The sequence below is a fragment of the Silene latifolia genome, chromosome 8 (assembly GCF_048544455.1).
Source record: "Silene latifolia isolate original U9 population chromosome 8, ASM4854445v1, whole genome shotgun sequence".
In the NCBI taxonomy this organism is placed as follows: domain Eukaryota; kingdom Viridiplantae; phylum Streptophyta; class Magnoliopsida; order Caryophyllales; family Caryophyllaceae; genus Silene; species Silene latifolia.
In genome coordinates this window covers 45841610-45913698 of record NC_133533.1, presented here as the reverse complement: position 1 = coordinate 45913698, position 72089 = coordinate 45841610, and the positions used below count along the sequence as shown (strand labels likewise).

The 72089-nt window shown below is 39.4% G+C and overlaps 1 non-coding gene across 1 annotated transcript; it reads right to left on the bottom strand.

Moving 5' to 3' along the window:
- Positions 1-42727: 42727 nt before the first annotated feature.
- Positions 42728-42834, bottom strand: LOC141597774 (small nucleolar RNA R71). The gene has a single exon (XR_012522991.1). It is a non-coding gene; the product is annotated as a small nucleolar RNA R71 (small nucleolar RNA).
- Positions 42835-72089: the final 29255 nt, after the last annotated feature.

Here is a 72089-nt window from a genome sequence, read left to right as displayed (position 1 = left end):
TCAAAGCTTTAAAAACCGTGTGTCCTTTGAAAATCTTCTAAAGAGTCTTCAAGTTGTTACAGTCGTGGCTACTGTTACTTTAACTTACTAAACTCTCTTGCTTAAAAATTGTTAATCTTGTAAAAGTTGTCCATCTCTATTCTTTGCTAAGAATATGTTAGTGGAAACTTGATCCTATAACATTCTAAGTGTGTTAGTAGAGTTTAGGACGGAGTAGTCTTCAACTCTTGGCAACCGGAGTAGGTTGCGAGTTGGCTTGTCATAAGAACGGAGTAGTTCTTGGACTCGCTTTACAACCGGAGTAGGTTGGTGTCTTTTATTGTACGGGTCTTTTAGTTGTCGGAGTAGATCACTAAAAGAAATCAATAAAAAGTAGATTGGACGTAGGCACTTGAGTTTCTTGCCGAACCAATTCAAAAATCTCGTGTTCAATTGTCTTACTTTATTTCCATTTTGCTCTTTTATTTTTGTTTGTCTTGCTTTGCTTACATTTCAAGTAATAGTTCATCATATTTGTCACATTTGGTCTGTGATCTGTATTCCATAAATCGAGACAAATAGATACGATCCGAAACAGTTATTACTTTCATACTTCAGCAGGCATTCATTTTAGTACTCGTGTAATCTCGCTATATTACTCGAAGTATTCTCTCTTCTCTTTTGTTTTCTTAACTCACTTTAATTAATAAAGTTGTAGTTAAATTTTTAAATAGTACCTAATTCACCCCCCTCTCCTCTTAGGTACTTGAATCCATAAACTCAACAATATTTAAGGAAAAAACATAAAACAAAAGAGATCGATCATGTTTGACTACTGCTCATCGTAAGGCATGCAAACTAAATACCCATTTGTTCCAAATCAATGTAATTGTATTTACACCAGATATCCTTAATGATTTCTTATGATTCTTCCAAATTTGGATTCCCTTTGATCAAGTTCCTATCACAACCGTTGTTTTGCTTCTTTACATTAAATCTGCTCGCTACTGGTTCAAGACTTTTCCCAACCTGCTATTTAAACTTGACAATAATGGAACTTATGGAGAACTCGAAATAATACCCATTTGTACCTGCTACTCAGAAGAATACGTGATACCATACAAACATTTTGATAAGGTGAAGCCAGCTAGTCTTCTTTAGCTATCAATCTTCTTTAGGACGGAAGTAGCGCAGCCGTCTTAATAATAAAACGGGTCAAATATCATCCCACATGATAGATATATAAGACAAATATTTTGTTTTTCCCAATGTATTATGCTTTTGTATTATTCCTATATTTGATCCCACATGACTATATTTGATCCGTCTTAACAGATATACTCACTTTAAATGAGAATGTGTCTTGTTAAATTAGGCCTTTAATCAGTGTATTCTTAAACTTGAAAAGAGATTAGCAGATCACAGACGAATATAGTTTTACCCAATTGTAACACGCCAAAAAACATTGGATGACCTAATGCAAAAAAAATTCAGGGGGTGTTTGGTTCACCCAATATAGGTATGAGGTATGGGTTTGGAATGAACCAAACCCATACCATGTGTTTGGTTGACAAAATTGAAGGTTTGATACCCATACCTCAAACCCATGAGGTATGGGTTTCTCATATCCAGGGAGGGGGTGGGTATGAGATTGATACCCATGGTATCAAATTACAAATATTAAAAAAGTGATAAAAATAATTGTAAAAAAATCATTTTATACCCACGCGTGAACCAAACACCCCCTCAAAGGTTTACGTACGTTACCGCTCCAATGTATACCTTTATTTCCTTCTACTCATCTGATTGTTACATCTAAATAAATTATGCCTTAAATTCGATTGTCCACGCCAACATTATTTCTCCAATTGTAATACATACACCTGAACGTTAGGAACACACAGATTGTAAATGAAAAAATGTTAGGAACCTCAAACTCCAATCAAACGATACCATAACAACCATGTCTATTGTCTATCAAAACAAAATATGTTGCTTAAATAAAAATTAGTCAATACGGAGTAGTTTAATAAGCACAGACATAGAATAACAAAGAAAACTTCTTAAACGACGGCAAATATTAATGGCTCTATTACTTAGCGATGCCTGTCAAGCATAAATGACGAAAAAATTACATTTACCCTCTCTTCTCCTCCCATGTACTATATCTATATGGAAAAAAGTGTTGATATAAATCAATATAACTGAAGTAATATTAACATGGAATATTTGCAAATTTAAAATGAGAAATAAACTATAAAGAGAAAACAGGAAAAATATTTCATACCTTTTAACTGGAAGCTGCTTTGTGTCATTCATGTAAGGTTGGGTTTATAAAGGTGTAATAATAGGGATATGGAAGGATAAAGATTCTTGTTGAAGTCGGAAAGGCTTATTAATTTAGGCCATAATGAAGAAGAAGATGAAATGGAAAGCTGGGATGCGTTATACTTGTACGTAACGGGCGTACACCGTAAATGAAGAGGTGGAAAAGACCAATCGTCTGATTTTGACACGGTTTCTCGGGCAATTACGGTAACAACAGAAACTTTGAAAAGAGGGTGGAAATGTGGTGCTGCCACGTGGACTCCACAGTTTTACCCTTTTTATGTTATAGATGTGGTGCTGCCACGTGGACTCCACAGTTTTACCCTTTTTATGTTATAGATGTGAGAAGATGAAGAGGAGTGAGGAACCGGTTGGGAGGGAGTGATCAAAGGGAGTCAATGCATGTCTTTTACTTTTGCAATTGTTCTTTTCAGAACAAAACTAGGGTGAAGTCTTAGAGGTTAATCATTGTTATTTCAACAATTAAAAACAATTAGCCACTTCACCTAAATACCCATAAAAACACCGGTTTACATTTTATATGCAATTCATTTTATTTTTGTCAATTGTCATTTTTTCGTATAATGTGTGACATGTAACATGTTATTTAATAATATTAATGCATATTTAACAATTAAATATCATTACATATATTAATTTAATTATATACAATAATTGAATAGTAATTCAAAATTACAAGTAAATAAAATGGTTCATGTTAATATAATTTATAACATATTGCAATTATAATTAACCGTTCATTCTTAATTTAATTGTTTCATAAACAAAGTTTTAGTTCTAAATAACATTTTATTTACTAAAACGAATCGCATTTAATCGAATTACAATAATATTCATATTCTCACTCACATATGTAAATTGTTCAATTTTAAGGAATTAATTAATCTGTATCATTATACAATTAATTAATTTATCTATTAAGGGAATTGTCCTTTAGGTGCGACCTTAAGGGACCAATTGATCACCACCGTCAAACGACAATAATGTCAAACTCTAGTCAGCCAATCATTACTGATTAATGTTGATCAATTGATGTATAAAAATGAATCATCCCTTTACGTATTCTTATCATGAGTTTTATTAATGTGATCGCACTAATTTTGAGTACACATTCTCCAACAATCTCCCACTTGTCCAAGACAAGTGTGCGTGCGTCACCAATTCTCTTATCCTATTACAATCTCCCACTCAATGCAAGGTGTCTTTCAGGTCGTTCTTGAAAGTGATCATATCAAGAGTGGTTTATTTTCTCGATCTGGAGAGTAACTGTCTGACCGGAACTAGCTACCAAATATACCTTCCGAGCGTGGCCACGCATTTTCAGTTCACTACTCCTCGAGTGGCCCTGAGGTTTTTAAATAACCCTGACAAGGGTGTGGACAATTCCTATCGCACTATTCCCTTTGTTTAGCCACAGCTCATTATGACCCAAGAGATGCCCATTTGACCTCATTTACGAAGTCGTAGAGCATAACTCTAAGTCACTCAGAAAATGTGCCAACTTGGGCGAACTGTCTTTAGTCAAAGAATTGACTCAAAAGAATACTATAGTAGCTCTTGCCTCGACAGTGTATGAATTACCGAACTCTATAAGCGGTCATCGCCGTGAGTGTCCCTTACAGTCTGCCTATGTGATCGACTAGTCATCTCTTATGACCCTATGACACTTGAACTTGCCATCAGTCGACTCACACTCTAGTCACTTGGAGACATCACCTCATCTATGTGATTAGGGGCCAATACTATGTTAATCCAGTTCACTTTAGATAGGGTTCAATATTGTCTCGACAACCTATCTGGAAAACAAAGTATTATAAGAAAAGAGTTTTGAATGAAACTCAAACGATGAATGTATTATCACATATGTAAAATTGATACTATATCAATTACTACATAATCTATAATCCATACTTAATATTGTATACAACTATACATCTCAACTCAATTGAAATGGCATGACTTATCATGCTAAGCCTATAAGAAGGCTTTGGTTAGTAAGTCTTAGCAACACGTTGCACTTTCCTTAACCTTATTATATACTTTTTCCTTGTTATGTATAATCGTTATCATGAAACTTTTGAGTACATGTCTAAATCCAATCTAGACATAGGCTTCCGAGCCTTGAATAGCTCCCACTGATCTCACAGTGAGTAGGGATACGACTTTCGGTTATTGGAACGAACTACCATAATTCCTCCATTTTCATTGAACTGAATCCTAATATCATTCCCTCCTTCTTTCATATCTTATCATTGCAAGTGTACTCAATTTCCTTTGTATATATCTCATTGTTCAACTGCCTAGGATATTTCTAGCAGATATCCTCCTTAAATAATATAGACAAGATGGTTCTCCAACCATCCTTATGTGTTTAGAATATGGTTTTTATGTAACTTATTACACATGAATCCAATGATTATTTCTACATACTTATCCTCTCTAATCTATCACTATAGATTCGAATACTAAAGATGTCTTACACCTCTTCCTAGTCTCCCAATCACTTCTTCACGGAAGAGAGTATTGGCCCATCATTTTCAATGAATAATATGTTATCTAAATATGAGACATGTAAGACAAATCATTAGTGCTTCTTGAGTACTAATGAATAGATTATATGGCTATATAGTGACTTTCACATAAATTCGATTTGTAACCTTTCGTCATACTCTAAGTATATGAATTATAAGAATGACGATACTTCTTAGCTTAATGAATTAATCCCACAGCGGAAGCAAGTGGATTCAATTCCTACATGTTCAATACCTTTGAACATGTCTAAACTCTTATCAATATAAGAATATTCATTTAACGCTAATATCCTCTTAGAACTATCTTTATAGGTCTGGTTACCTTAGAGATGTATTATTCCTCCCCTAAGTCTTTCATCATTCACAACTCACATTCATTTTTATTTTCGCGGTTGTCAATTCACGTCATTTACATTCACTGAATTAATTCACTTATAAGGAATTTATGGCTAAATTGACAAGATCTCTCACATAACTAAAATTGAGATTAGCCTTACCAATTAGTAACACCTATGAATCTCTTGTTCATTAGAGCCACGCTCGCCCAAGCGGGGTGTTCTCTTTTTACTTTGGGTAAGTAGGGTGGTAAACGGTTATCACACGCTAAAATTGGTTGGACTCAACGGGATATAAGACGGTCTTGTGTTCCGGGGCTTGTAGATGGATTTAAGGAAATTCATCGACCAAGAGTTCTAGAGGTAGAATTAGTCAACGTGACTTACCGAATTTACACAATTATGGGATGTTTCACCCAAGCGATGCTCATTTTTGTTTAATATTTGGGTCTTGGAATCATTTATAAATTTAGGGGGAGCTCATTATATAAATGCTAAAACTTGCTATACATGTTTTTACAAGTATTTTTTAAAAAAACAATGAATGTTAATTTTTCCTTTTTGTTGTAGCATTTTAATTCGCAATGGCAACTTCATCAACTCCATCGACTACTTCACTAGGCAAAGATTCATGGCTAAGGTCCGTAATGGACAAATGTATCTTAAAATATGACGGTAGTAACTTTCTTGAATGGGAATCCAACATCAAAAGTGCCGCGTTGTCCGACAATGTGCTCACTTACTTGACCGATGCTCCTCCTATCGAGCCCGGTGCAAGGGCTTCATCGGTGGTGCGGACCGCCTATGATGACCATGTAAGGATGTCGAATGATATCAAGAATGTGTTGATATGGTCAATGTCCCCAAAGCTCAACCTATCATATATTTCTTTAAATGCGTACGAGATATTCACTCGTATGATCACTATGTTTTCACAAACACCAAAAGTCCGTCAATATGATGCGGCGGCACGTTTCTTTGAAGCTAAGCTTGAGAGGGGCCAAAAGGTTGGTCCCCATGTACTCAAAATGTTCGAATATGTTGACATCCTAGAGCGTCTAGGATGTAGGATTCCTAAGACTCTTGTGGTGGATCGTATCCTCCACTCACTCCCCACCAAGTTTGCCCACTTTAGGGTAAACTACAACATGAATGACATGGATAAGAGTTACCATGAAATTCATGCACTCCTCACCCAAGCGGAGAGGGATATGGAAGCTAGTGGGAGTGAAAAGGGAGATGTTTTAACCATGAAGTTAAAGAACATGTCCCTTGGAGTCAAGAAAGGAAAAGGGAAGGAAAAGTCCCAATTCAAGAAATCGTCAAAGAAACATGACAAGGGAAAGGGGAAGGCCGTTGAGAATGGCAATCCCAAGGCAAAAAGTGTCAAACTCTCCGAGGCCGAATGTTTCCATTGTAATGGGAAGGGGCATTATAGGAGGAGCTGTCCCAAATACTTGGAGGATCTCAAGGAAGGGCGTGTGACGCCTATTGGTATGATTTCCTCTCTCTATGTGATTGACGTTAATTATGCTTGTATTTCCACTTGGGTACTTGATACCGGATGTGGCTCTCACCTTTGTAATCATTTGCAGGGTTTAAGGGACGTGCAAGCACTAGCAAAAGGTGATGTAGATCTTCGCATGGGCAATGGAGCTAGAGTAGCCACCATTTCCGTGGGGACCTATGTGCTCACTTTAGCTAGTGGTTTAGAGTTGTATTTGAATAAGTGTTATTTTGTACCAACTTTAACTAAGAACATCATCTCCATTTCCGCGTTAGACGCGGAAGGCTTTTGTTTTATGATTAAGGACAAGTGTTGTACTTTTTGTTTTAATGATGTGGTTTTTGGCAAGGCCATTTTAATTGGAGGCATTTATGTTTTAAATGATGTTAATGACGTTTATCATGTGGAAACTAAAAAGCTCAAAACGGGTGATCCAAACGAATCCTACCTTTGGCATTGTCGTTTAGGCCACATAAACGAAAGACGCGTTAAGAGACTTGCTTCATCAAAAGTGCTCAAACCATTTGGTTTCGAATCTTATGGTACATGCGAGTCTTGCCTTTTAGGCAAGATGACTCGTGCACCTTTTGCAGGAAAAGGGACACAGCTAGTGAGGTTTTGACTCTCATACATACGGATGTGTGTGGACCATTAACCGTCACCGCTATAGGAGGTTTTCACTACTTCATTACTTTTACTGATGACTTAAGTAGATATGGGTATGTCTACTTAATGAAGAACAAGAGTGAAGCCTTTGACAAGTTCAAAGAGTTCCAAAATGAAGTAGAGAACCAATTGGATAAAAAGATTAAGACCCTACGGTCCGACCGTGGTAGTGATTATCTAAATATTGAATTTGATTCACACCTAAAAGATTGTGGTATAGTATCACAATGGACTCCTCCTGGCACACCACAATTAAATGGTGTGGCCGAAAGGAGAAACCGAACTTTACTTGATATGGTTCGATCTATGATGAGTCTAACTGAGCTTCCTAGTTCATTTTGGGGTTTTGCTCTCTTGTCTGCAGTATTTTCACTAAATTGAAGCCCGACTAAAGCGGCCGATAAGACTCCATATGAGATATGGACAGAGAAAGTCCCTCATTTGTCATTCATGTGTATTTGGGGTTGCGAAGCGTACGTTAAGATCAAGTCTGATAATAAGCTTGCACGCAGGTCTGACAAATGTCTTTTTGTAGGATATCCAAGGGAAACACGTGGCTATTACTTCTACAATAAACACGAGAACAAAGTGTTTGTGGCTCGTGATGCTGTCTTCCTAGAAAAGGAGTTTATTTCTAGGAGACAGAGTGGGAGAAAATTTGAACTTGAAGAAGTTCGAGAGCCACAAACCGAGAATGAGGTGGAGGAGAATGTGGAGGATATCATTCCTTCTTCCTCTGAATCGGTAATTGTTCCTAGAAATTCAAGTAGGATTTCTAATCCACCTGATCGCTACCTTGGTAACATCGAAGAGGATGGTGTTTTGTTACTTTTAGAAAGTGATGAACCCACTATCTACAAATCGGCCATGTCTAGTCCAGACTCCTCGCTTTGGCTTGAAGCCATGTCGTCCGAAATAGATTCCATGTACGAGAACCAAGTATGGGACTTGGTGGATTTACCTGAGGGAGTGCGACCCCTTCAGTGTAAATGGATATATAAAATTAAGCTCGGCGTGGATAAACATGTGGATGTTTACAAAGCTAGATTGGTGGCAAAAGGTTTCACCCAAGTTCATGGTTTACACTATGACGAAACCTTCGCTCCAGTCGCTATGCTTAGGTACATTAGGATAATCTTAGCGGTTGTCGCATTTCATGATTATGAGATTTGGCAAATGGATGTCAAAACCGCCTTCTTGAATGGGATTCTAGAAGAAGAGGTGTACATGATACAACCTGAAGGTTTTGTGGATACATCTAACCCTAAGAAGGTGTGTAAGCTCAAGAAGTCCATTTATGGTCTTAAGCATGCATCTAGGAGTTGGAATCATAGCTTTGATCATGTTATTAAACAATACGGTTTCACTAGAAGTGTGGAAGAACCGTGTTTATACATGAAGTTTAGTGGGAGTAAGGTTGCATTCCTTGTCCTATATGTTGATGACATATTGCTCATTGGGAATGATGTTCCATCACTCACTTCCATTAAGGAGTGGCTAGAGAAACACTTCCAAATGAAGGACTAGGGGGAGGCACAACGAATCTTGGGTATCCGGATCTATAGGGATAGGTCCAAGAGGATACTAGCATTGAGTCAAGAAGCTTATATTGACAAAGTTCTTGACCGTTTCAATATGAAAGACTCCAAGAGAGGATTTCTACCTATGGGCCAAGGGATTACTTTGAGCAAGTCACAGTCTCCCTCCACCCCTAAGGAAATTGAACACATGATGACGCCCCTTATGCTTCATTGTTGGGTTTATCATGTGTGCTATGATTTGCACTCGTTCGACGCGTTGCGTATGCCTTGAGCATGACAAGTCGTTATCAAGCCAAGCCTGGTGAGAGTCACTGGATAGCCGTAAAGAACATCCTTAAGTACTTGAGAAGGACTAAGGATTCGTTCTTAGTGTTTGGAGGAGAAACTGAGTTGCGTGTAGGTTACACGGGCGCAAGTTTCCAAACCGATCGGGATAACATGAAATCCCAATCTGGCTATGTGTTTATGCTAAATGGAGAAGCTGTTTGCTGGAAGAGCTTCAAGCAAAGTGTTACTGCGGATTCTACAACAGAGGCTGATTACCTTGCAGCGTCTGAGGCTGCGAAGGAAGGTGTTTGGATTAGGCAATTCATGGAGGGGCTAGGAGTAGTCCATTCCGCCAAAGATCCTATAACTCTATATTGTGATAACAGTGGAGCTATTTTTCAAGCCAAAGAGCCTAAGTCTAGTAACAAATCTAGACACATTGAAAGGAAATACCATGTAATTAGAGATTATGTGGAAAGGAAGGAAATTGAAATTTGTAAGGTTGGGACAGATGATAATATTGCTGATCCTTTAACCAAGCCTTTATCAAAGGATAAGCATGATGGTCATGTCGTCGCTATGGGATTGAGACGAGTACCAGATTTTCTTTAGATTATGGATATGTAATAATTGGATAGTGTATCTTTTATTATATATATGATAATCACATTCATTGTTTTCGCATTCATTCTTTTATGAATCTTTTATTTAGTGTGACTAAATTTTAAATACCTTGTTTATCTGAATAAGTTGTGGAGACAATGTTGAAAACTATTTAAGTGAATAAGATGAACATTGTATTTTGTCCCTAGTCACTTAATGAGGTGACGTCTCAGAGTGACTAGATTGTAAGTCGATTGATGGTTGTTCAACACCATAAGGTCATACGTGATGACTGGTCGATTACATAGGCAGAGTGTGTGACATTTTGCTGGACAGTGACCATTTAGAGAGTCCCTAAGTTCTATTATAGAAGCCTGGTCGTGGCGGGGATCTCTAAGATGTTCTAATGAGTCGATTCTTTTGACTGGAGACTATTATCTGAGCAAGTGCAGTTTTCGAGTGACTTTGGTTTTTGTCCTAGGTCGTGCCGTGAAAGGAGGCCAAAAGGGCATTTACTAGGTCATGGTGAGCTGTATTGTGCAATAGGATAGATAGGGCATACATAAATTGTCCACCCACGTTGGGTAACTATATCTCAAGGCCACTCGAGGATTTAATGACTACAAATGCGTGGCCACGCTCGGAAGTAATTTGTGAGAGATTTTTCCGGTCAGGTAGTCACACTCCCGATCAAGAAAACCACTCGCGATATGTTCGTGTGCAAGTGCGACCTGAAAGACACCTTGCCTTGAGTGAGAGATTAAAACGGACAAGAGAATTGGTAGCGCACACCTTGTGTCAGACAAGTGGGAGATTGTTGGAGTTAGTGTCCTCCACAATAGTGCATTTACATAATAAATCTCATTAATGGAATATCATCAGATATTTAATTATTTGATCCTCGTCAGTTGATTAACGTAAATCAATAACGGTTGGCTGACTAGAGTTTGACGTTATTGTCGTGAGACGGCGGTGATCAACTGACCCCTTTCTGTCACACCTAAAGGAACGAACCCCAATTAACAACTAATTAATTGTATGAGATACAATTTATTTAGTCCCTTGATTTATAGACTAAAAGGTTAGTCGATTATTTTTAGAGAGATTTCGAGTTGCGAATGATACTGTCGCTTTGTACCAAAAATAAATACCTAAGTTACTACTAACAGAAGTCAGCGATAAGTAGGGTCGATCTCCACAGGGAGGCTAAGTTGCTATCTATCTGTTTAATTCGGTCTGTCAGGGTGTCACAGAAATGGGGGTTTTGAATTGAATTGGACTAACTAAACTACTGAAACTAAAGGCAAGAGAAGGGAATAAAGGAAATTAAAAATAAGAGAAAGGAAGTATGCTAGGAGTCGGTCTACCGTGGCAGCTATCAGATCTTATACTATCGGGAATACTAAGGCGATTAGACTATCGATAAGAAGAGCTATGGTCGTCACCTTTCGGTCCTTAAACCGCCCTAAAGCGTAAACAGCTTAACTTTCGCCCTCACTGCAATACCCTATTGTAATTAAGCAAGCCTTCCCTTCCAATCTTTCGATCTAGGTCGGGGTTAACTAAATTTATGGTCTCCTGCATGCATTCATTCGACCGGATAACAATTAAATTGCCTAATACAATTCCTATCGCAAGACTAATCTATATAAGTCAATTAAAACATCGCTACCACGGCTTCCCTAATCCTAACATACTAAGGGGATTTAGCTAGACATGGAAATAAGGGAAACAAGCATAAAGGAAATAAGAATAATAAACATTAAGTTAAAAGGAGAGAAAGGAAGAAAGAATTACTTAATTTAAAAGATCCGGAAATGAAGAACCAAAGTAACAGTAGCAGTATATCCGAACCAGAGAGAAAAGGAACGAAGTAAAGTGTGTGTGAGAGAGTTTACAATGACATACTGACTTCCTATTTATAAGAAAATAGGATTAGCTAAACCTAATTGACGGAAATTAACTAAAAAGTCCAAGCCCGTCAAGGATTGTTGCTCGATCGAGCACTTACGGCTCTCGATCGAGTGATATCCCTTAGCATTCCTCTCGATCGAGAACAATTCCTCTCGATCGAGGACTTCTTTCCCTTTAATCACTCGATCAAGAAGAGGTAGCTCTCGATCGAGCAAATGGGCTCTCGATCGAATAGAAATAGTTCTCGATCGAGCACTTCTCAGCGCGTAATTCCTGCTTCGCGCACTGAACTTCAAACGGCTGCCATTTCTTCGTTACTTGGTCAAACAGGGTGATTCCGGTGGCATTGGAAAGCTAAAGGGACAAACTTTCATCTCCAATTGGAATCACCTGAATATCTGTTGTAGAACTTGAGATATGGCTCTTACAAGCAGGAACTAGCAAATTGAAGCACTCTCTTGGCTCGCCTAACTTCCTTACTCCAATGCGCATCTCAAAATAGCTTCATTCCCGCTCCAAATTCACTCTTCCTCCAAATGCATGCTAAAAGGATGGTAAAAGGCTTGATTTCACTACTTTTGGGTTCATTCCTGCAAATAAGACAAAACAAACCAAAGTAGCATATTCGGGGCATTTCGTAACATAAAACCACGATAAAAGCATAGAAATACGTGCATAAAATAGGCTAATAAGACTATATAAAATGCACGTATCAAATCTCCCCAAACCAAACCTTTACTCGTCCCCGAGTAAACTAAAATGCAACTAAAGGAACGGAAAAAGATAACTCAGAGCTAGCTACAAATGCCCACTTAAGCCAATTTAATGCAAGCAAACTAACACCTATAGCAAATAGTCAAATGCAAACGAGTTGTAAGATGTCTATAATAAAGCTGAACCGTCGACCTTGCAAGACCTTTAAAATCGGACTCTCACGGGTCACTCTTCTCTCATGAAGCAAAGGGTGAACATATATATGTAAGAGAGAAAGAAAAATAGTCGCTCACCTAGACTACGACCCACATAAACATGCATGCAACTAATATGATAGACAATTCTAGCTACCGTACATACATTCCAACCAAACAAGGTCCTGTCACAGTCGAGGGCTTACAAAGATATGGTAGAGTGAGGCAATGGGTAAGAAAAGGCAAAACATTTATGGGAATGTGGAGGTATAGGTGATCAAGCTAGTACCTAAACAAAACCATATGAGACATATCCATTTCCAACTCAATTATGAATTAAACACATGCCCCTTCATTTGGCATAAAATCTCACCAAACCAAACCAAACATACTCCTCAAATGATGTAAGATAGATCATAGGAGCAGAAACCGTCAACCAAACAACATTTTTTTTTTTTTTTTTTCGTTTTTCTTCTTTCTCATTCCTTTCGGTTTCTTCTTTTTTTTTTCGAATTCTTTTTTTTTTCAACTTCTTTTTCACGTCTTTTTTCAACTCTTTTTTTTTTCTATTTTCCTCCTTTTCTTCATAAATACCAACTCCAAAACAATAGATATAAGCCAAACTTGATACAATAGACAATATACCGCAGAAACAATCTAAACTAGCTTGACAAGGCAGGATAAATTTAGATGTAGCTAAGGGTCAACAGGCAAATTTGGCTAATGTGGAGTTTAATGGGTAAAAATGAAAGAAAAGGAAAATTGTAAGCACCTCCCTGCATGTGACACCAACCACTAACCCGAATGTATGACGGCAAAAAGCAATTGAATTTCATATATGTGCAAATTGATGATACATGATATGCAAGGAGTAACTACTCACAATCCTACATGAAACTGGTCACAAATGACACCAGTTTATAAGGCTCTAAATCCTTAGAAATTATAAGTAGGTTGCCAAAATTTCAGGTCAAGTCTATTCGTTCAGCTAAATTAAACATTAACTCGTAGATTATGCAAAAGACAAAGCTAAAAGACAAAAGTTCAATGCAAGGCTTAAGCAAAAAGACAAATATAGTGCAATTTCATCATTGAAATCAACCGTTCCGACTCAACCTATATGCTAAAATAAACATGAATTTTTGAATTTTATCAATTTTTCAATTTTTTTTTTTTTTTTTTGGAATTTTATAGATTTTTTAGGAATAAAAGACAATGCAAACATAATTTAGACGTGATAACAGAAATGCAATAAAAAACAATATGCAGACACAGATATGGATGCATAACCTCCCCAAACCAAACCGTACAATGCCCCCATTGTACCAAAACATGGAAAGGAAATGCAAACTAAAGGAGAAAGAGAGTAAATACGGAAAGAAACTCACAAAATGCGCTAAGAAGGGGACCTCCCCAAACCGACCATGAAATGGGAGGTTGCTAAAGGCCCGGAAAACCGTCTCAGGAAGCTAATCCAAGTCAAAAGCGTGAAAGGGCATCCAAAAACTGCTCGATCGAGGAGAATAGCAGTCGATCGAGTAGTTCCTCATCTTGCAGGTGGTCGATCGAGTAGATTAATCACTCGATCGAGTGAATTTATCAGCAAAAGTGCTCGATCGAGTAGAATGACTACTCGATCGAGTGATCCTCGGTGTAATTCCTACAAAACGCAATAAAAACAGCCCGCAACTAACAAAGACAAGCTTAACTGAGACCGTCTATGGTATAAAAACCAATTATTACAACTGAAATAAAATAAAAATGTAAAATAAAATCGCCGGGTTGCCTCCCGGGTAGCGCTAGCTTCAGTCAGGTCCCAGCTCGACCTTCTTTTCTTCGAGCCTCTCTAATTAGTCACAATCAAAACAGCTCAAAGCGCGCAGCATTAAATCATAAACCTGCGCATGTGCTACACAACAGCATAAGTAGCACCAAAGTGGAATACAGAAAAAGGAAATAAAAATATGTAAACATTTAAGTCTAACAAATTTCCTATGTGAGCTCCGAAATTTATCCACAAAATAAAGGAGCGCGGGAGCAATAGACGATATATTAGGGTCTCGATTCAGATTAGCAATTTTGAGATGACATGTACGGTGAAAAGCAGTTAAATTATACGTCCACATGGGAGGGGGTATAGCATTAAAAGAATTAGCACGAGTCAAATGAGGTAGCTTACTTTGAGTATTAACAATAATAAAATTACCGCTAATTACCTCAGGTAGGTAGCTCTCAATGGAATCATCGATAAAAGGGTGTAATACCTCATCCGTGCTAGGAGCAAATACCGACTCAGCTGTCCTTTTCTTGCCCTCAGTAGAATTCGTCCCGTAAATCTCAGCCTCAAGTGCATCTAACTCGGCCTTGAATAAGGGGGATTCACCGTAACCGTTATCGTCGTCAAAATCGTCATTTAAATCAAACCCACATGACGAATCATAGCTCCCAATGGCCAACTCAGTCGATCGAGCAGAATAATCACTCGATCGACCAACTTCCTCCTGAATTCCACTCGATCGAGTGGAATTATCACTCGATCGAGCACTTTCTCCTAGCAAATCACTCGATCGACCTATATTAGTCACTCGATCGAGTGATTCCTCCTGTACAGGGCTGAAATCTTCGCGTGAGGCATTGAAATAAGATAGAAATTCGTCATCCGAGTCATAGAGGTCATCCTCAGCATTGGGTAACATGGTTTCCTCAGGGGAAAGACCGCTCTCAGCAAGGTATACCTCTTCTTCTTGCATCTCAGTTGCTAACTGAGCAACTACAGACTTGAGCTCATCAACTCGCGAGTAGAATTGTCTATCATAATCTTGCTGAGCTTGCAATTGAGATGCAATTGTCTCCAATAAAGATTTCAGCTCCGCAATTTCTTCTTCTTGTATATCGGGAGGATCTTGTTGCGGTGGCCATTGATAGGGTGGATGTGGCGGCACAACTACAGCTGCTTGACTAACTTGACTATTTGCTGAACGCGTAAACTTCCTCATTCTCGCCAAACAAAGAAGCGCATCGTGCCCAAGAAAGACCACATCTCCCGTAGTAAATCACCGGCTGTTCCATATAATAGGACATTGGTGATGGGTCAAAGGTACTCAAGCCTTCCCTTTGACGGTCTTTCACCTAGAACTGTCTAGGTAGTACCTGTAAGGCCTATCAAAAAAAGACTAAACAAAAGATTAAAACGGCCTCAAGGGAAAAATCCCCTGAGGCTGCAAATAGATAAAATTAAACAAATAAATAAATAGATTGCCTCCCCGGCAACGGCGCCAAATTTTGATACTGTCGTTTTGTACCAAAAATAAATACCTAAGTTACTACTAACAAGAAGTCGGTAAGTAGGGTCGATCTCCACGGGAGGCTAAGTTGCTATCTATCTGTTTAATTCGGTGCAGGGTGTCACGAGAAATGGGGTTTTGAATTGAATTGGACTAACTAAACTACGAAACTAAAGGCAAGAGAAGGGAATAAAGGAAATTAAAAATAAGAGAAAGGAAGTATGCTAGGAGTCGGTCTACCGTGGCAGCTATCAGATCTTATACTATCGGGAATACTAAGGCGATTAGACTATCGATAAGAAGAGCTATGGTCGTCACCTTTCGGTCCTTAAACCGCCCTAAAGCGAAAAATGACTTAACTTTCGCCCCTCACCGCAATACCCTATTGTAATTAAGCAAGCCTTCCCTTCCAATCTTTCGATCTAGGTCGGGGTTAACTAAATTTATGGTCTCCGGCATGCATTCATTCGACCGGATAACAATTAAATTGCTTAATACAATTCCTATCGCAAGACTAATCTATATAAGTCAATTAAAACATCGCTACCACGGCTTCCCTAATCCTAACATACTAAGGGGATTTAGCTAGACATGGAAATAAGGGAAACAAGCATAAAGGAAATAAGAATAATAAACATTAAGTTAAAAGGAGAGAAAGGAAGAAAGAATTACTGAATTTAAAAGATCCGGAAATGAAGAACCAAAGTAATGAAGCAGAAAGATATCCGAACCGAGAGAAAAGGAACGAAGTAAAGTGTGTGTGAGAGAGTTTACAATGACATACTGACTTCCTATTTATAAGAAAATAGGATTAGCTAAACCTAATTGACGGAATTTAACTAAAAAGTCCAAGCCCGTCAAGGATTGTTGCTCGATCGAGCACTTAAGGCTCTCGATCGAGTGATATCCCTTAGCATTCCTCTCGATCGAGAACAATTCCTCTCGATCGAGGACTTCTTTCCCTTTAATCACTCGATCGAGAAGAGGTAGCTCTCGATCGAGCAAATGGGCTCTCGATCGAATAGAAATAGTTCTCGATCGAGCACTTCTCGGCCGCGTAATTCTCGCTTCGCGCACTGAACTTCAAACGGCTGCCATTTTTCGTTACTTGGGCAAACAGGGTGATTCCGGTGGCATTGGAATGCTAAAGGGACAAACTTTCATCTACAATTGGAATCACCTGAATATCTATTGTAGAACTCGAGATATGGCTCTTACAAGCAGGAACTAGCAAATTGAAGCACTCTCTTGGCTCGCCTAATTTCCTTACTCCAATGCGCATCTCAAAATAGCTTCATTCCCGCTCCAAATTCACACTTCCTCCAAATGCATGCTAAAAGGATGGTAAAAGGCTTGATTTCACTACTTTTGGGTTCATTCCTGCAAATAAGACAAAACAAACCAAAGTAGCATATTCGGGGCATTTCGTAGCATAAAACCACGATAAAAGCATAGAAATACGTGCATAAAATAGGCTAATAAGACTATATAAAATGCACGTATCAAATCTCCCCAAACCAAACCTTTACTCGTCCCCGAGTAAACTAAAATGCAACTAAAGGAACGGAAAAAGATAACTCAGAGCTAGCTACAAATGCCCACTTAAGCCAATTTAATGCAAGCAAACTAACACCTATAGCAAATAGTCAAATGCAAACGAGTTGTAAGATGTCTATAATAAAGCTGAACCGTCGACCTTGCAAGACCTTTAAAATCGGACTCTCACGGGTCACTCTTCTCTCATGAAGCAAAGGGTGAACATATATATGTAAGAGAGAAAGAAAAATAGTCGCTCACCTAGACTACGACCCACATAAACATGCATGCAACTAATATGATAGACAATTCTAGCTACCGTACATACATTCCAACCAAACAAGGCCCTGTCACAGCCGAGGTCTTACAAAGATATGGTAGAGTGAGGCAATGGGTAAGAAAAGGCAAAACATTTATGGGAATGTGGAGGTATAGGTGATCAAGCTAGTACCTAAACAAAACCATATGAGACATATCCATTTCCAACTCAATTATGAATTAAGCACATGCCCCTTCATTTGGCATAAAATCTCACCAAACCAAACCAAACATACTCCTCAAATGATGTAAGATAGATCATAGGAGCGAAACCAAATCAACCAAACAACATTTTTTTTTCGTTTTTCTTCTTTCTCATTCCTTTCGGTTTCTTCTTTTTTTTTTCGAATTCTTTTTTTTTTCAACTTCTTTTTCACGTCTTTTTTCAACTCTTTTTTTTTTTATTTTTTTTATTTTTTTTATTTTACTCCTTTTCTTCATAAATACCAACTCCAAAACAATAGATATAAGCCAAACTTGATACAATAGACAATATACCGCAGAAACAATCTAAACTAGCTTGACAAGGCAGGCTAAATTTAGATGTAGCTAAGGGTCAACAGGCAAATTTGGCTAATGTGGAGTTTAATGGGTAAAAATGAAAGAAAAGGGAAATTGTAAGCACCTCCCTGCATGTGACACCAACCACTAACCCGAATGTATGACGGCAAAAAGCAATTGAATTTCATATATGTGCAAATTGATGATACATGATATGCAAGGAGTAACTACTCACAATCCTACATGAAACTGGTCACAAATGACACCAGTTTATAAGGCTCTAAATCCTTAGAAATTATAAGTAGGTTGCCAAAATTTCAGGTCAAGTCTATTCGTTCAGCTAAATTAAACATTAACTCGTAGATTATGCAAAAGACAAAGCTAAAAGACAAAAGTTCAATGCAAGGCTTAAGCAAAAAGACAAATATAGTGCAATTTCATCATTGAAATCAACCGTTCCGACTCAACCTATATGCTAAAATAAACATGAATTTTTGAATTTTATCAATTTTTCAAATTTTTTTTTTTTTTTTTTTGGAATTTTATAGATTTTTTAGGAATAAAAGACAATGCATACATAATTTAGACGTGATAACAGAAATGCAATAAAAAACAATATGCAGACACAGATATGGATGCATAACCTCCCCAAACCAAACCGTACAATGCCCCCATTGTACCAAAACATGGAAAGGAAATGCAAACTAAAGGAGAAAGAGAGTAAATACGGAAAGAAACTCACAAAATGCGCTAAGAAGGGGACCTCCCCAAACCGACCATGAAATGGGAGGTTGCTAAAGGCCCGGAAAACCGTCTCAGGAAGCTAATCCAAGTCAAAAGCGTGAAAGGGCATCCAAAAACCGCTCGATCGAGGAGAATAGCGATCGATCGAGTAGTTCCTCATCTTGCGGGTGGTCGATCGAGTAGATTAATCACTCGATCGAGTGAATTTATCGACAAAAGTGCTCGATCGAGTAGAATGACTACTCGATCGAGTGATCCACGGTGTAATTCCTGCAAAACGCAATAAAAACGCCGAATCTAACAAAGACAAGCTTAATCGAGACCGTCTATGGTATAAAAACCAATTATTACAACTGAAATAAAATAAAAATGTAAAATAAAATCGCCGGGTTGCCTCCCGGGTAGCGCTAGCTTCGATCAGTCCGGCTCGACCTTCTTTTCTTCGAGCCTCTCTAATTAGTCACAATCAAAACATTTCAAAGCGCGCACATTAAATCATAAACACGCGCATGTGCTACACAACAAAGATAAGTAGCACCAAAGTGGAATACGAGAAAAAGGAAATAAAAATATGTAAACATTTAAGTCTAACAAATTTCCTATGTGAGCTCCAAAATTTATCCACAAAATAAAGGAGCGCGGGAGCAATAGACGATATATTAGGGTCTCGATTCAGATTAGCAATTTTGAGATGACATGTACGGTGAAAAGAAAAGATTAAATTATACGTCCACATGGGAGGGGGTATAGCATTAAAAGAATTAGCACGAGTCAAATGAGGTAGCTTACTTTGAGTATTAACAATAATAAAATTACCGCTAATTACCTCAGGTAGGTAGCTCTCAATGGAATCATCGATAAAAGGGTGTAATACCTCATCCGTGCTAGGAGCAAATACCGACTCATTTGTCCTTTTCTTGCCCTCGTAGAATTCGTCCGTAAATCTCGGCCTCAAGTGCATCTAACTCGGCCTTGAATAAGGGGGATTCACCGTAACCGTTATCGTCGTCAAAATCGTCATTTAAATCAAACCCACATGACGAATCATAGCTCCCAATGGCCAACTCAGTCGATCGAGCAGAATAATCACTCGATCGACCAACTTCCTCCTGAATTCCACTCGATCGAGTGGAATTATCACTCGATCGAGCACTTTCTCCTAGCAAATCACTCGATCGACCTATATTAGTCACTCGATCGAGTGATTCCTCTGTCTGGGCTGAAATCTTCGCGTGAGGCATTGAAATAAGATAGAAATTCGTCATCCGAGTCATAGAGGTCATCCTCAGCATTGGGTAACATGGTTTCCTCAGGGGAAAGACCGCTCTCAGCAAGGTATACCTCTTCTTCTTGCATCTCAGTTGCTAACTGAGCAACTACAGACTTGAGCTCATCAACTCGCGAGTAGAATTGTCTATCATAATCTTGCTGAGCTTGCAATTGAGATGCAATTGTCTCCAATAAAGATTTCAGCTCCGCAATTTCTTCTTCTTGTATATCGGGAGGATCTTGTTGCGGTGGCCATTGATAGGGTGGATGTGGCGGCACAACTACAGCTGCTTGACTAACTTGACTACGCTGCCTGAACGCGTAAACTTCCTCATTCTCTGCCAAACAAAGAACTGCATCGTGCCCAGCAGCACCACATCTCCCGTAGTAAATCACCGGCTGTTCCATATAATAGGACATTGGTGATGGGTCAAAGGTACTCAAGCCTTCCCTTTGACGGTCTTTCACCTAGAACTGTCTAGGTAGTACCTGTAAGGCCTATCAAAACAGCACTAAACAAAAGATTAAAACGGCCTCAAGGGAAAAATCCCCTGAGGCTGCAAATAGATAAAATTAAACAAATAAATAAATAGATTGCCTCCCCGGCAACGGCGCCAAATTTTGATACTGTCGTTTTGTACCAAAAATAAATACCTAAGTTACTACTAACAGAAGTCAGCGGTAAGTAGGGTCGATCTCCACAGGGAGGCTAAGTTGCTATCTATCTGTTTAATTCGGTCTGTCAGGGTGTCACAGAAATGGGGGTTTTGAATTGAATTGGACTAACTAAACTACTGAAACTAAAGGCAAGAGAAGGGAATAAAGGAAATTAAAAATAAGAGAAAGGAAGTATGCTAGGAGTCGGTCTACCGTGGCAGCTATCAGATCTTATACTATCGGGAATACTAAGGCGATTAGACTATCGATAAGAAGAGCTATGGTCGTCACCTTTCGGTCCTTAAACCGCCCTAAAGCGTAAACAGCTTAACTTTCGCCCTCACTGCAATACCCTATTGTAATTAAGCAAGCCTTCCCTTCCAATCTTTCGATCTAGGTCGGGGTTAACTAAATTTATGGTCTCCTGCATGCATTCATTCGACCGGATAACAATTAAATTGCTTAATACAATTCCTATCGCAAGACTAATCTATATAAGTCAATTAAAACATCGCTACCACGGCTTCCCTAATCCTAACATACTAAGGGGATTTAGCTAGACATGGAAATAAGGGAAACAAGCATAAAGGAAATAAGAATAATAAACATTAAGTTAAAAGGAGAGAAAGGAAGAAAGAATTACTGAATTTAAAAGATCCGGAAATGAAGAACCAAAGTAACAGTAGCAGTATATCCGAACCAGAGAGAAAAGGAACGAAGTAAAGTGTGTGTGAGAGAGTTTACAATGACATACTGACTTCCTATTTATAAGAAAATAGGATTAGCTAAACCTAATTGACGGAATTTAACTAAAAAGTCCAAGCCCGTCAAGGATTGTTGCTCGATCGAGCACTTAAGGCTCTCGATCGAGTGATATCCCTTAGCATTCCTCTCGATCGAGAACAATTCCTCTCGATCGAGGACTTCTTTCCCTTTAATCACTCGATCGAGAAGAGGTAGCTCTCGATCGAGCAAATGGGCTCTCGATCGAATAGAAATAGTTCTCGATCGAGCACTTCTCAGCGCGTAATTCCTGCTTCGCGCACTGAACTTCAAACGGCTGCCATTTTTTCGTTACTTGGTCAAACAGGGTGATTCCGGTGGCATTGGAAAGCTAAAGGGACAAACTTTCATCTACAATTGGAATCACCTGAATATCTATTGTAGAACTCGAGATATGGCTCTTACAAGCAGGAACTAGCAAATTGAAGCACTCTCTTGGCTCGCCTAATTTCCTTACTCCAATGCGCATCTCAAAATAGCTTCATTCCCGCTCCAAATTCACACTTCCTCCAAATGCATGCTAAAAGGATGGTAAAAGGCTTGATTTCACTACTTTTGGGTTCATTCCTGCAAATAAGACAAAACAAACCAAAGTAGCATATTCGGGGCATTTCGTAGCATAAAACCACGATAAAAGCATAGAAATACGTGCATAAAATAGGCTAATAAGACTATATAAAATGCACGTATCAAATCTCCCCAAACCAAACCTTTACTCGTCCCCGAGTAAACTAAAATGCAACTAAAGGAACGGAAAAAGATAACTCAGAGCTAGCTACAAATGCCCACTTAAGCCAATTTAATGCAAGCAAACTAACACCTATAGCAAATAGTCAAATGCAAACGAGTTGTAAGATGTCTATAATAAAGCTGAACCGTCGACCTTGCAAGACCTTTAAAATCGGACTCTCACGGGTCACTCTTCTCTCATGAAGCAAAGGGTGAACATATATATGTAAGAGAGAAAGAAAAATAGTCGCTCACCTAGACTACGACCCACATAAACATGCATGCAACTAATATGATAGACAATTCTAGCTACCGTACATACATTCCAACCAAACAAGGCCCTGTCACAGCCGAGGTCTTACAAAGATATGGTAGAGTGAGGCAATGGGTAAGAAAAGGCAAAACATTTATGGGAATGTGGAGGTATAGGTGATCAAGCTAGTACCTAAACAAAACCATATGAGACATATCCATTTCCAACTCAATTATGAATTAAGCACATGCCCCTTCATTTGGCATAAAATCTCACCAAACCAAACCAAACATACTCCTCAAATGATGTAAGATAGATCATAGGAGCAGAAACCGCCGTCAACCAAACAACATTTTTTTTTTTCGTTTTTCTTCTTTCTCATTCCTTTCGGTTTCTTCTTTTTTTTTTCGAATTCTTTTTTTTTTCAACTTCTTTTTCACGTCTTTTTTCAACTCTTTTTTTTTTTTTTTTTTTTTTTTTTTTTTTTAATTTTATTTTACTCCTTTTCTTCATAAATACCAACTCCAAAACAATAGATATAAGCCAAACTTGATACAATAGACAATATACCGCAGAAACAATCTAAACTAGCTTGACAAGGCAGGCTAAATTTAGATGTAGCTAAGGGTCAACAGGCAAATTTGGCTAATGTGGAGTTTAATGGGTAAAAATGAAAGAAAAGGGAAATTGTAAGCACCTCCCTGCATGTGACACCAACCACTAACCCGAATGTATGACGGCAAAAAGCAATTGAATTTCATATATGTGCAAATTGATGATACATGATATGCAAGGAGTAACTACTCACAATCCTACATGAAATCGGTCACAAATGACACCGATTTATAAGGCTCTAAATCCTTAGAAATTATAAGTAGGTTGCCAAAATTTCAGGTCAAGTCTATTCGTTCAGCTAAATTAAACATTAACTCGTAGATTATGCAAAAGACAAAGCTAAAAGACAAAAGTTCAATGCAAGGCTTAAGCAAAAAGACAAATATAGTGCAATTTCATCATTGAAATCAACCGTTCCGACTCAACCTATATGCTAAAATAAACATGAATTTTTGAATTTTATCAATTTTTCAAATTTTTTTTTTTTTTTTTTTGGAATTTTATAGATTTTTTAGGAATAAAAGACAATGCATACATAATTTAGACGTGATAACAGAAATGCAATAAAAAACAATATGCAGACACAGATATGGATGCATAACCTCCCAAACCAAACCAAACCGTACAATGCCCCATTGTACCAAAACATGGAAAGGAAATGCAAACTAAAGGAGAAAGAGAGTAAATACGGAAAGAAACTCACAAAATGCGCTAAGAAGGGGACCTCCCCAAACCGACCATGAAATGGGAGGTTGCTAAAGGCCCGGAAAACCGTCTCAGGAAGCTAATCCAAGTCAAAAGCGTGAAAGGGCATCCAAAAACTGCTCGATCGAGGAGAATAGCAGTCGATCGAGTAGTTCCTCATCTTGCAGGTGGTCGATCGAGTAGATTAATCACTCGATCGAGTGAATTTATCAGCAAAAGTGCTCGATCGAGTAGAATGACTACTCGATCGAGTGATCCTCGGTGTAATTCCTACAAAACGCAATAAAAACAGCCCGCAACTAACAAAGACAAGCTTAACTGAGACCGTCTATGGTATAAAAACCAATTATTACAACTGAAATAAAATAAAAATGTAAAATAAAATCGCCGGGTTGCCTCCGGGTAGCGCTAAGCTTCAGTCCCACTCGACCTTCTTTTCTTCGAGCCTCTCTAATTAGTCACAATCAAAACAGCTCAAAGCGCAAAGACATTAAATCATAAACTGCGCATGTGCTACACAACAAAGATAAGTAGCACCAAAGTGGAATACTGAGAAAAAGGAAATAAAAATATGTAAACATTTAAGTCTAACAAATTTCCTATGTGAGCTCCGAAATTTATCCACAAAATAAAGGAGCGCGGGAGCAATAGACGATATATTAGGGTCTCGATTCAGATTAGCAATTTTGAGATGACATGTACGGTGAAAAGCAGTTAAATTATACGTCCACATGGGAGGGGGTATAGCATTAAAAGAATTAGCACGAGTCAAATGAGGTAGCTTACTTTGAGTATTAACAATAATAAAATTACCGCTAATTACCTCAGGTAGGTAGCTCTCAATGGAATCATCGATAAAAGGGTGTAATACCTCATCCATGCTAGGAGCAAATACCGACTCAGCTGTCCTTTTCTTGCCCTCAGTGGAATTCGTCCCGTAAATCTCAGCCTCAAGTGCATCTAACTCGGCCTTGAATAAGGGGGATTCACCGTAACCGTTATCGTCGTCAAAATCGTCATTTAAATCAAACCCACATGACGAATCATAGCTCCCAATGGCCAACTCAGTCGATCGAGCAGAATAATCACTCGATCGACCAACTTCCTCCTGAATTCCACTCGATCGAGTGGAATTATCACTCGATCGAGCACTTTCTCCTGGCAAATCACTCGATCGACCTATATTAGTCACTCGATCGAGTGATTCCTCCCTGTCTGGCTGAAATCTTCGCGTGAGGCATTGAAATAAGATAGAAACTCGTCATCCGAGTCATAGAGGTCATCCTCGGCATTGGGTAACATGGTTTCCTCAGGGGAAAGACCGCTCAAGAAGGTATACCTCTTCTTCTTGCATCTCAGTTGCTAACTGAGCAACTACAGACTTGAGCTCATCAACTCGCGAGTAGAATTGTCTATCATAATCTTGATGAGCTTGCAATTGAGATGCAATTGTCTCCAATAAAGATTTCAGCTCCGCAATTTCTTCTTCTTGCATATCGGGAGGATCTTGTTGCGGTGGCCATTGATAGGGTGGATGTGGCGGCACAACTACAGCTGCTTGACTAACTTGACTACGCTGCCTGAACGCGTAAACTTCCTCATTCTCTGCCAAACAAAGAACTGCATCGTGCCCAGCAGCACCACATCTCCCGTAGTAAATCACCGGCTGTTCCATATAATAGGACATTGGTGATGGGTCAAAGGTACTCAAGCCTTCCCTTTGACGGTCTTTCACCTAGAACTGTCTAGGTAGTACCTGTAAGGCCTATCAAAACAGCACTAAACAAAAGATTAAAACGGCCTCAAGGGAAAAATCGAGGTCGCAAAAGATAAAATTAAACAAATAAATAAATAGATTGCCTCCCGTGCAACGGCGCCAAATTTTGATCTTTTGTCGTTTTGTACCAAAAATAAATACCTAAGTTACTACTAATGAAGTCGGTAAGTAGGGTCGATCTCCACAGGGAGGCTAAGTTGCTATCTATCCTGTTTAATTTGGTGTCGGTGTCACATAAATGGGGGTTTTGAATTGAATTGGACTAACTAAACTACTGAAACTAAAGGCAAGAGAAGGGAATAAAGGAAATTAAAAATAAGAGAAAGGAAGTATGCTAGGAGTCGGTCTACCGTGGCAGCTATCAGATCTTATACTATCGGGAATACTAAGGCGATTAGACTATCGATAAGAAGAGCTATGGTCGTCACCTTTCGGTCCTTAAACCGCCCTAAAGCGTAAACGACTTAACTTTCGCCCTCACCGCAATACCCTATTGTAATTAAGCAAGCCTTCCCTTCCAATCTTTCGATCTAGGTCGGGGTTAACTAAATTTATGGTCTCCTGCATGCATTCATTCGAATAGGATAACAATTAAATTGCCTAATACAATTCCTATCGCAAGACTAATCTATATAAGTCAATTAAAACATCGCTACCACGACTTCCCTAATCCTAACATACTAAGGGGATTTAGCTAGACATGGAAATAAGGGAAACAAGCATAAAGGAAATAAGAATAATAAACATTAAGTTAAAAGGAGAGAAAGGAAGAAAGAATTACTGAATTTAAAAGATCCTAAATGAAGAACCAAAGTGATGGCAAGATATCCGAACCGAGAGAGAAAAGGAACGAAGTAAAGTGTGTGTGAGAGAGTTTACAATGACATACTGACTTCCTATTTATAAGAAAATAGGATTAGCTAAACCTAATTGACGGAAATTAACTAAAAAGTCCAAGCCCGTCAAGGATTGTTGCTCGATCGAGCACTTAAGGCTCTCGATCGAGTGATATCCCTTAGCATTCCTCTCGATCGAGAACAATTCCTCTCGATCGAGGACTTCTTTCCCTTTAATCACTCTATCGAGAAGAGGTAGCTCTCGATCGAGCAAATGGGCTCTCGATCGAATAGAAATAGTTCTCGATCGAGCACTTCTCAGCGCGTAATTCCTGCTTCGCGCACTGAACTTCAAATGGCTGCCATTTCTTCGTTACTTGGTCAAACAGGGTGATTCCGGTGGCATTGGAAAGCTAAAGGGACAAACTTTCATCTCCAATTGGAATCACCTGAATATATGTTGTAGAACTCGAGATATGGCTCTTACAAGCAGGAACTAGCAAATTGAAGCACTCTCTTGGCTCGCCTAACTTCCTTACTCCAATGCGCATCTCAAAATAGCTTCATTCCCGCTCCAAATTCACTCTTCCTCCAAATGCATGCTAAAAGGATGGTAAAAGGCTTGATTTCACTACTTTTGGGTTCATTCCTGCAAATAAGACAAAACAAACCAAAGTAGCATATTCGGGGCATTTCGTAGCATAAAACCACGATAAAAGCATAGAAATACGTGCATAAAATAGGCTAATAAGACTATATAAAATGCACGTATCAGCGAACTCGAGGAACAACAATTATTATTTAATTATGTGATAATTGAATAATAAAATTTATGAGACAGGTTTTAGTTAATTAATTGTTAATTCACTAAAATTGTACTAATTGATTAATGTGATTAATATTAGTACGTAAATAACATGTGTAGTGGTACACGTATATTTACGGAGTGATTTGGACGAATTAATTATAGAAGTATTTAAAGATGAAACGATGTTTAAAATAAAATTACAGTATTTGTGCGACAAATATAAGAACCAATATGGACCCGTAAATGGGCAAGTGGACCGTGTAAAATAGAGTAGTGGATGATTAGGAACATAATCATTTCACCTTACTTTAGATACTACCATAATTCATCTTATATAGATTTTGCATGTGATGTAAGATTAAAAAAAATATAAGACAATTTGTCCACTACAACACTCCACCCACCCGCCACTTTCCCTTCCTATTTACTCCATCCTTTGTTCATTTATATACTACATCATTTTGTATGTTTTGCATGTGAACATTAATCTATCATCTCTCTAAAATTATTATTCATTATTACTAAGAAGTTAGTAATACTTTTTATTACTAAGAAATGTTAGTAATATTACAAATAATATCAAGGGTATAATTTTAACAAGTTTCTAGTTAAATATTTTTTATTATTTTTGGGTAAGTTCTTGGGTGCATCTTGAAGGAGATCTTCTCTTTGAAGATTTGTAAGGAGGATCATCCATTTGTTATAAGCTCAAGAACAAACTAGAAAGATGAATTAGTTTGTGCCCTTTTTACCATAAAATCAATGTAAGGAAATTGTTTTTCTTTAAACTTTCTTTTTATGCTTTTATATTTTCATGCATGTTACATATATCACCTAAATGATAAATTATGAGATAATTTAATTTTTATTAGAGAGTCTAATATGGATCTATGATCTTTCAACTTACCACTGACTTCTGTTAGTTGTACTTAGGTATTTATTTTTGGTACCTGACGACGGTAACAAATTTTGGCGCCGTTGCCGGGGAGGCAACTACTTTATTTATTTGTTTAATTCTGTCTGTTTTTTAGCCTCAAGAGATTTTTTCCTTGAGGTCGTTCTAATCTTTTGATTTAGTCCTGTTTTGATAGGCCCTACAGGTCCTACCTAGACAGTTCTAGGTAAAAGATCGTCAAAGGGAAGGCTTGAGTACCTTTGACCCGTCACCTATGTCCCATTATATGGCGCAGCAGGTGATTTACTGCAGGAGATGTGGTGCTGCTGGGCACAATGCAGCTGTTTGCCCAGCTGAGAACGACGGGGTCTACGCATTCAAGCAGCATAGAGGAGCTAGTCAACCTCCTATAGTTGTGCCGCCTCATATACCCTATCAGCGAGGCTATCAAAAGCCTCCATTTATCTGGCCACCGCGACAAGAAGCTCCTCCCCCTGATAAGCAGAAAGAAGAGATTGCGGAGCTGAAATCTTTAATGAAGGCACTTGCACTCAAAAGGCAAGAATATGATAGACAGGTTTGTGCGCAAATTGATAAGCTCGAGTCTGACATAGCTCAGCTAGCTGATGAGTCGAAAATTAGGCAACTAGAGGAAGCCTGCGTTACCTATGCAGAGAGCGGTTTTTCCCATGAAGAAACCGTGTTGCCTAATGCCGATGATGATTTTTATGACTCGGATTACGAAGTTCTATCAGATAATGATGCCTTACACGAGGATTTTAGCACTGTACAACAAGAATCACTCGATCAAGTGACATATATTAGTAGATCGAGTGAAATACCTGAAGAATCGTTCGATCGAACACTTTATTCCACTCGATCGAATCGCTTAGAGGAACTACTCGATCGAGATGTTTCATGCACTCGATCGAGTGAAAATCAAGAGGAGAGTCTTCGATCAAGTAATATTTCTACTCGATCGACGGAATTGGCCAGTGTAAGCAATACAACGTCATGTGGGTTTGTTCTAGATGATGATTTTGCTGAAGATAATGGTTACGGTGAATCTCCTCTATTCAAGGCCGAGCTGGATGCGCTTGAGGCTGCGATTTACGGGACGGTTTCCACAGAGGAGGATGACGAGGCAACTGAGTCGGTAATTGCTCCTAGCACGGAAGAGGTAATATCTTCCTTTGTCGATGATTCCATCATTGAGAGCGACCACACCGAGGTAGTTAACAATAATTATATTATTGTTTGGTTAAATAGTACATTGCCTCATTTGACTCATGCTTCATATTTTAATGCCATACCCCCTTCTAGCTGGACAAGTAATTTAATAGTTTTTCGCCGTACTTATCGTCACAGACTTGTTAATCTGAAACGGTGCCTTAAATTATTGTTAATTGCTCCTGAGCTCCTTTATTTTGTGGAAAAATTTAGGAGTTGTCATAGGAAATTTGTTAGGCTTAAACAGTTGTACATTGTTATTCCTATATCTTTATTCCACTGTGGTGCTACTTACATTTTTGTGTAGCACATGCGCAAAAATTGTTTGATCGATTCTTTCGCGCGCTTTGAAATTTGTTTTTGACCGGGCTAATTATAGAGGCTCGAGGAAAAGAAGGTCGAGCTGGGACCTGTCTGAAACTAGCGCTACCCCGGAGGCAGCCCGGAGAGATTTTATTTTTAGTTGTTTTTTTAGAACATTTCATTTTATTTTAGTTGTAATAATTGGTCTTCGTACCATAGACTGTATCAGTTATGCTTGGTTTGTTAGTTTTGTGGGCTATTTTATTGCGTCTTTGCAGGAACATACTGAGGAAGACTCGATTGAGTACTTTTTGTACTCGATCGAGAACTTTTGCTGCTGTTCTAATTCGATCGAGCACAAATTCTACTCGATCGAGTACCTACCACAAAGATGACCACTCTATCGAATGTAATTTCCTCTCGATCGAGCTGTTTTGGATGCCCATTCCACTCGATCGACCATTATTCCCTTTCGATCGAGCGGTTTTGACTTGGATTCGCTTCCTGTGATGTTGATGAAGCTTTTAGCGACCTACCACGTTGCCGGCTGGTTTTGGGAGGTCCCTTATTCGCGCAATCTTGTGAGCTTTCCGTATTTACTCTCTTTCTCTTTTAGTTTGCATTTCCTTTCCATGTTTTGGTACAATGAGGGCATTGTACGGTTTGGTTTGGGGAGGTTATGCATCCATATCTGTGTCTGCATGTTGTTTTTATTGCACTTCTGTTGTCACGTTTAATTTCTGTATGCATTGTTTATTTTTTATAAAATTCAAAAAATCTCATAAAAATAAAAAAAATTCAAAAATAAAAAAAAAAATCACGTTTATTTTAGCATATAGGTTGAGTCGGAACAGTAGATTTCAATGATGAAAATGCACTATAATTGTCCTTTTTACTTAAGCCTTGCATAAAACTAATTATCTTTTTAGCTTTGTCTTTTGCTTATCTACGAGTTAATGTTAAATTTAGCTGAACGAATAGACTTGACCTGAAAATTTTGGCAACCTACTTATAATTTCTAAGATTTAGAGTCTTATATAACTGGTGTCATTTATGACCAGTTTCATGTAGGATTGTGAGTAGTTACTCCTTGCATAACATGTATCATCAATTTGCACGTATATGAAATTCAATTGCTTTTTGCCTGCATACATTCGGGTTAGTGGTTGGTGTCACATGCAGGGAGGTGCTTACAATTTCCCCTTTCTTTCATTTTTACCCATTAAACTCCACATTTAGCCAAATTTGCCTGTTGACCCTTAGCTACATTCCAAATTTAGCCTGCCTTATCAAGCTAGTTTTGTGTATGTTTTTGCGGTATATATTTTATTGTGCCGAGTTTGGCTTGTTTCCACTGATTTGGAGTTGGTAATTTATAAAGAAAAAAGAAGAAGGAAAAAACGTGAAAAAGAAGAAGAAAAAAAAAAGAAAGAAACCGAAAAAAAATAGAAAGAAAGAAAGGAAAAAAAAGATGTTGTTTGATGAGACGGTTTATGCTCCTATGCTTTTATTTACATTTATTGAGGAGTATTTTCAGTTCGGTTTGGTGAGTTTTGTGTCAAATGAAGAGCATATGCGCTTAATTCTATAATTGAGTGAGAACTGGATGTTGTCATATGGTTTTGTTTAGGTACTAGCTTGGCCGCCTATACCTCCACATTCCCATAAATGTTTTGCCTTTTCTTACCCATTGCCTCACTTTACCATATTTTTGTAAGCCCTCGGCTGTGACGGACCTTGTTTGGTTGGAATGTATGTACGGTAGCTAGAATTGTCTATCATATTGGTTGCATGCATGTTTATGTGGGCCGTAGTCTACGTGAGTGACTATTTGTCTTTCTCTCTTACAAATATATGTTCACCCTTTTCTTCATGAGAGAAGAGTGACCCTTGAGAGTCCAATTTTAAAGGTCTTGCAAGGTCGACGGTTCAGCTTTATTATAAACATCTTATAACTCGTTTGCATTTGACTGTTTTGCTATAAGTGTTAGTTTGCTTGCATTAAATTGGTTTAATTGGGCATTTGTAGCTAGCTCTGAGTTATCTTTTCCGTTCCATTAGTTTGCATTTAGTTTACTCGAGGATGAGTAAAGGTTTGGTTTGGGGAGATTTGATACATGCATTTTATATAGTCCTTTTAGGCCTTTTTATGCACGTATTTCTATGCTATTATCGTAGTTTTATGCTACGAAATGCCCCGAATATGCTATTTTGTTTTGCTTTGCCTTATTTGCAGGAATGGAACAGAAAGTAGTGAAATCGAGCCTTTTACCGTCCGTTTTGGATGCATTTGGAGGAAGAGTGAATTTGGAGTGGAAATGTAGCTGTCGTGGGATGCGTGAAGCCATTTCGGGAGCTAAAAAGACAAGTCAAAGCTGAAACTAACGAAATTATGAGCTGCTGAAGTTAGATATCACTCGATCGAGTACTTTACTAGTCGATCGAGTGGTTTTGGATGGAATAGTAGGTCGATCGAGTATGTATTATGGTCGATCGAATAGCTTCAATTTAGGGTTTGCTCGATCGAGTATATTTTCTACTTGATCGAATGGTGTGAGCTTAATTCTGCTCGATCGAGCAGTTCTAAAGGGCTCGATCGAGTATTTTCTATTGGGCTCGGGCCTTTTTAGCTTTAATTCGTCATTAGGTCAAATAAAATTCCTATTTTTCTATAAATAGGAAGGAGGGACGTCATTTTGTAACTCTCTCTGACTCTCTCACTCTACACATCTTGGACTGCGTTCCTCGATACTTTTCCTTACTCTTTCTCTGTAAACATTCTTTTCATTTGCTCTTTTCCCGGATTCTTTTCACTGTAACTTTCTCTCTTTCCCTTTTCTCCGTTATTTATGTTTTTGTTTATTTCTCTTTTTATTTCTGTTCCTCCCTTTATTATGTTTATCTAATTCTCTCTCTGCTAGGATTAGGAGAGTCGATGATTATTGTTAATTGCTAATTAGTTTGCAGATCTGTCGTTGTTATTATGTCTCTGTTGTTTATCCCTGCTTTAATTGTATCTTGCCAGTTGAGTCGACGCAATTAGCTTATTTAACATTGGTAAGCCTTGACCTAGATCGGAAGGTTGGAAGGGGTGAGACCTGCAGTGAACATTAGGATGCTTTAGTGAGGGCGGAAGCTAAGCCAATAGTATTTTATGGCGAATTGAGACCGGAAGGAGATATTCGTTGCCCCTTGGACCGATACAAGCGACCGATTTGTGACCTTAGCTGCAATGGACCGATAATCATTGATGACCCGACATCCTAGTTCCCTTTTCTTATTGTTAATCTTTCTTTTATTTCCTCTTGCCTTAATCTCAGTAGTTTAGTTAAATCAATTCAAACCCCCATCCTGCGACCATAGACATACCGAATTGACGAGTAGATAGTGACCGCCTCCCTGTGGAGATCGACCCTACTTACCGCTGACTTCTGTTAGTTGTACTTATTTATTTATTTTTGGTACCTGACGACGGTATCAAGAGGCTGTCGACGAAGCTTTTTCCCTTCCTTTCTGACCCGAGTGGCCTAGGCCGTTGGGACTGGGTCACTGCTGGCTTTGCGGTCCTCATTCGCTGTATGAGGGCCATGGTTCGTCCGGAGTTGATAGAGAAGGAGACTTCTCCTGCTACTGTTGGCCTTGGACTGTTACTGGAGGTATGAACCTCCATTTCTTTTCATGAAAGATAATTTCTTTATCGAATCACGAAAGATCGTTATTGATTATCTTGTTTTATAGGCGTGGGTGTACTCCTACTTTCCGAGCCTCGCGCCCAAGAGGACGGAGCCAGGGGAGAGAGTGACAGGGCAGTGGTATACCTATCAAAAATAACCAACTAGCTCTAACTAATATAGCTAGGGAAGTCGGGTCGATCTCCACAGGGAGATGGGAAAATGTCAGCTTTGTCTAAGTTCGTCTCGGTAACCAACTTGGGGGTTTTGATTTGGTTGTTCTAAACTAAGAGGGTTGAGAAAGTGAAAAAGGCAGGAGAATAAAGATTAAGCAGTTAAGGGAAAAGCAGTTAAGACAATCGGTTCACCATGATTATTCAGTCAAGCAACCTAGGTCTCAGGTCAATGCAAGTATATTCTATGGGGTAGTGAATATCTCCTTCCAGTCTCAATTCGCCCTAAAGCACAAATAGCTTAGCTTCGCCCTCACTACGGTGCCTTAATGTTCCTTACGAGTCTCACCCTTTCCAACCTTCCGGTCCAAGTCAAGGTTTACTACGATAAAATGATTAATTGCGTCGACTCAATTAGACAGAAACAATTAACTGTAGCGATTAACAACAAAGACTACAAAAGCATTAACCTAATATAGCGATAACTATTCCTTCATAATCATGGATTCTCTAGTCTTAGCAAGAGGGAATTAGCTACACATCATTATCGACTCAACAACAATAATATATAGACAATCGGAATTAAACATGATAATAATGAAAATGAAGAGATGAAATAAGCAATAATAAAAGTAATAATAGAAAGGAAGGAATTCAAATAACCATTATGATTAAGAAATTAAAAAGGAATAATAATACCGATTCCAAGTCTGAATCCGAGTACAAAAGAGTAAAGAAGAGAGAACCAGTGAGTAAGATCAAGGAGAGGTAAGTGAGGAAGAGTTACGCAGTCTACTCCTTTTAGTAGCACACGAAAATCTCCCCCTTAAACCTAATCCAAAGCCTAATTACAAAAGCCCATACAAAAATAGGTGGAAAAATACAAATACAAGGCAAACCACTCGATCGAGTGGAATAAAACCGCTCGATCGAGTAAACTAAGCAAAATTCCCCTTGATCGAGTAGAAATACTACTCGATCGAGTAACTCCTTATTGTGGCCTGCTCGATTGAGTAGATAGATAACTCGATCGAGTGATCTTCATGGTATAAAGCATTCGATCGACTAGATAAGTGGTCGATCGAGCTATATTAGCACACGAGGCACTTCGACACCTTCCGAAATCATCTCACGCGTCTTCAAAGTGATAGATTCCAAGCTCCGGCTCCTTGTTCTCCATAAATATATGAAAAAGGGGCGAGTTTGGGCTCGATTTATCTCCTCTTTGGTCTATACCTGCAATTTACACAAGACAAACCAAAGTAGACTATTCGGGGGTATTTGTAGCTAAATGCCACGTAAAATAGTACAGAAATGCGTGTAAAAATGAGGTAAAAACCTTATATAAAACTCACGCATTAGAGAGCTTATCCCGTCGTGAGGGATTGGGTGATGTGTCGCAAGAAGAGCCAGCGTTCCTTCCACGACGCTCTGCAGCCGGACGGCGTGAGTATCTTCGAGCCACTTTTCTTTGTTCACTTTTTCATTGCTCTCTTTCGAAACCGATCATTTGAATGACCTCTTGTTGCTTTTCATAGTGGGTGCCCATACCTTGGGTGGACTACACTGGCGCTCCTCCTTTTGTGGCTGAGGTCCTTCGACCTAGGAGCTCGAGCCGGTTGCTTTTGAGGACGTCGATGGGTCCTGTGTGGTACTTGGGCGAGCGCTTGGCTCGTCAGTGCTCCCGAGATGTCTTGACAATTCCCATTGATCCTCCTCGGACAATGTTCAGGGAGCCTTCCGATGCTGAGAGGGAGGCTGACTTAGCTGGCTTCGGTGGCGACGCCCTCCTTCTTCCTGGTAAGGACTACTCGACGTTCCTCTACGGGAGGTTGGCGTACTGGCCAGTCGTGGTAAGTGCTTTATTCTTTTTCGATTGATATGAAAACATGATGAATGATCATCAATTAATTAAAACCATTTGAATTTTGCAGGAGGTTGAGGTGGCGGGCATCGAGCCCCCAGCGTACCCCGAGACCCTCGAGTACACTGATGCGACAGGGATGACGACGATCTCCGAGGTTCGCGACTTTGACGCGGGGTGAGAGATCTTTGGTCTAGGCGAGTGGCGATCATCGATTCGGAGGGTATGCTCCCCAATTTAATCAGCTTTCGTATAAGAATACACTTGTTTAAACTTATCAAATTATTGAGGATCCTTGAAATGTAGGTTGCGCCATCCCGGTTCGTGGTTTTGTGGAGGGTATCCAACCGGCTACGGGCTACTACCATCGAGCCACTTGCTGGCGGTCGAGGACGTCAGGTATAAACCTTCCATTTACTTCATTTTTGAATTTTCTAACTTTCTTTATGTTTGAAATGATTGACATGAGCCAATTCTTGTCGTTTGTAGAGGGAGCGTGACTTGGAGCGAGAGCTTGCCCAGTCTCGGGAGGAGACAGCTCGCCTGCTGAGGGAGCTAGAAGTCCGCGACACGGAGATCGCTGCTCTCAAGGCGAGAGTCACCGAGTTGGGCGGCGACCAGCAGTAGTTTGTTGCTCATTGTCGTTTTTGTTGTTGGCCGTACTTCACAGACTTTTGTACATTTTGGAACCTTCATTTTGCACTTTATACACATTGTTTCGGGCTCGAGCCCCCAGTTTGGTGTACATATACCCTTTTTGGTTGTATATATGATGGCCTGAGTGCCTTTGCTCTTGGGTTGTATGTTTGTACCTGCAGGTTAGCTTTGAACAGGTTTGGTAGATGACGGTTTACGCCGTCATGCTGCCGACATTTACACAGAAATTCACATAGGATATACATTTGTACACATGGCCTAAATTAGCGCAAGACAAAGACTCGAAAATGCAAAAAAATTACTGAAAATGACCGGACGGTAGGGAGGGTTACCCCCTAAAAAAAAGAAAAAAATAGAAATATATAAGTTTGAAATGTGAAATGGAATGCGAGTGAAATAACTCCCCCAAAAAAAGAAAATTAAAAAAGAAATGTGTAAGTTTGAAAATGAATATCTAAATTGGTGAAATGATTCCCCAAAAAAGAAAATTAAAAAGAAACGTATAAGTGTGCTGAAATGACGAAAATGCCGATATTGCCTCGAATTGCGTGCCCGTCGAATTTAGGAAACGCGCAACATGGTAATTTGACGGATTTACCAAAATAATAACCCGTATGAATAGGAAATTATTCTTGGAGGAATTAGAAAAGATCCAACGCGGAAAATCACAGAAAGAAGGCTTAGGAAGAGGCGCAGCAGGTGCTGCGCCTGTTCCCCAGTGTGTCTGTCCTGACAGATTTTAGGAAACAGCTTTTAGTATAAATATAGACGTCGAGGGAGGTTTTATTCACATAATTCTTCCGTCTTTCTCTCGTCTTATTACATAAAAGCTCTCTAATTAAGCATACATCATGAATACTCTTGAAATCCGTCTGAAAGAGTCGACAAATGAGTCCTCTAATGTGAAGAAACACGATATGGGCGCCTATAATTTTGGATCGATCTTGAGTTTGAAGCTGATCAAGGTAGTCAAACCATTCCTAGATGCTTGTCTTGATTATTGGGACCCGAATTATCACGTATTTGCCTTTCCTGGAGGCGATATTTGCCCATTTCCCGAAGAAATTGCTGCGATCGGTGGTTGGGACTCGGAACATTTGCCTGCTATACCCTCTACTTCTCAAGGGTATAAAAATAAGTTCAGAGATTTGCTTGGGTTGACAAGAGCTGAGGTTGACCGTCTTGTGACCTCAAAAGGAGTGCGAATGTTAGACTTCATCGATCGATTCATAACCAGGGCAGATCCTACCATTTCCTATGTTGCAAGGCGAAGGGCATTCGGATTTTGCCTACTGCATATATATGTTCTTCAAGGGCTTGTTGATGAGTATTTGAGAGGTGACCCTCGTTACTTGAGCTTAATTGAGCAAATGGAGCTGCGTAGGAGCCCAGCATGCCTGTGTTTAGGAGAGATCATGTTGGGGTTAGATAACAGGAAAACCAACCGCGACCTTCCTTATTGGGAAAACAAACTGAAGAGTGATGATGGCCCCTTGATTAGATGGATCGTACCATGGTGGCATCTCAAATCTGTCACTGGAGTATCGTCCTTGGATCCTACCCGATCGGTGCGCATTCCTGGCTTGGAGTTTATGATATGCATCTTCCCGGGGAGGTTTATGAGGCAGGTTGGATTGAAGCAGATGATTCCGAAGCTTGATACCGTCCCGCAGACCACTATGGCCCTTACCACTGAAATCCGAAGAGAATGGGCCATCAAATGGGCTCAAAGAAACGTGTGGTTTTTGAATTCTTCTGTTAGTGCTCTATGGGTGTCTGATTCCTATACGCGGTGGAGGAAAGCTACTACTCCGAAGGAGCGCGAGAGATTGAGGAAGCGTGAGCCTGTTGACTACAAGGTTCATGATGTAGAAAAGGAGAAAGAGAAGCATCTGACTGAGGGAGAGGAAGAAGCCGGGTTTCGTGTTGTTCATCCTTCGAAGAAACCGAAAACTTCTCCTGCCATGGAAAAGGTGGTTGATAAGAATGGCAAGGCAAGACCACGAGAGAGACCGTTGATGATTAGGTCTGAAGTGGCGCAAGAGCGTCCGGCTCGAGGTCGAGACAAGAAATATGATAAAAATGACAAAGGCAAAGGGAAAATGGAAGAATAATCTGAGTCTTTATTATTATTTATTATTATTATTATTATTGTTTGTAATAAGAAGGCGGGGTTTTTAGAATCCTAGCCTATTTTTTTTATGTAGCATATTATTATTAAAAGAAATGAAATAAAAGAGGTTGATTGGTTATGAAACCACTGGGATTTTCTATTATTATTCTTGTCGAATTCCAAATGCATATGCAAATGTCCTTCTATTTACATTTAAAATAATGGGTTGTATCTTGCGAAGGATTGCCTACGTATTCATTTAAAAAAATGAAATCAAATCCTTGCGCGTAGTTCAAGTAAATGTAAAAGAATAATTGTTCTAAGCAAGAGCTTGTAGTGAACTAGAAAATAAGCATGGGCTTTTTACTTACTCCTAAAGTGCAATTCTATTTATTTGATGATATGAGGATGGCAAATCGTCAAAATGCAAGAGCAAGGTGACGTTAGCTTTATTTAGCTTGGCCAGGGGCCGTTTATTTCGTGCCATAGGAGCGACACATGGGGTTACGCGAGGCGCGTCTTGTTCCTATTCTAGGCATAATAACGTTTCAATTGGTCGAGGTTTGTCGGGTTGGCAAATTCATTCCCATCTAAGTCTGTGATCCTAACCGCACCCCCTGGAAGTATGGACTTGACTAGAAATGGTCCGGCCCAGTTGGGTTTGAATTTCCCTCGTGGATCGGCAGGTAAAAGAGCTCTAATTGATTTGAGGACCAAGTCTCCTTCTTTGATATTCCTTGTCTTAACCCTTTTGTTGAAGGCTCGTTTGATACGTGCCTGATATGTTTGCACATTATGCAATGCGCACAATCTTCGTTCATCCAGGAGGATAAGTTCTTCGTATCTATCCTTCTTCCAATCGGCTTCCGGGATTTGACCTTCGAGTAAAATACGCAAGGATGGTATTTCGAGCTCGACTGGTTGCACGGCTTCCATGCCGTAGGTCAAATAGGAAGGGGTGGCCCCAGTGGGCGTCCTAACAGATGTGCGATATCCCCATAAGGCAGATGGTATCTTGCTTGGCCAATCTCGATAGTTGTCAATCATTTTCTTGAGGATTGTGACAACGTTCTTGTTTGCCGCCTCTACCGCACCATTAGTTTGTGGTCTATATGGCGAGGAGTGGTGATGCTTTATTTTGTACTTGGCTAGCAATTGCTCAGTCTCAGCCTGGAAATGTGACCCATTATCACTAATGATATCATGTGGGCAACCGTATCGACAGATGATGTTGGTTTGTATGAACTTTGCCACATTCTTGGCTGTGAGACTAGTGTAGAAAGCTGCTTCTACCCATTTGGTGAAATAGTCGATATCCACCAAAATGAAACAGTGACCTCTTATTCCGTCTAGGTGATCTTTCCGATGATGTTAATTCCCTGAGAAAAAGGCCAAGGAGATGTCATGGTGTAGAGTAGTGAAGGAGGGACGTGTTGCACATTCCGAAAATTTGGCGATTATGACAATGTCCGACATACTTGATGCAATCGGATTCTATTGTGGTCCAATAATACCCCAAACGTGTTATTTTCTTTGCCATCATTGGTCCACTCATGTGAGGGCCACATTCTCCATCATGGACTTCTTCCATCACTTTTCGTGCCTGTGAATGATCAAAGCAGCGCAGGATTACGCCAAGAGGCATTCTTTCATATAATTCTCTTTGCATGAGGACGTATTGGAAAGCTAGTAGGCGTATAGCACGTTGTCCCCTCTTGTCCATATCTGGTGGATAGGTGCCATTGAGTTTAAAGTTCAGGATTGCTTGGAACCAAGGTTCCTCTGTAATTTCTTCTTCATCTGTGATTTGGTGCACATAAGCCGATTCTGACCATCGTTCGATGCATAAAGGCATTTCTACCATATTATCCGGCATATTAATCAAAGATGCAAGTTTTGCAAGAGTGATGTGACCATAATTAGAGCATATTTAGTCCCCGAATTAGCCTTGTTCCCATGCTTTTTAGTGCATATTTGGGTCATTTATTGTCTTTAGTTCTTTGTTTTGCATATTCTTTGAGGTTTTGTGTCCTTGGTAGAAAAGGAGTGCAAACCTTGCATTTTCATGGCAAAATGAGGCTAAATTGATTGAATTCAATGACCAAGCATCAAGGAGAGACAAGATTAGAAGGCCTTTGTACATACTATAGTAGATGGGCAATGATGACAAAAGATCCTTGCATCCCCGAGGAAATCCCCAAGGATTTTATGAAGAAAAAGGAAGAAAAGAAGAAGGAACAAGACTGCCTGACAATCCGTGCGGATTGCCTAAAAGACGCCCGTCTTCACCCCACAATCCGTGCGTCTTCACCCCCAAGACGCCCGGACAAAAGCTCCAGAAGACGCCCGTCTTCACCACCTGGACGCCTGGGCAGAGACCGCCAAATCCGCCCGTCCCGTGCTAAAGACGCTCGGATTCCCAGACAGACCCATTTTGTCTTCTTCAAGCTTCAAGGAAGGATACACATCTTTTTCTAGAGACCGGAGTCTCCCTAGAGACCGGAGTCTTCCAAAAGAGACCGACGTTTCCTCAACAAGGGACTTAATCGTAATTTAAGCCCTTAGTTAACCCTAATTCATGCACCTAATCCCCACTATAAATACCCTATTAGTCTAATTAGAAGAGCATGTTCTTCTTAGCAATATTTAGAGTAGTTAATATCAATCAAATCTCTCTTTAATCTTGTAATCAACATTTAATCAAGTTTTAATACAAGTTTTATTTCCTTAATCTCTCTCTTGTTCATCCTTTATTTTGGGTAATTGAAGATTATTTGGGTTATTATTGGGAGATTGACAACCTCTCAATCAATCATTCAAGTACTTCTTTTATTCTTTGCTTTATTATTGGAATCATTAGTAGGTATAATTCTCTTAATCCCTCTTTAATTATTGTTAATCAGTTTAATTTATTCATCATGTTTCACTTTGTTGGTATGATTGACAACCTTGCTAGCATGTTCAATATGATAATGAGTGAGTAGTTACCTTAGCTAGGGTTAATGGGTAATTAGGGAAAATCAAGATGGGGGATGATTCATGCTTAAATTAATATGCTTTCATAGCTTATTTGCTTGCTTGTTGTGATCTCAACTTATGCACATGTTATGTTTGATGAAATGTGAGCCTACGAATCCTTGCATTTTTTACCCATCACCTATCTTTTCAATGAGACTTGTAAGACATAGACCAACTCGAGTCTCATTAGACCATGCATATTGTTGAGTAGGGAAGATTAAGTCGACTTGTAGGTGTTGTACAATCTAATCGATTCGGCTCCGGGACCCAAACTTTCCTAGGATTGTAAGATATAAACCAACTCGATCCATCACAACAATAATTGCTTGCTTATAACTTGAGAATATGTTTGTATGATCAATTCCCATGAATCCCCTATGACCCCATGACACCCTAGTGCCTTTTATCAATTGTTTACATCCCTTTTAATTCAACTTGCTTGTTTACTTTCATTGCTATTTAGTTTAGTGATCTTCTACATCAAACCCCAATTGTGACACCCTTAAGACACCACTAGTTGCAATAGAAATCTCATCTCAATTCCCGTCCCTTGGGATCCGACCTTTACTTGCCTCTTTACTAATTTTAGAGTTGTTTGTGAAGTTATAAATTGTGTTTTGGTCTAGGTGCTCCTAACGACAAGTAACCGAAAAATAGTAAACTCGACCAAAAATGGCGCCGTTGCCGGGGACGGTGTTAACTTGATTTAGATTTTCCTATATTGTTATTAGTTGTGTCTTTCTTTGCCTTGGGGAAGTAAAACTCCTCAAGGTTTGTTCTAATTGTTTTCGAGTTGTTTGATATTTTGCATGTCTAGAAGGTCACAAGGTGACTTGTTACCCTTTGATCGCGAAATTGAAAGGACTTTGACAACCAATAGGAGACTTGCTAGGAGAACTTTGAGAGGTATTAGTGAGGTTGTAGATATTCAACCAAATACTATTGAGTTCATCAACCCTTTTGCAAGAGAAGGTGAGGAGAACCCAACACAAAATCCAACACAAAATCAACCCACAATGCCTAAGTTTTCATCACATTCCGTACCCACCGAGGAGAACCTACCCAATGGTACTCCCACACCACAACATCTAACCGGAAATTTTATTGCCAAATCCGCATTTATCCAATTAGTCGAAAGAAGCCAATTTGGGGGGATGCCTAGTGAAGACCCTCATTCTCATATGGAGACTTTTTGTAACTATTGTGATGCGATTTCTCAAACCGGTGTAACTCAAGACCAAATTCGATGGGTCTTATTTCCTTTTCCTCTAATTGGCACCGCAAAACAATGGTTGAAAGGCCTTGATAAGGCTACTCTCGGAATTGATTCTTGGAAGAAGTGGGCTCTAGCTTTCTACAAAAAGTTCTATCCACCGGAAAAGACTAACATGCTAAGAGCTCAAATCACGGGCTTTAAGCAAAGGGATGAAGAATCTTTGTACGAATCTTGGGAGCGGTTTAAGGGAATTTGTCGCTCATGTCCTCACCATGGACTTAGCGAGTGGTTCTTGGTACAACAATTTTGGAACGGTCTTTATGAAGATTCAAGGAACATTCTCAACATAGGATCAAATGGAATGTTCACCGAAGTTGATGACAATCAAACTTGGAACAAAATTGAGGAAATGGCGGTCCATAACTCACAATATAGTAGACCTCGCAAGGCTACTAGAGGAGGAAAGCATGAAGTGGACTCCATTACTAAATTTGGGTGCTCAACTTAGTGCTCACATTGATACCATCAATTTGAAGTTTGAAAAAGCTATGACTAGACTTGAAGAAGCCTCAAAATCACCAAAGCATCATGTTAATGCCATGACGGCATCTTCATCAATACCAAGTGGGATATGTGAGAAGTGTGGAACTTTGGGACATGACCAAGGTGAATGTAGGGGAACAAATGAACAAGTGAATGCTTTCCAAGCATACAAGAGTGGTACCCCTTATTCAAACTATTACAATGAAAACACCAAATTCCATCCAAATCTCTCATACAAAAGCCAAAATGTTCAAAACCCTCAACCAACATACACCCCACCTCCCATGAGAAACCAAAATGAAAGACCCTTTTACAACCAAAACCAAGGTTACCAAAATCAAACTCCATACAATCAACAAAATGACCAAGGTTTTGATGTTCAAAAAGCAGTCCTCCAAATGCAAAAGAATCAACAAGAGTTTTCGAATCAATAGCAAAAGGATAGTCAAGCAAAGGAAATCACCATCAACAACATCCTAGCTCACACCAAAATGTTGGAAACCCATTTGACTCAACTAGCATCTTCAAGCTCACAAAGACAAAAGGGGCAATTACCACCTCAAAGTAATCCCCCAATACATGAAACGGTTAGTGCCATTCACTTGAGGAGTGGTACAAGGTATGAAGCACCGAAGAAGCAAGTTGAGGATGAAGTTGTGGAAGCTAGTGACAAAGATGAAATTGTGCAAAACTCCAAGGATGGAGAACCATCAAAAGAAGAAATTTCAAAGAAAAATGAAGACAGGGTCAAGGAGAAGGAGCCCATTGTGATTAGACTTCCTTTTCCGAGTCGTCAAGCCAAGCCCAAATTTGATGACCAACTTGGAAAATTTATGGAAATTGTGAAGAATTTGGAACTCTCAATTCCTTTCACGGAATTAATCAATCACGTGCCGGCCTATGCAAAATACATGAAAGACATCCTCACAAAGAAGAAGTCGATCCGGAAGGTTGAGACTATCGCCTTCACTAAGGTGAGTAGCACAATACTTCAAGGGATTTCACCCCCAAAACTCAAGGATCCGGGAAGCTTCTCAATACCGTGTACCATTGGCGACACCACGATCAACAAAGCCTTATGTGATCTAGGGGCTAGTGTGAGTGTTATGCCGTACTCGGTGAGTAAATGGTTGGGGATGGGAGAGCTTAAATGCACCAATATCACACTCCAAATGGCCGATAGATCGACGAAGACACCATTAGGGATATGGGAAGATGTTCCTATAAGAATTGGGAAATTTTTCATCCCGGTGGACTTTGTCATTGTTGACATGGAAGAAGACTCCAACATTCCAATCATTCTAGGAAGACCTTTCTTATACACCGCGGGTGCGGTGATTGATGTGAAGTATGGAGAGCTCACTCTAGAAGTGGTAGATGAGAGCATAACTTTCAATCTTGACAAGACCATGAGAGCTCCCCGTTTGCATGAACCATGTTTTATGGTTGATCATTATAGCCGGAAGGATGATAGGAAGAAGTCGGAATTCCAATGGAAGAAGAAAATTGAAGATGCTCCATTCAAAGAGCAAGTGAATTATAACAAAGAGAGCTTGAAAAGCTCACCAAAGTCTAGCAATGAAGAGGATGGCGTCATTGGCCAAGACAAGAAAGTGGGAGAGTTGTTTCTATTAACTCAAGAGATCTTTAGTGATCAAGTAGATGAAGTTTGTGGTCTTTGGGACGATGAGTTTGAAGGGATTTTCAATCCTTATATTGGTAATGTTATCGATTAAGACCGACAACAAGGGCAAAGGTCTATCGAAGACCTTTATCATGATAATGAACAAGCTTTTGATTACTACTTCAAGGTGTTGAGCAACATCAAAAACACCTTGGACATGCCCCCATGACATCTCAGTAAGGATGAGAGTTTGGTGGAGTCCTCCCTAAACCACCATTTGTAAATATTTCTAACTCCCTAACTCGCATTTTAATTCTTACATTACATTTTTTGTCATTTTTGGATTTTTATGCCTTGATCAAGATAATTATCATTTTTGAGAGAAGTGAGGGAGGGACTAATGATTCAATTGATGTGTAGTGCTTTAGCTTAGTGTGGGGATAACAATTGCCTAGGCCATTCATGCCTTAGTAGTGCCCCTACAATGAAGAACACGGGATTTGAAGAATGGAAAATGACAAGGGATATGCAAGTGCACGGATGGAACTGAATCCGGGTAAAAGGGGCAGAATCCGAGCGTCTTCATGGGAATCCGCCCGTCTTCAGGCAATCCGGGCGTCTTTGTCGAAATCCGCCCGTCCATCTGAGCTGAAATTTTGAAATTTTGGGACTGTTGAAGAATCCGAGCGTCCTGGAAGAGAAGACGCTCGTCTTCAGAAATATGCCCGTCCTGAAAGGAAAGACGCCCGTCTTTTTGCCTGTGAAAAACAAGTAATCTCACTGTCTGAGAATCCTCCCGTGTTCAGCAGAAGACGCACGTCCCGCAGTCGATAAATCCGAGTGTCTTTGCTAAAAGACGCCCGTCTTTAGGCGAGAATTCTCAAACCAAAACAGGCAGAATCCGAGCGTCCCGAAGGAAAGACTCCCGTCTTCCCCTGCTATTTCAGATTTTTCGGGTATTTTAAATACCCCATTCCCCATTCATTTCTTCATTCCTTCATTCAAAACACTACCCATAAACCCCAAAACTCAAAACCTCATCCTCTCCATCACCAAGACAAGATTTCCTCAACCACATTCAACAAAATCAAATCAAAACTTCCTTTTAACAATAATTAATCACTCCTCTTTCAACAAAAATGAAACCAAGCACCAAAATCTTCAACCTTTGAGTCGATTTTTGAAATTATAAAGGCAAAGCCTTTCACCTTAAAATCGATTTGGGTATACTTGGAAATTGAAGATTTTCACTCTTTTCTTGGTTAAATCATCAATGGCAAGGACAAAAGGAGCAACAAAGGCACCTAAGGCAAAGGCACTCTCAACAAGATAAAAGAGTCTTCAAGCAAAGAAAGCCTCATTGGCTATGGTGGTAGCTAGCTCAAACTTGGAAGTGCAACAACAACAACCTCCCTTGGAAGCAACAACATCAACAACTCCGGAAATTCCTCAACTATCGAACTATCCGGTGGTAATTTTCATTTCTAACTCCCATAGGGATACATTTGCCAAGTATGCTAGAAAATCCTTTCTATCCACCAAGTTCATATGTGAAGATGCCTTGAACAAGTTGGGTATCCTTGAACAAACGAAAGCCTTCTTTGAAGCCATGGGATTGGGAAAATTGTTTGCTACAAGAGAATTGACATACCCCTCCCTTACCTTCGAATTCTTTGAAAGTTACTAAGGTAGAGACTAGAGAAAACATCGAGTTCCGCCTTGCTAAAGTGAGTAGGCGCATCACCTTTGATGAATTGGGTAAAGCATTGGGTCTTAGTGATTCACCTAGTTATTTCAAGAATCCCGGAAAGTATGACCCCGCTCCTCTTTGGGAGGCGATTTCCGGAAGGAAATTTGAGAACTACCATGCTAGTCGCGCTCTATTAGTCCACCATCCGGGCATTAGAGTATGGCACAAGGTCATCGGGAATACCATCATTGCAAGAAAAGACACTAACCACTTTACCAAGCTCGATTGTGTTCTTCTTGAGTCGGCCTTAAATATTGGAAGGGAATTCACCAAGCCTTACAATTCTCTAAGGCTTTTGGTGGAAAGATGGCTAAATTTTGATTGTGGAAAGCAAAGCAACACCGTTATTGTAAATGGAGGTCTAGTCACTCTTTTGGCTAAGTACTTTGATCCGAATTTCAACAAAGATAGCAAGTATGTGGCGAAAAAGGGGGGTCATCTCATTGACATGGATGCCATGATTAACAAGTACAAGTGGGTCACTCATAACCCTCTTGACACCAAGTATGGTTGGCTCACCAATTAGGCTAGATCTTTTACTTTGCCTTCCAAGATATGCCGTTTGAGTGTCCATCGGACCAACTACCTTCTTCCCCTCTCAAAAGAAGCCGAATACATCATCCGTCAAAAAAGGGGTGAAATTTAAATGCCCTCCTCTTCCATTGTCACACCACCCTATCCATTCAAGTATCAAGAGTTCAAACCCGAAGGTGTTAAAGCAAGCAATGACTACATGACTCTACTTATGCAAGAGATGCACAAGCAAGCTTTTAAGGATCGGGAAGATGCTTACTTAGCCCAATATCCACCCCTCCTTCATTTAGCTAGGCAGGACTACTTGATCCTTCATGTCCTTTGATACCCGTCGTTGTGAGTACCAAAGATAAAATTTATAATCTCCTATTAAGACTAACCTAGGCTAGTGGTAACAGGGTCGAACCACAAGGAGGCAGTTGTAAACTTTAGTTGATTTATGTTCAGTCTGAGGTAACTATTATGGGGGTTGATTTGAGTTGGTCTATAGCTAATAACAATAAAAAGAAAATAAACTAAAAATATGATTTAAACAGATAAAAGAAGGGTACTAGGATGGTCGGGTCATTATAGCTTTGGCGGCAGCAAACTAAGTCGGTCTGAATCAAACACAGGTAAGGCGGGAAATAAGAGGTCCTCTCGGTCCATTCCTAACAAATAGCATCTCTCGATCTCGCTATAGGTCCCTAATGTCACTAATACTAACTTTCGTCCTGAAAAGTGACTAATGGTCTAAACTATACCTATCTTTCGATCTTAGCACGGTTTAGTCGATTTAATTGACGGTCAAATAACCTTCCCTATCTTTCGATCTAATGGGTCGGTCACAAAATAGGTATTTAACTGGTCGCATGCATTCGATTTGTTAAATACAAGATTAAGAACAATTAAAACGAAGGATAACCTTACAAGGTCAGTCGATCGACCAACAATGTCAGTCGATCGACTGACACGCGGGTTCAGTCCGTGTTCAATCTAGTGCCGCCTATGCCATAAATCGCCTACATCCTAGCACTATAGATTTAGCTACTCATGCTAAGGGCAGAAACAACAATATGAACGATAAAACTAGCTACTGAATTCATGCTCAAAACAGGGAAGGAAACAATTAACATGCAATAATCAAGACGGTTTCGGAAATCTACTAGCAATTCTAATCTATTAGCAAAATAAATAAACTGAAAGTAAACAGGAGAAATACCGAATTGCAGGGGAAAGATTGATTATTAAGAACCGAAATTCCGATGCTCACAATAATCCCAAACCCTAACTATTCGTTAAAGAACTCGAATGAAAACTTAATGTAAAACTTGATATGTAATTCGATAAAAGCTAGATGCCTCTTCTGATGTTTCTAGGTTACGTTATATAGCAAACTAACGTAACAATTATTTCCTAAACCTAAACTTCACGGGCTTCAAGTTTCTCAATCTTTTAATTCTCGTCTCGAGGCAATGATGTGGTCGATCGACTAAGCAGGAAGTCGATCGATGGATCGGAGCAGAATGTAGCTTCTGGATCCCGATAGTTGGTCGATCGACTGATGGGTCTAGTCGATCGACTGGCTGAGCTGCTAATTGACTTCTTAAAATACGTGGACTTGCCCTATGGGCCTTGGATTGCGCACCAAGCTCGTTCCTTAAGCAGTTCCTTTACGTCATTTGCAATGCAGATTACTCGGGGGCGGATTTGGCTCGATTTCCCGTTGAATTCTTCACATTTCTGCAATAAAGTACAAAATACGGAAGTAGACGGAAATAGGGAGAAACGTAGCATAAACTAAACAAATGAGCTCTGAAATGCGTGTAAAAAGAGATGTAAAACATCATATAAATGACACGCATCAAATCTCCCCAAACCAAACCTTGCTTGTCCCCAAGCAAGAACTAGACTCGATCTAATGACCTAATGGAACGAGTCCAATCTCAGAGCGAATTGACAACTGTAATGCCTAAACCAATTTAATGCACAACCAACAATCAATTAGTAATGTGAATCATGCAAACGAATTATAAAGTCGTTAAAAATATTGCTGAACCGTTGACTATAGAGACTTATCAAATTGGACTCTCGCGGGTCGCTCAAATCACTCAAGTGAGCACAGGTGATATATATGTAAGATAGGAAGAATTAATTTGTAGAGACTCTCACCTAACTACGACCTATGAAGACATGCCAGCAATAAATTATGAAGATGACCTCTATGACCGTACATATGCATTCCAACCAAACAGATGACCAAAAACACATGCCGAGGTAAATATGGGATATGTGAGGTATGGGTAAGAAGGGGCAAAACATTTTATGGTGAAGTGGAGGTACAGGTGATCAAGCTAGTACCAGAACGGAACCAAATGGCAACATCCAACTTCTTGCTCATAGGCAAACAACACGGTGCTATAGCAAGCACAAACTCACAATCTCCAGATGTAAAAGTAATCAACTAACTCGCCATAAAATAAGAATAAAACATGGGAGCAAAAATCGCCAAAAGATAAGGTATAAGGTATGCGAATTGATTCTCTTCTTGCACGAACTTCAGTCGATCGACCTAAAGGAGCAGTCGATCGACTGCTCTGAACAGTACAGGACATTTTTTCTTTTCTTTTTCCGAAACATTTTTCTTCATCTTTTTCTTTTCTTTTTATTTCTTTCTTTCCTTCTTTTCATCTTCCCAATTTCATCTCAAAAGAGCAATGGTTATCGAAAACGAGTAACAATCCCAAAACCAGACTACTAGCTTGACAGAGGTAGGCTATATGTTGGATGTAGCAAATGGGACAAAAAAGGATATTTTTGGCAGTGTGGAGCTTATGGGCAAAATGAGAAAAGGAAACCTCTACCACATGTGTCGACAAACCACAAACCGAATGCATACAGGTATTAAGTAGATCAAATTCATAATTATGCAAATTAAGGAAACATGTCTCATAAGGAGTACTACTCACATTCCTAGATGAACTGGTCATGAGTGTCACCAGTTATAGGCTCTAAATCTCAGATATATGATGTAGCTTGGCAATAATCAAAGTCAAGTCTAAAGTTCAGCAAATAAATCAACGAAAACTCGTAGATATGCATTTACGATTCTACTAATAACATGTTAATCTAGCAAGGCTCAGGCAAAACAGGTGCAAATGCAAAATCATCATGGAAATACTACCGTTCCGACTCGACCTATATGCTAAAATAAACGTGCATTTTATGGAAATTTTTTGAAATTTTTTCAAATTTGTTTGAATTTTTGTATTTTATAGGAAATAAACAAGCAATGCAAAACTGAAATGTAAACGTGAATGCAAGCAAATGAAATGCGACGCAAAACCTTTCCCCAAACCAAATCGCACAATGTCCCCATTGTGCAGAATCATGTAATGAAGAAAAGAGAAACGGGAATTTGCGAGAAATTAAATAAGCAAGACGTAAAGGAAAGATATGGAACTCACAAGACTTTAAACGCAGCAAGGGAAACCTCCCCAAACCAGCGTGAGCTAGGAGGTTTCAGTAGCCAGCAGTGCTACCAATAAGAGTGTCTGAAAGACAATCAAAACCACGCATAAGACTGAGAAAACAATTTTGAAACGTAAAAATTGTGCATAAATGAAACAATAGAAGAAATAGATAATTTAACGGAAAGTAAAGTGGAGTAAAAGACTCCCTTAAATCCGCATATCGACCAAACACAGCAGGGGAGAGGTCGTGGATGAAAATAGCAGCAGTAGTGGTCGATCGACCACTAAGGTCAGTCGATCGACCAAGTGGACGTGAACAGTAGCTCCTGTAAACCTGCAATTCGATCGATCGACCAATGGTACCGATCGATCGAAAAACATCTTTGCAGTTGTCGTATTTCTTCGTAATTGCTCAATGATTTGAGCAAAGAAGCTCTAAATACCTGCAAAAGCACAATAATACGCGCCAAAAATTGCGCCAAACCCGTAACGAAGTCTAAAGTGCATAAAAATCCCAAGCAAAAAGAATAAAAGCAAAGTTTTCGCACACAAAAGCAATAACAAATAGTTCGAAAGCAAATAAAATGTTTGTAGAGCTTTTGATCAACTAGTAGTTGATCAAGAAAGGCCAAGGTATGGCCCACTTAAGTCGGCTTCCGGCTACTAGAGGTAGCCTCAATGGTGCTCATCTTATCACGTTGCACCCTTTTTAGCTTCGACGGTCGGAGAGCTCGGTGATCAACTCGTCACCTCCCAAATCAAGGACTTCCTTGGGATCGTCGGACTCCAAATCGAGACCATTTCACCTTGGTGGCTCATCTTCCACTTCCTCATCGGTCCCATAGCTTAGGCATCCAAGACCTCCTCTTTGAATGATAGGCTTTGTCGCAGCTGGAGCATCCAACGACTCTTCCTTCCCCAAACCAGCTCCTGCATTATTTAAAACAACAAATTCTTCCTCCTTCTTGCTCCCAATCCGGGGCGGAGGGGTTAACACGGCCGAGTAGTAATAGGGACGGGTAATTCGGGGAGCACAAAGTACGATCTCTTTTCGAGAGACCGTATTACAAGTAAATGTGAGCCACATGGCGTCCTTCTTTTTAGCCGGTTGGGCAAAGACAATAGAATGTTTCCCAACTTTGAAGGTCAAGGTTCCTAAACCGACGTCAATAATCGCACCGGTGTGCGTAAACGGCCTACCTAAGATGATCAGTATATGGTCATCCTCAGGCATGTCAAGGACAACAAAGTCAACAGGGAAGAAAAACTTCCCTCTCTGGACGGGTATGTCCTCTAGGACTCCTATGGGCTCGACCGCAGATCGGTCAGCCATCTGGACTGTCATCTCAGTTATTGCAAACCTGGTCAACTTAAGCCTCCTAGCTAGACTCAAAGGCATGACGCTTATGCTAGCTCCTAAATCACATAAAGCCTTTTCGATGGAAAAGGTACCTATGCTGCAAGGAACTGAAAAACTGCCCGGGTCTTCTAACTTATGCAGTGTGAGACAAGTAGGAGCAAGACTCTTTAGTTAACGCAACAGTATGAACATGTTCAAGCGATTTTTTCTTTGACAATAACTGTTTCATAAACTTAGTGTATCTTTGGCACTTGGTTAACTAACTCAAGGAAAGGGACTTGTACATTTAGACTACGGATAACTTTCTCAAACTTACTGAAAGATACCTGTTCCTTGGTTGGCACGAGTCTCTCCGGATATGGGGCTGTAAGGAGTACCTTAGCCCTCTCCTCTAATTCGCGCGCGCCGGCGTCCTTGGACTTAGGCTGAAAGTCCGTCACCTTTTCTTTGTTGAAGCTAGACCCTTCCTCAGACCGTCTCAAATGAGACCCATTAACCGTCATTGGATCGAACTTGAGCGGGATCGACCCATCAAGACTCAGGTGCCCCCAAAATTTTCGGGACGGTGGTTCCCCGAAACAAGTGGTCTCGTAGATTATTTGGCATTAAAGGACGAAATTCTTCAACATCAGCAGTAATATTGGTCGATCGACCACCCTCCTCAGTCGATCGACTGGGTTGCACAGTTCCAGAAGCTCCTGTAACCCGCAATTCAGTCGATCGACTAGGTACTTCAATCGATCGATCGAAATACCGGTGACGGCACTTTTTTTTTGATTTATTCGTTATGACTTTGTTTGGACTCGGATCGCCTCATTCTTTTCAACAGACTTTCTCGACCATGGCGGGACCCTCAAGTGTGGACCCGCTCCTCAAGGTGATGGCATGTAGGGTCTCCTTTTGTTCGGGTTGAGTGGGCAAGTGTCCGGGAGATCGAGTGTTACTTTTGCTAGCCAACTGAGCTATTTGGCTCTCTAGTAACTTCATCCCGGCCTCTCTTGCTTGGGACTCCTTCAGCAACAGATTCTTCAGCTCGGAAAATTTAGAATTTTGTGTTTGTTGCTGCTGCGACACATAAGGAGGCTTTTGATATTGCTGTTGCTTTTGATGCGGAGGCACATATGGGTCTTTGTGGGGAGGTTGAGTTGGGTTCAAAACATTCGACTTCTCCAACTCAAGTTTGGATGCTGTGGCTCGTAGTAGGTGTTGTTCTGCCTGTAGTGTTGAAAGGCAGCACAAGATTCAAAGGGACTAGGGCAGTTCTTCGAGACATGGCCCTCAACTGTGGGTTAATATCCGTATACTACCCTTTAATTGCAGGACTATAACGTAAATTTAAACATGCAATTTATAGTCATAAAACGAAAAACATAATGAAAAGATTAATGTATAGAAATCAACCTCGGGTCCTTTGATGCACGGCGTAAAGAACAGAAATCAAACGAGATTCCCTCCTAATTGTTGCACCCAAGACCTTGTCCGAGATATGCCCTTGTGCTAGAACGTGTTCTCCGATTGCCTTGCAATATTGGGAGAACTGAATGTGAGGTTTTTCGAGATGAGAGATCTCGGTTTTTCAGAGGAGAATGCTCTTCAAAACCCTAGTTTTTTTTTTCAAATGAATTAATTTTCAAAAGGAGAAGAAACCTCTCCTTTTGATGACCTCGGTCCGCGGGTCACTCGAGGGGGGAGTGGGCTTTCCACTTCCTCCTTATTAAACTCGTGATCCGACTGATCCGACGCGTCTTGCTAAATGTATATGACACGGTCTGATTATAAACTGTTATCGGTTATCGGAAATTAAGGCATCAGCTAATAATACGGGTTAATTATTAATACGTGTCCGACAAAACAAAAGATTGTATAATTTATTCAATATACATTAATTAAATATAAAACGCTTATATTTAATTTTACGAATTAACTGGTTAATTCGCCTTAGCTCATGATATTTAATCCGTATTAAATATAATATCTCAACATCACATTTTTGACTAATTACTAGTCAAATAACTCGGACTAACTGGTTAGTCAATTTTGGCATCTACATGACAGTATTTTCATACCGTCACATCTCTCGAACGTATCCTATAGGTGTGACTTTTAGGGACCAGTTGATCACCGCCATCTGTATGACAATAACGTCAAACTTATCTAGCAAGCCAACCGTTATTGATAAACGTGGATCAACCGATAATAATACCAAAAGTATGCCCTTTGATCCTTTTAGAGGTTTATAAGTCCTTGCACTAATTGTTAAGGACACCAACCCCAACAAGCTCCCACTTGTCCGTACAAGTGCATGTGCAATGACGTTATCCGCACTAACCGGAGGACACAAGCTCCAACAAACTCCCACTTGTCCGTACAAGTGTATGTGCGATAACCGATTCTCATATTCATTTAAAAATTTCTCCCACTCAATGTAAAACAATTTGCAGATCCGGATCCGCAAAGGTCGTATTTTACAATCGATCCGTATCTAGAGTGGTTTCCCCGACTAGAGAGTAACTTAACCGATAAAACGAATCCGTATCCGAGCATGGCCATGTATTTCGATTCTGACTCCTCGAGTGGCCCGAGAAATATCGAGTACACGATAAAGGCTGAATATTTCCTTCAACTCGACTCCTTCCGATCTAAGCACGGCATGAAATGACCCAGAAAAAATCTACTTGGCCCCTGTTACGGATGACCGTGAGAAAGAAACCAAAGTCACCCAAAATCTGCCTTAGTCTCAAGAGACGGTCGATAGTCAAAAGAATCGACTCTTAGGATCACCATGGAAGTCCTATCCACGACCGGGCAACGAATGTTATAAAACATTTAGGACTCCACGTCGATGTCACAATAGTGTCCTACGAAATATCCGTATAAATCGCCTTTGTGATTGGTCACCAACCGGTTGACTTATGGCTCGTTGAACCCACCATCAACCAACGTCACAAAATAATTGCCGAGTTATCAGCTCATGTGGGCAATTAAGGACCGAAAATATATAATGTTCGTTCAGTTCACTTTGTGGTGTTCAAAAATTGTCGTACAATTCCACATGAAAAACAAAATATATATATAAAATATCAAAACAATGATGTCGTATAGAGTACAAAAGAGAATGAATCTAATCCATAAAAGAGTACTACAACTTAGGAACACGTTTAATTCCCATGGAATTAACATGCCCTTCATGCTTATCTTGTCGTAATGGTTTAGTGAGAGGATCGGCTATGTTATCATCTGTAGCAATCTTTTCTATCACTACTTCCTTTTGCTCCACGTAATCTCGGATTAGATGAGCTTTCCGTTGTACATGTCTAGACTTGTTGCTAGACTTTGGCTCCTTAGCTTGGAAGATGGCACCACTATTGTCGCAATAGATGGTGATCGGGTCATTCGAACTAGGCACTACGGATAGCCCATGTAAGAATTGACGCATCCATATCGCTTCCTTTGTAGCTTCAGACGCGGCATAGTACTCGGACTCGGTCGTAGAATCTGTAACAGATTTGTTTCGAACTCTTCGGTGATCATAGCGCCATTAAGAGTAAAAACGAATCCAGATCGAGATTTCGAGTCATCTCGATCCGTTTGGAAGCTAGCATCTCAGAATCGGTTGCGCATAGCGTTTGAGAGCCTCCATAAGTCAATGCCCAATCTTTAGTCCTCCGTAGGTACTTAAGAATGTTCTTGACAGCCAGCCAATGTGGTTCACCTGGATCTTTGTTGGAATCGAATTGTCATACTCAATGCATATGCCACGTCCGGACGTGTGCATATCATGGCATACATGATTGAGCCAATAGCCGAAGTATAAGGAATCCGTGTCATGCGCTCTTTCTCTTCCGGTGTCTCTGGTGCTCGAGATCGGCTCAAATGCACCCCTGGAGCCATAGGAAGGAACCCCTTCTTGGAGTTGGTCATGTTGAATCTCTCTAGGACTTTGTCTATGTAAGACTCTGATCGAGAGATAACATCCGTCGTGATCTATCTCGATAGATACGGATGCCTAGAATTCTTTGTGCCTCTCCCGGATCTTTCATCTGGAAATGGTTTTTCAACCATACTTTCACCGAAGTTAAGAGAGGTATGTCATTCCCAATCGGGAGTATGTCGTCAACATACAATATTAGGAAGACAATCTTGCTCCCACTCGACTTGATATATAGACATGGTTCCTCGATCGATCGAGTAAATCCATTGTCTTTTATCACTTGGTCGAAGCGATGATTCCAACTCCTTGATGCTTGCTTAAGTCCATAAATGGAACGCTTAAGTTTGCACACTTTCTTAGGATGTCTTTGGATCAATGAAACCTTCGGGTTGTACCATGTACAACTCTTCCTCCAAAAAGCCGTTTAAGAAGGCGGTTTTCACGTCCATTTGCCAAATTTCATAGTCATGAAAAGCGGCGATCGCTAAGATAATCCGAATGGAACGCAACATGACTACGGGTGCAAAAATCTCATCGTAGTGCAAACCTGGCACTTGGGTGAAACCTTTAGCAACTAGTCGTGCTTTGTAGATATCTTCTTGACCTTCCACAGAATGCTTTATCTTGTAAAGCCATTTGCATTGAAGGGGACGAACCTTAGCAGGTAAGTCAACAAGATCCCACACGTTGTTCTCATACATGGAGTCCATCTCGGATTGCATGGCCTCAAGCCATAGCTTTGAGTCGAACTGGTCATGGCACCTTTATATGTTGCGGGTTCACTACTCGTTAAGAGTAGAACGTCATCTATGTCATGTTCCTCGACCATACCAATGTATCATGCGGAGGAATAGAGACTCTTCCCAACCTCCTAGGTTCCTCGGGAATGTTAACCACAGTAGGGATTGAAGGAATAGGTTCCTCCAATAGTTGCTCGGTGTTTGGTTCTGGAATCTCCGACAGGTCGAAGGTTCTATCACTCTTTGCATTCTCGAGAAATTCCTTCTCTAAGAATGTCGCACTAGCCGCAACAAAAACGCGTTGTTCAGTTGGCGAATAGAAGTAATGACCACGTGTTCCTTTAGGATAACCTATAAAGTATGTCTTGACCGATCGCGGGCCGAGCTTATCCTCGTGTCTCCACTTGACATAAGCCTCGCGGCCCCAAACCCGTATAAAGGACAAGTTAGGGACCGTTCCCTTCCATAGTTCATATGGAGTCTTGTCAATGACTTTAGACGGACTTGGTTGAGTATTAGAGCGGTGACATAAGAGCATAACCCCATAACGAATCGGGTAAAACCGTGTGACTCATCATGGATCGAACCATATCAAGTAGTGTTCGATTTCTCCGTTCGGACACACCATTCAGTGAGGTGTTCCGGGTGGAGTTAAGCGTAGGGCGATCCACACAGTCTTTAAGGTGTTGATCAAACTCGTGAGAAAGATACTCGCCACCACGATCCGAACGTAGTGTTTTAATCTTTCTACCTAATAGGTTCTGTACCCTATTTTGGTATTCCTTGAATTTCTCAAAGGATTCACTTTTGTGCTTCATTAAGTAGACATAGCCATATCTACTCAAATCGTCCGTGAAAGTGATGAAATATCTATAGCCTTCTCGTGCGGTGATTGACATAGGGCCACATACATCCGTGTGTATGAGTCCTAATAGGTCAGCAACGCGCATTCTAACACCTTTGAAGGAAATACGAGTCATCTTACCGATGAGACATGATTCACACGTGCCAAATGATTGAAAATCAAAGGCCGAGATAGCTCCATGTTTGATGAGCTGTTTAATGCGTTTCTCATTAATGTGTCCCATACGGCAGTGCCATAGATATGTTTGATCTTTGTCACCAACCTTTAACCTTGAAGAGTCTATTGATCCAAAATACTCAAGGGGGGGGGTGAATTGAGGATTTAAAACTTTTTGAAAGCTTTTTGATTGTGCGTATGTAATTGATTATTTAAAGTTTATTGATTAAACTTTAACTAATCAACTAATGATTATAAACAAAAGAAACGAAACGAACGAAAGAAAGAGAGACACGAGGATTTTTGAAGTGGTTCAGTTTCACAAGTCGAAACCTACGTCCACTATTCTCGATTAATAAATTTAGTACCTTTCTACGGATTACAAATTTACTAACCCAACTCGTACAACTAACTCTAGCTGTAACTCAATGAGTACCGTTAAATACTCGAGTGACTAACTTACGCTAATAAGAAAGCACTAATGATTCTAACAAAGGTTCACGTTAATGAACAAGTTCAGAAATCAACTAAGCACTATTATCTTATAACGATAAATGAAGAACAAGTATGCGAGTTTGTAGAACACGACCTTTCGAAATTTGCAAATCGGTTTTCGCTAAAAACACACGGTTTGCACTTTTTAAAATATGAAAACAATTTTATGCTTAAGGTCTCTATTTTAGATGTTGCAAATGACAAAGTATTTATAGGCAAAGAGAAGGAAAGCTACACGGTTTCAAGGAAACCCTAATAGCCGAATAATAAGATATAATTATAAATTATATCTTCTTATTATCTCTTACCTAAAAGCCATAGAAGATAATAAAGAATATTCTAAAAGATAGAATATAATCTATCTAATATTATCTTTACTATAAATTCTAAGATTATGATAAGATTTCCTAAAACAAGAAAATCTTTTACCATAAACAAATATATATGTAAGATATACAAGATATGTAAAGATTATCTTATAGAATAAAATCTTTACCTAATCTCTTAAGCAACACGGCATAACACGGCTCATGGGCTCGTGAATCCATGCAAACCCTAATCTTAATATATAATTAGAATTTAGGTTTTAAGAGAGGCTAGATGGAAACCCTAACTGATAGTAGAGTCCAACTCATAAGTCGACCCAAAAGCTATCAATTAACGCCAACCATAAAACCGAACTCGTCATTAAACCGGGCTTTATAAAATAAATTCTTTCCATAAAACATATAAAATAAACTTTAAGAAAATTGCAAAACAATTTTCGAGCCATTTAAAAGTCGTGTATAAAAACTCAGCATTTCAATGTTATAGTAGAAGAGCTATAACATTGAACTCTTTTACTAGTAATGTTATAATTTTGCAAAGCTATAACTTTACTAATTAAGAAACTCATTCTCTAATTACCACTATGAGATAATCACCTATACTATTCTAATCTTCAAGGAGATCTTTGAGTATAGGCTACATCATCATCCAAGCTTGATTAATCTTCTAGACGAACTTCGTCTTCACATAATACTTGAATGAATCTTTGAATTGTTTGATCTTGATAGAGGGCTTGAACTTCTCATGTAACCGTCACAATCTTCTTTGTTGTTCGCAAAAGGTTAATGCTAAAACACTTAACAAACTATTACGCACAACAAGTATATACAATATACACACCTTGACATCATCAAAACATAAACATATAAACTATATGGTTCAACAAATTCCCCCTTTTTGATGATGGCAAGTCTCCTAAAATTGTGACTAATTCAAAAGTTCCCCCTTAATATATTACCGTTATCTTGATAATAAAGACTAACGCAAGATCAAAACAATATCTTCAAAACCGAAACTTTAAGGACTTTAAGAGACAATCGGTCTTGACAAGGAGCAAGCTTAGGTAAATGCTTACTATAGACGTTCTTTCCCCCTCTTGACATCATCGAAAAGTTAAGAACAAATCAAAAATGACTAGAATAATATAAGACGAGACAAGAGATAAAAACGTCATAAAAATTAGAGTAACATGCAATACTAGAAGCATCCAAAAGATAAGTAGCATACAAACCAAGAATTAAACATGTCGAAAGCCGAAATGGGCCGAATGATAACATGTCTAATAGAACACTTGGGCCATAACCACAAGTGTAATGCCAAAATGGGCCGAAAAGAGTTTGATTAACACACCATTAGATGAAAATAAAAGAAAAGCTAATTAAGGTAAGGGCTAATGAAGGTAGGACGAGAGAAAATCAGATGTTGCGGGTCTTATACGGGTTCACATAGTCGGGTCGGGTACGGTGCTCCAAAGCATCCAGACGGTCGAAGGAACTCCTAACCAACTGTGAAAGAGTCCCAATGCTCCTCTCAAAATTAATGACCTTTAAGGAAAGGGCCTTTGTAGCTTCCAACGTAAGAGCTTGATCTCCCGCCATCGCTTTCCCGTGCATCACCAACGCACCACCCTGACTAGTAAGGAAAGTGAGACGATCACCATGTGGGAACACTTCCCCACGGATAGCCTTTAGCTCCCTTTCAAAACCCGCCAATCTCTTATCCACACCCTCCATCCACGAGTACACCCGACTAGCATCCAATTCCGAATCTAAGGACCGAGATGGTCCAACTCGTGACAAAGCCGTAACCAAACTAGTCGAATGTTCATCAAATTTCTGCATTAACCCACTCATAAACCCTTCCAACTTCGACTCCATTGCTCCCAAACCCGAATCCACCGAACCTTTCTCAACATCTTTGACAAGTCGCAATTCGGGTCCATCAACAACAAGACCCATTAATTTGATTAACTTGTCACACATACAATCTCTAGCACTTACACCATAACTTTCAGGCCCTATCACTTGCTTAATCTCCAACAACCTAGATATCCACATACCATAAGGCAAATCGATGGTAGTGCTCAATTTATCCTTGGTGACCGTAAGACCCGTTTGAAGAATACGGTGCAAAACAACACTCCCCAAGTTCACCTTTTGACCTTCCAACCAAGAATAAACCATAATCGCCTCATAACTTGACACCTTATCACGGCCCCCTCTTCTCGGCACTATGGTGTTCCACAAAAAATTTAAGAGAAACTTAATTTTGGCCGAAAGAGGACGAACCACGATATTGACACCCTCCGTTGTCTCCTCAAAATATTGTTTCACCAAAGATTCCTTTTCACTTCCAACATTAGACCATTCAAGACTCGGATTTAATTCAATCCCTTCATTAGGAACCGAAAAAGCAGAGCAAAAATCCGAAACAGAGACGGTAACATCGACACCATTAACAACCGCATGCAACACTCCCTTTTTAATTGACACACTAGCAAAGAACTGTACCACCTCAACCGGGTATACAGGACCCGAAAACTGACTTATGTGACTCCATCCTTGAAAATCAAGAAAATTGATAAAGAAGGAAAGAGCGGGTATACTAACCAACCAAGACTTCGGATAATACCGACCACCATGAATAGAATACCTTAAGACGCGATTGACCAAGATGCTTTCATCGTGTGTAAGCCGAACACGATTTAAGCCCTCCTTTGTCGCGGCTTTCGAAGCATCTCTGAACAGAGTACGAGTAACACCATTCCGAACGATCACCTCGGGTTCCTCCACAATCTCTTCACCATTATCAACAACAACTTTATTTTTACCTTTGAAAAGGCGGCGTCTTTTTCCTTCGGAGACCGATTCGTCCCGACTACGAAACAGGGGCGAGTTTTGGTTTGGTTGTGATGAAGGACAATTCATGGAATGAGGGGTATGTGGTGGCAAGGGTGATGTTTGGTGAGGAAGGGGACGGTTTTGGTGGTGACGGGTTGAGGATCGGGTGTTTCTTGCATGGGATGTGTTCATGATGATGGAGATGGTTTGAAAAGAAGGATGATGGTGATTGTTGGAGTAAAGAGGAAGATATGTAATGATGGTAAATATTTTGGGGAAGGAAAGAGGTAGGCAAGTGGGAATGGGTGGACGGTCAAGGGTAAGGGTAGATATAGGTGTAGGTTTTTAGGGTAAACAAGTGTAGGTATTTTATGGTAAGTGAAGTTAATTAGGAATAGGAAAGTAATAAGATGAAATTTATGGTGATAGGACTTGAGTTAGGAAATTAGGTTGATATAGGAGTCATATGAGTCGTGTATTGTGAGCCTTTTTTTGTGTGATTTTCTTTTGATTTGGAAAGATAAAAGAAATATGGTGTGTTTGTTTATTGAGATAAAAATAGGTTTGTAGACTAATTAGATTCTAAATAGCAAAAAGAATCTTATGAAAACAAAAATTTCTATAACGAAATTATTCATGCAACGCAATATACGGACACAGTCATACAATCTTAACTTAACTAGTCAGTCATAAAAAGATTAAACACATATAAAAGCTTAGGTACCACTGATTAAACCAATTTCCAACCGTAAAGTCTCAAAACGTTCTCTAGCTAATGATTTTGTCAAAATGTCTGCCCATTGTTTTTCAGTACTACAAAATTCAAGTTTTATTTCCCCTTCTCAACATGGTCTCTAATAAAATGGTGTCTTATTTCAATGTGTTTGGTACGAGAATGTTGTGCGGGATTTTTAGAGATTATTATCGCACTAGTATTATCACATAAAATAGAAATACATCCTACGTCAACACCATAATCACGTAATTGTTGCTTAAGCCATAAAAGTTGAGTACATACCAGTCCTGTAACAATATATTCGGCTTCAAAGATTGAGAGAGCAACCGAATTTTGTTTCTTCGAACCCCACGTGATGATACACGGTCCGACAAATGTGGCGACACCCGACGTGCTTTTTCTATCTAGAGAACATCCCGCGTAGTCGGCATCGGAATAACCGATTAGATCAAAATTGCACTCCATTGGATACCATAGGTATAAGTTGGCCGTTCCAATTAAATAACGTAAAATTCGTTTTACGGCCGTCATATGCGATTCTTTGGGAGACGATTGATATCTCGCACAAACGCATACGCTAAACATAATATCGGGTCTACTTGCGGTCAAATATAACAGTGACCCAATCATCCCACGGTAAGTAGTTTCATCAACTGATTTACCGTTTTCATCCAATGTCAATTTCTTGTTCTCGACCATTGGAGTAGGCATAGCGTGTGAGTTTTCCATTCCGAATTTCCGAATCAACTCTTTGATGTATTTCTGTTGATGGATCTTAATGCCTTCATCTGTTTGTTGTATCTGCAGACCTAGGAAGAATTTCAATTCTCCCATCATACTCATCTCGAACTCGGAAGTCATCAACTCAGAAAAGTATTTGCATAGACTTCGGTTGGTCGATCCAAAGATGATATCATCGACGTATATTTGAACAACCAAAAGGTCAGAACCCTCAGTTTTTAGAAATAGGGTTTTGTCGACGGATCCTCTACTAAATCCACTGTCAAGTAGAAACTTAGATAGTCTGTCGTACCAAGCCCTAGGTGCTTGCTTCAATCCGTAAAGGGCTTTATCCAATTTGAACACGTGATCCTCAAATTTGATATTCTTAAAACCAGGAGGTTGTTCAACGAAGACTTCTTCTTGTAGATAACCGTTCAAGAATGCCGTCTTGACATCCATCTGGAAGAGCTTCATTCCTTTGTGTGCGGCGAATGCTATCAGAAGACGAATGGCTTCAAGACGTGCAACAGGTGCGAAAGTCTCGTCATAATCTATTCCTTCTTGTTGATTATATCCTTGGACCACCAATCTTGCCTTGTTTCTGACAATGACCCCGGCATCATCCAATTTGTTCCTGAAGACCCACCGAGTTCCAATGACTGTTCGATCTTTTGGTCTGGGAACTAAATGCCAAACCTTGTTTCTTTCGAACTGTTGTAGCTCTTCTTGCATAGCTACAATCCAATCTGATTCAGCGAGAGCTTCATTGATGTTCTTTGGTTCAATCATGGATAGGAAAGAGTAGAAAGAGCAGAAATTGTTCAAGGAACGTCTTGTCTGAACACCCTTCTTAATATTCCCAAGAATATTGTCCATAGGATGTGAGTTCTTGTATTTCCACTTCGTCGAAGTACTTGGTTCATCCTCGTTATTTGAGCTTGACCCGACTTCACTTGGTTCGGAACTTGAGGAGGTTCCCCCTGAATCCAATTCGGGTGTTGTGATTGAGTCGATTATAACCTCGGACTCTACACCTTGATTTGGATTCAATGTTACAGTAACATCATCTATAACATTGGTTTGGGAGTTCTTATTTTGAGTGGATGTTATAGTATCATCAACTATAACTTTGTCCTTCTCCTTTTTGTCTTTTGAGGAACGATCAAGTTCATCGTTTATTCCCTCAATATCATTATCCTCTAATTCCAAATCCGGGGAATCGTCTCTAGAGAGACGAAAGTCGGGCTCATCCAAATCTTCTTCCTCATCCTGTAATGGCTTATCGAACACGTTATCCTCATCAAAAATAACGTGTACACTTTCTTCAATACAAAGAGTCCTTTTATTGAAGACCTTATAAGCCTTGCTATGATCTGAGTATCCTATGAAAATTGCCTCATCACTCCTAGGGTCGAATTTACTTAAACGGTTTTTACCGTTATTATGTACAAAGCATTTACTCCCGAAACAACGAAGATGGGAGATATTCGGTTTTCGACCTCTAAGGAGTTCATAGGGGGTTTTCTTAAGGATAGGTCGGATCATAGCACGATTGTGGATGTAGCAAGAAGTGCTAATGGCTTCAGCCCAAAAGTTACGAGGTAAACCACTACACAAGAGCATTGTACGTGCCATATCTTCTAAGGTTCTGTTCATACGTTCAACGACACCGTTTTGTTGAGGAGTTCTTGGTGCAGAAAAGTTATGCCCTACACCATTAATTCGACAATATTCTATAAAAGTTTGGTTATCAAATTCGGTGCCATGATCCGTACGAATAGATACTAGATTAGTCTTATATTTGTTTTGAACAAGTTTCATAAGACAATCAAATTCCTCAAAAGTCTCATCTTTTGAGTGAAGAAAGATAGGCCATACATACCTTGAGTAGTCATCTACAAGAACAAAGACGTACCTGGATCCTCCTCTACTCCTTACCTTCATAGGTCCACATAAATCCATGTGTACTAATTCCAAGGCTTGATCTGTGCTTACTACTCTTTTTGGTTTGAACGATGATCGTACTTGTTTACATCTTGCACATGTGTCACACATCTTTTCTTGGTCAAACTTGATCTTAGGTAACCCTTCTACCAAGTCCCATTTCTTGAGTTTGTTCAAGGTTAGAGAGCTAATGTGACCAAAACGCTTATGCCATAAACAAGGATCATCTAATGTAACTTTCATGCACGAAAAAGAGTTAGTACAGACATTTAAATCCACCATGTAAACGTTCCTTTTTCTGTGGCCTTCAAGAATAACATTGCTAGTTCCTTCAATAATAATGCGGCAAATATCAGTATGAAAAACTACTTTGTTACCTTTGTCGCATAATTGAGATATACTTAGCAAGTTATGCTTTAGACCATCCACAAGATAAACATCACTGATTGCGTGATCCTTAGAAATTCCAATTTTGCCAACGCCAACCACTTTTCCCTTTTTGTTATCCCCGAACGTCACTTTTCCTCCATTGAAGGGCTTGAGTGAAAGAAATAGATTTTTGTCTCCTGTCATGTGTCTTGAACATCCACTGTCAAGATACCATTGGTTGTTTTCTTTCACTACTTCCTGCATAAAGGATTAGATACAGTTTTTAGGTACCCAAGCTAAGTTGGGTCCCTTATTATTAGTTACTCTAAATATCAAATCCTTTCGAACCCAAACACGTCTAATGACCGTTTTTCTAACCTTAGGTTTGTTTGGCTTGGGAGGAGTTCTAGGGTTAGGGTTTTCTCTAGGTCTCGGAACTTCTCTAGGTCTCGGAACTTCTCTAGGTCTCGGAACTTCTCTAGGTCTCTCTTGACTATTTGCCTTGTGAATAGGTTTACTGGGTTGAGATTTACAAGGGCTTTGTGAGGTGCTAGGTTTCTTAGAATAGTCAAAGGCCATGTCATAGAACCAACGAAATTTGTTGTTTCTTTCTTCGTTAGGTTCGTTAGTGGGGGTTTCTTTATCCTCGTCAACTGTGTCAACAGTTTTGGCATGTTCGGCATTTTTTCGTAAATCATGAGCCTTTTTGACACAATTGATTTGGATGTGACCTGTATGACCACAGTAGTTGCAAATCAAATATTCAGGAAGGTCAGCATACTTCCTCTTTCTAAAATCATAATCCGAAGGTGTTGATTTGCATTTAGAGTGGTCTCTACGGCTGTAGCACTCATGTCCTAACCCCATCTTCATATTATTGTCAGATTGTTCGGTTAGGAAGTTTAGGACTTGTGTGCTACCTTCCCACTTGTCATGGACCTTTCTAGCGTGTAGAAGTAGGTCTTTTAGGGTCTTAATTTCCTCTTGACATTTCGTGTGATCTACATCATTGTCCTTTTTAAAGTTGTCACGAAAGTCTTGGAATCGTTTGTTAAGAATGAACACAACATCGGTGTGGTGTTTCTTAACATTGATCATATCGGTCTTAGATTCTTTTAATTGCTTTGAAAGAGAATCTATTTCTTTCTTTTGATCTAAGATCACTTCTTCATTAGAAGTGACCTTAGCTTCCAAAAGTTCTCTGACTTTTCTAAGTTCTAAAGTTATAGCTTCATTAGCTATAACTTTGGCTTGAAGGTGCTTAATTTTAAGCTTTAGGTCGGAAGTTATAGCTTCATTAGCTATAACTTTGGACTCTAATTCCTTCTTTTCAGCCATAGTAGAATCTAATGTTGTAGCATTCTCTGCTATAACTTTGGATTTCAACTTCTTAGCTTTAGTCTTGAGAATATGATTCTCCTCCGCAATTTCGAGAATCTGTTCCTTTAGATCCTTCAATTCCAAATCCTGTTCGTGACACTTATCAAGAGATTGTTCGAAAAATTCGATTAAAGCACTTTTAGACAATTTTCTAACACGTTTCTTAAGCTCAAGATAGCTTACCTCTTCATCGTCGTCTTTCTCGATTCTCCAAGAAAGCAATAGTTTGAATGAGAATTTGTGCTTTCATTGTCACTGTCGGAGATTAGGTCAAGACTAACACTCTTTGAGACAAAGGTTTGCTACTTCGTCGTCTTCAGATTCCTCGTCATCTTCTGAATCAAGGTCTCCCCAACACGAAGCCATCATAACTTGCTTGAATTCTCTCTTTGTCTTCTCACGTTTTGTCTTGTCCTTTATCTTCTCCCATGTTGGACAATCTTTGATCATGTGACCAGATTCTCCACACTTAAAGCAACCTCTATTTGCAAAGGACGACTTTGAGTCATTAACCTTCTTGTTGAATGACTTGTTGTTGTTGTTGTAGGATGATTTTGTTTGTTTATTTCGAAATATTTTATTTTTGAAACGTCGTGCAAACAAAACGGTTTCATCCTCTAATTCAGAGTCAACCTCTTCACTATTTAAGGCCATACTCTTATTACGACTTGGTTCAGCGTCATCTTTGTTAAGAGTAATTTCATGGGCCATGAGAGCACCGATAAGTTCTTGATAAGATAGGTTTTCAAGATCTCGTGATTCCTCCATTGCGGTGACTTTAGCACGCCACTTTTTAGTAAGGCTCCTAAGAACCTTTCTAGCAATGTCCTCGCATTTAATTTCCTACCTAGGTTTTTTAGTTCGTTTATGATGCTTGAAAACCTTGCGGACATACTATCTAGAGACTCATTAGGCTCCATGATGAATAGCTCATATTTTTGCATAAGCAAGTCAATTCGGTGCTTCCTAACAATGGAAGTACCTTCATAAGCTAATTCGAGCCCGTCCCATATCTCCTTGGCCGTGGAACATGAAGAGAACCGATCAAACTCGGTGGAAGTCATTCCGTTTTGTAGAAGACTTATTGCTTTGGAGTTTTTCTCGGCTTTCTTGTAGTCGGCCTCGACATAGTCCTCTTCTTTCTTTTCATAGGTAGTGCCTTCCTCGGATGCCACAAGAATTTTATGCGGTCCGTTTTGGATAATCCTCCAGCACTCCCAATCGTGTCCTTTCACATAGTGAGTCATCATGTTTTTCCACAATCCATAATTCTTCCCATCAAAGACGGGACACTTGAGATATTTGGAATCCATTTATCACGTGATAGGCAGCGGAATATAAAACGGTAAGATAAATGAAAAACAAGATAGATCAGCCTCTTTGCGGTTAGGCAATCAAGAGCACGAGGCTCTGATACCAATTGAAGAGTCTATTGATCCAAAATACTCAAGAGGGGGGGGGGGGTGAATTGAGGATTTAAAACTTTTTGAAAGCTTTTTGATTGTGCGTATGTAATTGATTATTTAAAGTTTATTGATTAAACTTTAACTAATCAACTAATGATTATAAACAAAAGAAACGAAACGAACGAAAGAAAGAGAGACACGAGGATTTTTGAAGTGGTTCAGTTTCACAAGTCGAAACCTACGTCCACTATTCTCGATTAATAAATTTAGTACCTTTCTACGGATTACAAATTTACTAACCCAACTCGTACAACTAACTCTATTTGTAACTCAATGAGTATCGTTAAATACTCGAGTGACTAACTTACGCTAATAAGAAAGCACTAATGATTCTAACAAAGGTTCACGTTAATGAACAAGTTCAGAAATCAACTAAGCACTATTATCTTATAACGATAAATGAAGAACAAGTATGCGAGTTTGTAGAACACGACCTTTCGAAATTTGCAAATCGGTTTTCGCTAAAAACACACGGTTTGCACTTTTTAAAATATGAAAACAATTTTATGCTTAAGGTCTCTATTTTAGATGTTGCAAATGACAAAGTATTTATAGGCAAAGAGAAGGAAAGCTACACGGTTTCAAGGAAACCCTAATAGCCGAATAATAAGATATAATTATAAATTATATCTTCTTATTATCTCTTACCTAAAAGCCATAGAAGATAATAAAGAATATTCTAAAAGATAGAATATAATCTATCTAATATTATCTTTACTATAAATTCTAAGATTATGATAAGATTTCCTAAAACAAGAAAATCTTTTACCATAAACAAATATATATGTAAGATATACAAGATATGTAAAGATTATCTTATAGAATAAAATCTTTACCTAATCTCTTAAGCAACACGGCATAACACGGCTCATGGGCTCGTGAATCCATGCAAACCCTAATCTTAATATATAATTAGAATTTAGGTTTTAAGAGAGGCTAGATGGAAACCCTAACTGATAGTAGAGTCCAACTCATAAGTCGACCCAAAAGCTATCAATTAACGCCAACCATAAAACCGAACTCGTCATTAAACCGGGCTTTATAAAATAAATTCTTTCCATAAAACATATAAAATAAACTTTAAGAAAATTGCAAAACAATTTTCGAGCCATTTAAAAGTCGTGTATAAAAACTCAGCATTTCAATGTTATAGTAGAAGAGCTATAACATTGAACTCTTTTACTAGTAATGTTATAGCTGCAAAGCTATAACTTTACTAATTAAGAAACTCATTCTCTAATTACCACTATGAGATAATCACCTATACTATTCTAATCTTCAAGGAGATCTTTGAGTATAGGCTACATCATCATCCAAGCTTGATTAATCTTCTAGACGAACTTCGTCTTCACATAATACTTGAATGAATCTTTGAATTGTTTGATCTTGATAGAGGGCTTGAACTTCTCATGTAACCGTCACAATCTTCTTTGTTGTTCGCAAAAGGTTAATGCTAAAACACTTAACAAACTATTACGCACAACAAGTATATACAATATACACACCTTGACATCATCAAAACATAAACATATAAACTATATGGTTCAACAAACCTTTTATTCATTACGTGTAATATTTCCGTGGTCTGATCTAAAACATAAATTCCGTTCATGGAGACTGCCTTGCCGTAAATCATATCGTGTAATGAGAAAATGCAAGAATTATTTTCTATTACAAATGAAAAACCAAGTTTATCAAGTGCAGAAACTGAAATAATGTTTTTCGAAAGACTAGGAACATAATAGCAATCATATAATGATAACTCAAATCCACTAGGAAGCTGGATCACATATGTCCCCTTTGAGATGGCAGCCACTCTTGCTCCATTCCCAACACGCAGGTCCACCTCACCCTTTACGAGGGGTTCAATGTTTCGGAGCCCCTGCACATGATTACACAGATGAGAACCACAACCAGTATCAAGTACCCAAGTTCCGTAACTTGCGTGGTTAATCTCAATCATATGAATAAAAGTAGAAGAGGAAGAAGACATACCAACAGGTTTAACACGACCTGCCTTTAAGTCCTCATGGTATAAGGGACATGTACGCCTCCAATGCCCAGTCTTGTGGCAATGGTGACACTCCATGTTACCATCCTTGCTCTTTGTCGCGCCTGATGAGTTGCTCGACTCACCAGGACTCTTACCGAACCCGACTTCTTGAACTTTGCCTTACCCTCTCGCTAGGTTTGCCTCGAGCTTTGCCCTTACCCTTCCCTTTATTTGACACAACGAGAACATCTTGTTTCACGCTCCCACTGAACTTCATGTCCTTCTCGGTCTGTACGAGGAGGGAGTGCGGTTCATGGGGAGTTTTCTTCAAATCATTCATATAGTAATTCGCTCTGAATTGCGAATAACCATCGTGGAGTGAGTGAAGAATACGGTCGATAACAATATTCTCGCTGATGTTACGATTAAAGGTCTCGGTTTCTCGACATTCTCAATCATGCGAGAATGTGTGGGCTAACCGGTTGGCCCTTTCGGAGTCTCGCATCAAAGAAGCGAGTGGTGTGCTCATAGGTCACGATTCTCGGTGCTTTCGAGAATTCCTTAGTGAGCGTGGTGAAAATCTTGTTTGCACCATGGGCTATGAAGCGTTTCGGCAAATTGGGTTCCATTGCAAAAATGAGTACGTTTTTAATCGCACCGCTTCCATACGTAAATCATTGAACTTGGTGATTTGACTCTAGCCGTGGGACCTAGGTTTTGCGGGATGGGCTCTAATAGATATTTGAGCTTCCGTCGCGCCAGCAGCAGACATTCCGTAATGCCGCCTCCCGGTCCGCGAAGTTGGATCCATCATTCTTGATCGAGTAGACCGATTCATCCGATTCATGAAGATCCGAAGCCAGGACTCACGGTCCAATGTGGCACTTGGCATTGGGTTTTCAGTAGAACCAGCCATTTGTTGTTTAGCAGTTTAAAATACGTGATCTACACTTAAAAAGAAAGAAAAACAAAAACGAAATAAGCAACTCATCGAGGTGATTTAAGTCTATTTTAAAATTCATTTTAAACATGTAGACTCTCGCACTTGCATAATTGATCTCCCTCAAGAAAGATACAAGTGATCCCAAGACTCAATTTCTGTAAATTGATAAGCCAACTGTTTAGCTAATTCTTCCGGAAGAACTCTTGGTCGATAGATTTCCGTAAATCCTATCTATAGTCCACCATGATCACAGGATCGTACGAGTGACCATAGTGTTGAGATAAAATAGGTCAATCGGTTCCAACTTACCCGACGTAGAAGGGGTCATATTATGCCTACCGACGAAGAAGGGACTCATTGGAGTTTGACCTATAAAGACCGTTCTCAATTTTAGTTTATACGAGGAAGATCCCATCAACAAAATTATAATTCATTTTAAGTGAACGAATAACTAGCGTCTGTCGTGAATGAATTTATTTGGATGATGGCTTAAAACGTGTGACATGAGAATGTCAATGAAAACTAACTCGTGACCTCTATATGTGTCAGTTTTCATGCAATAAATAGGTGGTTTGGTTTTTTTTAGGCGGAATATGATGCATATTATCGTTACGATAAAATAAATAAAAGAATGCAATACGTAAATAAAAATTTCCTAGTGTGGCCTATCCTAGTATAAGAACATAATACAACTTTGGAATCCACCGTTGGACCCGAAAAGCTTGTCTTGATGTTCCATCTTGATCCAAGTAGCGGGAGTGAGCATCTGGTCTCTATCTTTGGTCTTCTCAAAAATTACAATTAAAATTACAAAGTATAAACCTATTTACATTCTAATTAAAAACTGTAATTACAAGTGAAAAATCCAAAACGGAGATACGAGATCTCAAAATACAACCAAGACCGTGTTCCATCATTACGGTAACACGTTCTACTAAGGCCACACTAAGTTACAACTGATTGTAAAAATTAAATACGTAATAAAAGGCATTCACAAGCATTCAAAAATAACGATAAATAAAAATGCATCAACTAAAAACAAATTCATTCGTGACATAATTCCGTAATTATGTTAAATTTATCCAAACCACCTTTTAATGATTAAAATTCATGTGATAAAACCGCTTCTATCATTTAATTTTAATCCATTACAATCCGTTACTTTAAAAACGCTTTAAAATAACTTAATGGTACGTGTGTGAACCGTTTCACAATCATAGCGAGTGTACTATATCCGTATAAAGTACATATAGAAGCCAAAAGAAAATTTAAATCAAAAGAAACAAATTTTCAAAGCTGTCAAAGACGAAATCCTTCGATCCAGGGACATAAGTGCTCGATCGAGGAACAGGAGGGCTCGATC